The sequence below is a fragment of the Alosa sapidissima genome, chromosome 12 (genome assembly GCF_018492685.1).
Source record: "Alosa sapidissima isolate fAloSap1 chromosome 12, fAloSap1.pri, whole genome shotgun sequence".
Lineage (NCBI taxonomy): Eukaryota > Metazoa > Chordata > Actinopteri > Clupeiformes > Clupeidae > Alosa > Alosa sapidissima.
In genome coordinates, this window is record NC_055968.1 from 33,949,925 (window position 1) to 34,022,013 (window position 72,089).

The 72,089-nt window shown below is 42.3% G+C and overlaps 1 protein-coding gene and 3 long non-coding RNA genes across 4 annotated transcripts; 3 read left to right on the plus strand and 1 right to left on the minus strand.

The window, feature by feature from the left end:
- Positions 1–505: 505 nt before the first annotated feature.
- On the plus strand, positions 506–3,018 carry LOC121678349. The gene is made up of 3 exons (XR_006021217.1): positions 506–578; positions 1,347–1,442; positions 2,580–3,018. It is a non-coding gene; the product is annotated as an uncharacterized LOC121678349 (long non-coding RNA).
- A 3,075-nt stretch (positions 3,019–6,093) lies between these two features.
- On the plus strand, positions 6,094–8,630 carry LOC121678350. The gene is made up of 3 exons (XR_006021218.1): positions 6,094–6,190; positions 6,972–7,067; positions 8,205–8,630. It is a non-coding gene; the product is annotated as an uncharacterized LOC121678350 (long non-coding RNA).
- An 8,138-nt stretch (positions 8,631–16,768) lies between these two features.
- Positions 16,769–19,582, plus strand: LOC121678348. The gene is made up of 4 exons (XR_006021216.1): positions 16,769–16,783; positions 16,989–17,076; positions 17,912–18,007; positions 19,144–19,582. It is a non-coding gene; the product is annotated as an uncharacterized LOC121678348 (long non-coding RNA).
- Positions 19,583–26,357: 6,775 nt separating this feature from the next.
- On the minus strand, positions 26,358–39,798 carry LOC121678347 (gamma-interferon-inducible lysosomal thiol reductase). The gene is made up of 7 exons (XM_042057815.1): positions 38,723–39,798; positions 35,147–35,335; positions 34,844–34,906; positions 34,563–34,652; positions 34,113–34,265; positions 26,940–27,008; positions 26,358–26,786 (listed from the first exon to the last, which is right to left on the minus strand). Exons 1-7 carry the CDS (start codon positions 38,879–38,881, stop codon positions 26,727–26,729), a joined length of 783 nt encoding a protein of 260 aa, XP_041913749.1. The 5' UTR covers positions 38,882–39,798; the 3' UTR covers positions 26,358–26,726.
- Between the last annotated feature and the right edge of the window lie 32,291 nt (positions 39,799–72,089).

Consider the following 72,089-nt stretch of genomic DNA (forward strand, 5'->3'; position numbering starts at 1 on the left):
TCTGAGGATTTCATCGGATGTGACCACAGGGAACGTGATGCTGGAACAGGCTTGGAACACCTCAGCACACACACACACTGGACCTGATGTGAAACACACCAGCTCAGCTCCACTGAAACGTCATGTGTGGGACGTGCTTACAGATGGAAACTAACAACCGTGCCCACACCCCATTTCTCCAACATAAGCTTCTCTAACATTGCTCACAAGACATGCAGCTGTTTGTATCACCAGTAACCACACACACTGATAAAATCACATCATCACTCTTTAATCCATAACAGGGTAGGTGGAATTTAGTTCTTGGTTGAAACCACACACTGAATTGACTCAACATTGTAAGTTGTATCTTGGAGTCCAATTTGCTGCTATCTCGGTGTGGAGTTGTGTGAGTGGGTGAGTGAGTTGTGAGCACATCTCTCTGCATGCATCATGTTTCCTGTAGAATTCTCCTCTCTTCCACCCCTCTCTGCGTTGGTTATAAAATTAGCAGTCCTCAGTGACCCTCATCAGTCTGACAACACACACAGTCTCAGTGCATCCTACCAGTCTGACATCACCTGTCTACTCTTCAGCTTGTGAGTATTTTGTGCATCTGATGGACTCTCAGACTCTTCGTACAGCAGGTTTTCATGCTGGGAATAAACCGGTTTGAATCAGTTTATTGCCCAAATTCCGTTTATCTCAATATTCCGTTTAACCTGTTTACAAGTAGAATGTCACATTTTGAGCATATTCCTGTTTACATAGCAATCGACATTATAACAAATACGTCAGCGACGCAGCGTACAACATCATGGCATAAATCTTCGTTGGTGGAATTCCCTCTTTTGGCTGCAAAATACAACATCATCCTTGTCTTCCACCTGTATTTCACTTGTTCAGGCATACGTCGATAGCCAGCCTCAATAAGTTTTTTACAAATCTTTTTAAAAATGTCAAGACGTAAGTTTGTCTCATCTTCTTTTTAAAGGTGTGCGCATTGTTTCGCTATGATTAGGAAAGTGCGTGAGAAACAATTGGTTCATTTTATCCTAATTCTGTGCAAATTGAGCATGTGCAGGCCTATAACAATCATCCTTCAGGGAAGCATATTCAGTTTAAGGTGTTTAATGACCCAATATTCTGTTTAAAACATGGCATATACTAGGCATATGCTATACACATGGGATATGTACTGTGTAAAAAGCAATATGCCTCTGTTTAGTACTTGTGATGCCTATGTATTCGGAAAAAAAAAATTTAAAAAGTGTAAACATGCCCTTCGTGGCACAGTGTTTGTGTTTTTTCAGAATGTGTTACAATCCTTTGTAAAGAATTGTGGATCTCTGATATGTTTTCCCCAGAAGATGAGTGGGACTGACACACTCCCAGCAGGCAGCCAACTGGTACCAGGACAATATCTGATATCGGTGAACAAACTATACAAAGCAACATTTGAGGTACAGTTTGCGATGATCTATCTATTAAAGGCGAATTTTCACATAAATATCCGCTTCTCGAAGTCACCGAGTACTGTTATTCGGATATCTGTCCACCATTCGTCCGATTGATTTCAAACTTGGCAGGTGTCTTGCTAGAGGACTGTAGGCTATAAAGAGGATAGATAAGGGGCTTTGGCAGAACTGAATCAGTGTAGACTACACGGGTAAAATGTGAAGTAAGTGCAAGATGTGTGGATTATTATCATGTCTGACCTCAACAATAAAGACCCCATATGCAGTTTCTTTTAATGTATTTTTTTGGGCTTTTTATGCCTTTAATGCGGATAGGATAGTGGAGAATGACAGGAAGTGAATGGGAGAGAGAGTCGGAATGGGATCCGGAAAGGACCACGGGTCGGGAATTGAACCCGGGTCGCCAGCGTACGGTGTAGGTGCCCCAGTTTCCTTGCATAAAATGATTCCAACAAACTATGCAGTGGCTATTCAAAACAACGTAAAAAAAGATGTGGAATAAACTGACACTTTGAATAGTCCAGGCTACTTTGGACTGTATTTAGACTTTGAATAAATAGATGACAATTCCAACTGCAGTGTCCCAAACTGAAACAAGCAATAATGGTCCTGAATTGAAGGATTACCAGTTACAGGTAATGAGTGGCAGACAGGAAGGGATGTCACTTAGGCTACATGGTCTACCAGAGACTGTTTTTGAGTCAGATCGTTGCAAATTTCCAATAATGATGCATCATTCCACAGAATGGTTTGTCTTCTCTATCATGAAGTTATTCCATAGGCTAAACATATAACTTTGACTCAAAACAGCTGTTAGGATTATGCCATTTCGATCTGTAAAAAAATTCACATTTAGCCATGTTTAAATTCTGCTCACTGCACATTATATTATGTCATAATATAATATTCAGTATTCATTATTGAATGCTTAGCTGGAATGATGTTTTTCCCTATCATCCTATTTTTAAAGCAGGCTTACCTGCGGGCATGTAATTGGGCTACATGTTTTCTACAGGAATAGCATGTTTGAATGGGCACTGCACTAGTGTTTAAAATTAGCCTCGAAAGCTTCTGATGTAGCTGTGAAATAAGGCATCCCTGACCTCTGGCATTTCATTACAGACAGATGGAAACTTCACTTTATCAGGCACAGCCCCGATTTGGTCCACAAACACAACAGGACAAGGAGGTGAAAGCATCAAGATGGAGCCGGATGGGAACTTGGTCATGTACAACGCATCAAAATACCCTGTGTGGATGAGCAACAGCGGGAGCGCGGCTCAGGAAGGGATTAAGCTCGTAGTGAGCACTGATGGGCACCTACACATAATGCACTACGATCAGGAGATCTGGCGTCGCCCTGAATGATATTCTCCTGATCCTGATGTGCCACACGGATATAAAAGAATTAGGAGAGACCTGAGTCTAGCAGATTAGAACTCTCAAATAGTTACGTAGGCTAGTCATCAGTTTCAGCACTGTTAGCATGAAGCCGAATGATTTTACTGATGATTAATGATTTACTGGTGATTAAATGCATTTAATAAAGACAAAAAAAAAACTTCCAAATTGTGTGTTATTATTCCAAATGAATGAAGTGAAATCTTATTCTATCTTATCTTATTCTAATTTAGCAGTGACTACTGGAAATTAATCACAAAATAAATCTAAATTGGTCTACATCTGAATCCACCAGCAATGGATTCATTGTTATTCAGTGTTATTTCAACTCAAATAGTGTTAAATTCAAAACTACCCCAGAGTTGATATAATTATCACTGGTTCAGAATTAATGTTACACTTTGTGTTAATATTTTAACTACATAATAGTGTATCCATAGTGTTATTTTTTGACACATGTAACTGTTCATTTTCACACTGATTGCGTTAACTCTTTTCATGGGGGGATGTTATTTATAAAACAGGAAATGTATGTTGTTCTGTCAGAGCATAGTGTCGGTTTCAGTGAATATGATCAACAAAAATCTTGCCAACTGCAGCTTTAAGTGACCCCACAAACCATTATTGCACAGGCAGCGCCCACACATAGTAGACCTAGGGCTCTCACAAGTAGCAAAGAACATGACCGATGTACCGAGTAAGCTATCGCCTAAGCCTGATGTTGATGTTCATACATCTTCCAACCAACGGTGCAACAATCTAATCTTAGATAATTAAAATGATTTATGCCTGTGTGTGGTATATAGCCTTAGCCTACTTGGGATGCTTACATGCAGATGCCAAAGCATTACTGTATTTTCGTATTGATGTGAATTAATGTGTAGATCCAAAGTTTAAACGGTAGTGCATCACCATCAAATTAGAGAATATCTCAGAACTATTATCATGGACAGCTCCCCTTAGGAGTGTCTCAAGAGCGGTGCACACGCGTTCACGCTACGAGCATGTTCGGAAAACAGTCGGAAAAAACAAACAACCGATTTTAAGATGAATCGTAGAAAACCCTGTAAGTGCGTGTATCCATCGTTATCGGGAAACCGTGCCCTGGTCCCAAATGAAGTATATATCCTCAGTATAGTAGTTGTAACGCATTTAGTGTATATTTTAAGGAAGACACGGAGACCAGTTAACGTGTGTGCCACTGTATTCTCGAACCCAGGAATCTGCATACAAAGCATGTAATCACAACAAGGGCACTACGGTATCCACAGAGAGTCAAACTTAAGAAGCCAATATACCACAATTCCCTCCCCCTTTACCTTCATAGTACCGTCAGTAATAAAATAACAAATCAGTCCCTTATTATAGTATGGTCTTTTCTCTGTTGCAATTATGACATTCTATTAACCTTTGTTTAATAAACAATTTGGTGACATAAACAAACTTTCACCTAAACTAGGGAAAAAGGGGGGTAAATTGCCTCATTTCCCAGACTAAACCCTGGGGATTATTTTGCCCCAACGTAGTGGGTTAGTCTCTAGACTACAAGGAGAGTCTGTCTGGAGGGCATCTAACTCTCTCTGGATAAGTACGGTCAGTGGGTATGTCACTCATAGTGTCACCGGAGGTGGGTGGCATGAAGCACGGCTGGTGTGAGCTGAGGCAGGGGATACCTTTGTGGTAGCATGAGGAGTATTTCTGTAGGACAACAGGAAAGCACTGAGGCGCCGGTTAAGAGATTGTGTATTTGGTGACGATTTGAGAGCTTGTTTCAGGGTCTGTACGAATCTTTCAGCGAGCCCATTTGTAGCTGGGTGATATGGGGCAGTTCTAATGTGCTGAATGCCATTTTCTTCCATGAATGTCTTGAACTCTTCTGATATTAGCTGTGGGCCGTTATCACTGACAAGCTGCTGGGGTAATCCGAAACTACTGAAAATAGACCAAAGCTCTTCAATGGTTCTTTCTGCCGAGGTGTTCTTCATCACTACCACCTCAGGCCATTTGCTGTGAGCATCAACTACCACTAAAAACATGTGGTTCTCCAGAGGCCCAGCAAAGTCAATATGAACCCTGTGCCACGGGTCTTCACTTTTAATTACAGTACATTAAAAAGCAGGTACTTCTTTACTTTTACTTAAGTAGGGTTATGATTGTGGTACATTCTACTTTTACTAGAGTAAATATTTATCTGGTTATTTGTGCTTTTATTTAAGTACTGATTTTAAGTACTTATTCAACGACTACTGAGGCTATACATCAGAGAAATGTAGGTGATCATCAACTGTACCACCCCAAGTTAGGTGATGTCAGTGAAGAAGAGCCGAGCTGCATGCAGGGTATATATATGCACATCCAAAATTAGTTTACAGGCGCTCGATCAAAACTTGATCAAAACTTGATCGAGCAGATCTGTCTTGATTTGTGGAATAGCTGGATTAGTTTATCTCCAATGTCAAATATTTTTGCTATGACACTGAGTTTATATTTCCTACAAAGGGGGTCCTATAGTTTGACTTTAAGAGGAGTGGGAATGGGAGTACAGTTTGAAAAAGATCAATTGATGGTTTCTCAACATTGTTTCCAGGAAAGGCACCCTTGAGATTTTTGTGTCAGCAGCACTCCTACACACACACACACACACACTCCCACACGTCTGACAAAACGAGTCACTTCATCATCCGATGATGTGATTGAACTCATAGCCATTCTTCTGCATTCCCTTCTGATATGTGGTCTCTACACCTTCTCCCCTCTGAGGATTTCATCGGATGTGACCACAGGGAACGTGATGCTGGAACAGGCTTGGAACACCTCAGCACACACACACACTGGACCTGATGTGAAACACACCAGCTCAGCTCCACTGAAACGTCATGTGTGGGACGTGCTTACAGATGGAAACTAACAACCGTGCCCACACCCCATTTCTCCAACATAAGCTTCTATAACATTGCTCACAAGACATGCAGCTGTTTGTATCACCAGTAACCACACACACTGATAAAATCACATCATCACTCTTTAATCCATAACAGGGTAGGTGGAATTTAGTTCTTGGTTGAAACCACACACTGAATTGACTCAACATTGTAAGTTGTATCTTGGAGTCCAATTTGCTGCTATCTCGGTATGGAGTTGTGTGAGTGGGTGGGTGAGTTGTGAGCACATCTCTCTGCATGCATCATGTTTCCTGTAGAATTCTCCTCTCTTCCACCCCTCTCTGCGTTGGTTATAAAATTAGCAGTCCTCAGTGACCCTCATCAGTCTGACAACACACACAGTCTCTGTGCATCCTACCAGTCTGACATCACCTGTCTACTCTTCAGCTTGTGAGTATTTTGTGCATCTGATGGACTCTCAGACTCTTCGTACAGCAGGTTTTCATGCTGGGAATAAACCGGTTTGAATCAGTTTATTGCCCAAATTCCGTTTATCTCAATATTCCGTTTAACCTGTTTACAAGTAGAATGTCACATTTTGAGCATATTCCTGTTTACATAGCAATCGACATTATAACAAATACGTCAGCGACGCAGCGTACAACATCATGGTAAATAAAATCTTCATAAATCTTCGTTGGTGGAATTCCCTCTTTTGGCTGCAAAATACAACATCATCCTTGTCTTCCACCTGTATTTCACTTGTTCAGGCATACGTCGATAGCCAGCCTCAATAAGTTTTTTACAAATCTTTTTAAAAATGTCAAGACGTAAGTTTGTCTCATCTTCTTTTTAAAGGTGTGCGCATTGTTTCGCTATGATTAGGAAAGTGTGTGAGAAACAATTGGTTCATTTTATCCTAATTCTGTGCAAATTGAGCATGTGCAGGCCTACAACAATCATCCTTCAGGGAAGCATATTCAGTTTAAGGTGTTTAATGACCCAATATTCTGTTTAAAACATGGCATATACTAGGCATATGCTATACACATGGGATATGTACTGTGTAAAAAGCAATATGCCTCTGTTTAGTACTTGTGATGCCTATGTATTCGGAAAAAAAAAAATTAAAAAGTGTAAACATGCCCTTCGTGGCACAGTGTTTGTGTTTTTTCAGAATGTGTTACAATCCTTTGTAAAGAATTGTGGATCTCTGATATGTTTTCCCCAGAAGATGAGTGGGACTGACACACTCCCAGCAGGCAGCCAACTGGTACCAGGACAATATCTGATATCGGTGAACAAACTATACAAAGCAACATTTGAGGTACAGTTTGCGATGATCTATCTATTAAAGGCGAATTTTCACATAAATATCCGCTTCTCGAAGTCACCGAGTACTGTTATTCGGATATCTGTCCACCATTCGTCCGATTGATTTCAAACTTGGCAGGTGTCTTGCTAGAGGACTGTAGGCTATAAAGAGGATAGATAAGGGGCTTTGGCAGAACTGAATCAGTGTAGACTACACGGGTAAAATGTGAAGTAAGTGCAAGATGTGTGGATTATTATCATGTCTGACCTCAACAATAAAGACCCCATATGCAGTTTCTTTTAATGTATTTTTTTGGGCTTTTTATGCCTTTAATGCGGATAGGATAGTGGAGAATGACAGGAAGTGAATGGGAGAGAGAGTCGGAATGGGATCCGGAAAGGACCACGGGTCGGGAATTGAACCCGGGTCGCCAGCGTACGGTGTAGGTGCCCCAGTTTCCTTGCATAAAATGATTCCAACAAACTATGCAGTGGCTATTCAAAACAATGTAAAAAAAGATGTGGAATAAACTGACACTTTGAATAGTCCAGGCTACTTTGGACTGTATTTAGACTTTGAATAAATAGATGACAATTCCAACTGCAGTGTCCCAAACTGAAACAAGCAATAATGGTCCTGAATTGAAGGATTACCAGTTACAGGTAATGAGTGGCAGACAGGAAGGGATGTCACTTAGGCTACATGGTCTACCAGAGACTGTTTTTGAGTCAGATCGTTGCAAATTTCCAATAATGATGCATCATTCCACAGAATGGTTTGTCTTCTCTATCATGAAGTTATTCCATAGGCTAAACATATAACTTTGACTCAAAACAGCTGTTAGGATTATGCCATTTCGATCTGTAAAAAAATTCACATTTAGCCATGTTTAAATTCTGCTCACTGCACATTATATTATGTCATAATATAATATTCAGTATTCATTATTGAATGCTTAGCTGGAATGATGTTTTTCCCTATCATCCTATTTTTAAAGCAGGCTTACCTGCGGGCATGTAATGGGGCTACATGTTTTCTACAGGAATAGCATGTTTGAATGGGCACTGCACTAGTGTTTAAAATTAGCCTCGAAAGCTTCTGATGTAGCTGTGAAATAAGGCATCCCTGACCTCTGGCATTTCATTACAGACAGATGGGAACTTCACTTTATCAGGCACAGCCCCGATTTGGTCCACAAACACAACAGGACAAAGAGGTGAAAGCATCAAGATGGAGCCGGATGGGAACTTGGTCATGTACAACGCATCAAAATACCCTGTGTGGATGAGCAACAGCGGGAGCGCGGCTCAGGAAGGGATTAAGCTCGTAGTGACCACTGATGGCCACCTAACAATAATGCACTACGATCAGGAGCTCTGGCGTCGCCCTGAATGATATTCTCTTGATCCTGATGTGCCACACGGATATAAAAGAATTAGGAGAGACCTGAGTCTAGCAGATTAGAACTCTCAAATAGTTACGTAGGCTAGTCATCAGCTTCAGCACTGTTAGCATGAAGCCGAACGATTTTACTGATGATTAATGATTTACTGGTGATTAAATGCATTTAATAAAGACAAAAAAAACCATCCAGATTGTGTGTTATTATTCCAAATGAATTAAGTGAAATCTTATTCTATCTTATCTTATTCTAATTTAGCAGTGACTACTGCAAATGAATCACAAAATAAATCTAAATTTGTCTACATCTGAATCCACCAGCAATGGATTCATTGTTATTCAGTGTTATTTAAACTCAAATAGTGTTAAATTCAACACTACCCCAGAGTTGATATAATTATCATTGGTTCAGAATTAATGTTACACTTTGTGTTAATATTTTAACTACATAATAGGGTATCCATAGTGTTATTTTTTGACACATTTAACTGTTCATTTTCACACTGATTGCGTTAACTCTTTTCATGGGGGGATGTTACTTATAAAACAAGAAATGTATGTTGTTCTGTCAGAGCATAGTGTCGGTTTCAGTGAATATGATCAACAAAAATCTTGCCAACTGCAGCTTTAAGTGACCCCACAAACCATTATTGCACAGGCAGCGCCCACACACAGTAGACCTAGGGCTCTCACAAGTACCAAAGAACATGACCGATGTACCGAGTAAGCTATAGCCTAAGCCATAGTGTTATTTTTTGACACATTTAACTGTTCATTTTCACACTGATTGAGTTAACTCTTTTCATGGGGGGATGTTACTTATAAAACAAGAAATGTATGTTGTTCTGTCAGAGCATATAGTGTCGGTTTCAGTGAATATGATCAACAAAAATCTTGCCAACTGCAGCTTTAAGTGACCCCACAAACCATTATTGCACAGGCAGCGCCCACACACAGTAGACCTAGGGCTCTCACAAGTAGCAAAGAACATGACCGATGTACGCTATAAGCTATAGCCTAAGCCATAGTGTTATTTTTTGACACATTTAACTGTTCATTTTCACACTGATTGTGTTAACTCTTTTCATGGGGGGATGTTACTTATAAAACAAGAAATGTATGTTGTTCTGTCAGAGCATAGTGTCGGTTTCAGTGAATATGATCAACAAAAATCTTGCCAACTGCAGCTTTAAGTGACCCCACAAACCATTACTGCACAGGCAGCGCCCACACACAGTAGACCTATAGGGCTCTCACAAGTAGCAAAGAACATGACCGATGTACCGAGTAAGCTATAGCCTAAGCCATAGTGTTATTTTTTGACACATTTAACTGTTCATTTTCACACTGATTGTGTTAACTCTTTTCATGGGGGGATGTTACTTATAAAACAAGAAATGTATGTTGTTCTGTCAGAGCATAGTGTCGGTTTCAGTGAATATGATCAACAAAAATCTTGCCAACTGCAGCTTTAAGTGACCCCACAAACCATTCACTAGTTCGCCCTTCTATATGATTGCTTCAGCTAGACTAGAATGTATGGGAGAAGTGCGTGTTTGGCAAGGTAGCTGTCTGTGGTCCTGGAGTGCCTGGAGCGGATATCGCGATAGAGCGATGACCGCTTGCACCCCCTGTGTAAGGAGGATGAGTAACAGGGCAGTTGGTGAAATGGAGGAGTAGGGGGAGGAGGGGGGATGATTTCGCGAACGTCGGAGCGTGTGACGTATGGAAAAGGAGGTCGGCTTAAATAGGCCTACCCTGCGGCGGCAGTGGGTGAGTTAATTGCTGTCAATCATCCCGAAGGCTCCACCCGAACTTTGTTTATAAAACATCATTTCACTAGTTCGCCCTTCTATATGATTGCTTCAGCTAGACTAGAATGTATGAGAGAAGTGCGTGTTTGGCAAGGTAGCTGTCCGTGGTCCTGGAGTGCCTGGAGCGGATATCGCGATAGAGCGATGACCGCTTGCACCCCAAAAGATCACAGAGAAAGGCCGCTACCAACTACATAAGTGCTTGCTGAGCGAGTCGTAAATCCGCTAGATTGGAGCGGATGTAAGACTGGTAGGCATCCGAGGACCAACGGCCCAGTATTTAAATTTGTTGCTCCGATAAGCCGTTGAGCTCAGCTGTTGTGGCAGCTCCTATCCTGAAGGAGTGTGCGGAGTAGCGATCCGCGGGAAAACCAGATTTGACTAGAATGGTTTTTTAAGAGTGTTTGGAATCTGTGGCGAGTGATGGGTAGCCCTTCGTCTGACACGAAGAGCGGGCTAGTAGACGAAGCTTGAGCTGACCGATATGAGATGTAGTGAGATAGGTATTGGAAAGGCTGAAGATCTGAGGCGGAGTTAAATGGATATGGAGTGTCCTTTTCGGGACTGATCGGTTTTACTCTGTTTGATGGTAAATCGAATGGTGTCTTGGTCTAGCTGCTCTAGATCTGCGATGCACGGGTGGACATCGGGAATGAAGAGAGACGAAGGGCATGTAAACTCGCTACATCTCAGCAGCCCAAAAAGGCCAGTAGAAACATAACGGAGATGGTGGAATCGGAATGCGGTGACATGAACCCTTTGCGAAGGGTAGCGAGGCAGGTGGCGAGAATGCTTGAGGTAATGGGAAGGCGGGAGTCTTGGGGGACTGGATGTTGCCTACGGATACCTTTAATTAACAAGCCTATCCTGGTGTCGGAGAAGGGGCATTCGGAGCCGTGGGGGCGTTTGTAGAAGAAATGAATGCCAGCTAGGTAGACTAATGGAAGAGACTTTGATCCCGAGTGAAGTGTGGGCGTAGGTGATAAATGGTAGTGAGTGCTTTGCGTGGAGCTGTTTGAAGCACGACCAAGCAGTCCAGTAGGACTGCATGGTCCTGGGTGCGAGGGCTTGAAGGGCTAGGTCGGCCGTGATGGGCTGAAGATAGCTGAGGGGTGGTTTATGGGAAGATGGTCTCCGAAAAGCTGGGGAGTGGAGTAGGGTACGGGTCCGCCTCTGGAGCCGAGCTTCTGAATCTCTGGAATTTAAGACGAGAGAGAGAGAGTCAGCAATTCCATTGTGGCAACCGGGGACGTGCGCGGCTTATAATAAGCTGGTAGCTGGCTGCTATCCAGATTAGACGCCTAATAAGAGGGGAAAGCGCAGGCGATTTTGAGCTCGAGTTATTAATGACGTGCACTACGGCTTCGTTGTCGCTGTGGATTAGCACACTCTTGGAGGTCCACTCATTCCCCCAGGTAGGGCCGTGATGGCTACGGGGTAGAGTTCGAACACGGCTGACGATTCGTTTCCAGTTGTTAGCTCTCTGAACTCTAGTGGCCACGGGGATGCAAACCAGCGCCCTTTGAAAAAGCCTCCGAAGCCTGTTGAGGGGGCTGCGTCGGTGTACAACTGGAGCTCTTCTGGAGATGATTGGCAGTCGTCGTAGAACATGCACAGACCATTCCATTCGTCTAAAACATCCTCCAGAGTTTGATATCGGCCAGACACTGGGCATCTAGAGATATGACGTCTTCGAGAGATGGGGTTGCTGAGCGCAGTTTAGGAGATGCGAGATGAAAGGGCGGCCCTGGGGAATGAGTTGACTAGTGGACACTCGACCGCGCCGTGACTGGGGCTATTGCAGAGGGGACAAGATGACTTAAGTCCTAGGAAAATGCGGTTATGGAGCTCCATATCGAGCGCGCCCCAGTAGGGGTTTTGGTTCCAGAGGCCGACTCTGGCAGCGCATTTTGCTGAAAACAGCCGGTGGTAGCCTACGTATAAAATGGGCTCCCCCGTAGGATACGGCTAGGCCGGCGATGATGGCCAGGTAGTCATTTAGCTCTTTGCGTCGACTGGGGAACACGAAACAGACGACTTCTGTGTAGTTGGTAAAAGCTACGGTGAACTCGGGGAATGACAGCATTTTTGATGCTGGGCCAGAATGTTTTAAAGACAAAATCAGTTCGCCGCAAACTAGATCCCGGTTATGAGAGGGAATAGGAAGGGAGGGAAGAATGGTAGAAAGGTCTACGTCTGCACCTGACAAAATGAGGTTCCTGGTGGACGCTGTGACGGGTGGTGGTTCGAATGCTGCAGCGTGAGGAGGCGGTGGCAGGGCCTGTGCAGTGGCTAAAGAATAGTTTTGCTGCCGGAACGGGACGTCGTGGTCCGAAGCACTCGCTGAGTGCTGATGACCCGCTGCTGCGGGCTGGTCTAGCGCGGAGCCGGGGAAGAGATGGGAAGGGAGAAAAGGGGGGAGGGAGGGAGCGGTCGCTGACACGACCGGAAGGGGAGCAACCTGGGACAGGGTCGCGGGAAGTGGGACGGGGAAGGAAAGAGGGTTAGGGGGGAGTAGCGACGCTGTCGCTATCGGCGCCGGCTGAGACCAGGTGCTCGCTAACTCATAAGAGAGATGGGGAGCTAGTGAGGTGACTCTTCGAGCTGACGCTTCGTGAGTTGAGGCGTGCTGTACAGACGTGGCTCCCGGGATGGAAAGGGGAGGGGGGAGAGGGGGGAGGGAGGGAGCAGTCGTCGGAACGACTGGAGGTGGGGCAGGCCTGGACCGAGTCCTGGCTAGGGGAGGTGGATGGGGGAGGGAAAGAAGGGGTGTGGGGAGTAGCGACGCTGTCGCTACCGGGCCCGTCTGGAGAAGTGGGGTTGGACCCGGAAATACGGCGGAGATGCGGCGGGAATGGGCCTGAGCCGCTGACGTGGCAGTGGCTGTGGCTGAAGCAGCGGAATGATACGCTCTGAAGCGTGTGGTGCCGGAAAGTGCTGTCGGCATGCCCGGTTCGCGAGGTGGCTGGTGGTGTGTGCTTCGTCCGGCTGAATGGCCGGCGGAAGGAACCGCGTCGGGATGCCAGAAGGAGCAGCTTGCTTCCTGATCTGGGGAGGAAAACAAAGTGAGGGAGCGGGAGGGCGAAAAGACCGGGTTATCCGACTGCGTTAGAAGGCGGAGGAGATGGAACTTCCTATCCGACATACGGAACGCGATGCCGCGGGAATGGAGAGTGCTGCGGATGCGAGCCACTGTCCAGTGGGTAGGGTCAACGCCTTGCTGGCGCTGGGTCCTGGTGCTGCCGCGAGTTGAGGCTGCTGAGCGGGAAATGCTGCCCCACACGGGGGCAGGAGAGGAGCACCTTCTGCGACCCTGTGTCCTGGATTCCCTACGCTGGCGGCGAGGGGAACGAATAAGATTATTTTCGCCCGGCGGAGGGCCCTGGGTGTCGGGTGTTGGCGGGACGAAGTTGTCCTCCAGATCGCTGGAAGAGGCGTGGATTTCCAGTTCCATGAGAGCTGTCTTGTCAATGCAAACAATACGCAGACTGAATGATTTCGCGAACGTCGGAGCGTGTGACGTATGGAAAAGGAGGTCGGCTTAAATAGGCCTACCCTGCGGCGGCAGTGGGTGAGTTAATTGCTGTCAATCATCCCGAAGGCTCCACCCGAACTTTGTTTATAAAACATCATTTATTGCACAGGCAGCGCCCACACACAGTAGACCTAGGGCTCTCACAAGTAGCAAAGAACATGACCGATGTACCGAGTAAGCTATCGCCTAAGCCTGATGTTGATGTTCATACATCTTCCAACCAACGGTGCAACAATCTAATCTTAGATAATTAAAATGATTTATGCCTGTGTGTGGTATATAGCCTTAGCCTACTTGGGATGCTTACATGCAGATGCCAAAGCATTACTGTATTTTCGTATTGATGTGAATTAATGTGTAGATCCAAAGTTTAAACGGTAGTGCAGTCACCATCAAATTAGAGAATATCTCAGAACTATTATCATGGACAGCTCCCCTTAGGAGTGTCTCAAGAGCGGTGCACACGCGTTCACGCTACGAGCATGTTCGGAAAACAGTCAGAAAAAAACAAACAACCGATTTTAAGATGAATCGTAGAAAACCCTGTAAGTGCGTGTATCCATCGTTATCGGGAAACCGGGCCCTGGTCCCAAATGTAGTATATCCTCAGTATAGTAGTTGTAACGCATTTAGTGTATATTTTAAAGAAGACAGGGAGACCAGTTAACGTGTGTGCCACTGTATTCTCGAACCCAGGAATCTGCATACAAGGCATGTAATCACAACAAGGGCACTACGGTATCCACAGAGGGTCAAACTTAAGAAGCCAATATACCACAATTCCCTCCCCCTTTACCTTTATAGTACCATCAAAAATAAATTAACAAATCAGTCCCTTATTATAGTATGATCTTTTCTCTGTTGCAATTATGACATTCTATTAACCTTTGTTTATGTCACCAAATTGTTTATTAAACAAACTTTCACCTAAACTAGGGAAAGAGGGTGGACTGCCTCATTTCCCAGACTAAACCCTGGAGATTATTTTGCCCCAACGTAGTGGGTTAGTCTCTAGACTACAAGGAGAGTCTGTCTGGAGGGTGTCTAACTCTCTCTGGATAAGTACGGTCAGTAGGTATGTCACTCATAGTGTCACCGGAGGTGGGTGGCATGAAGCACGGCTGGTGTGACGTCACGCCTTGAGTAAACTCGGGTGTAAACTTGAGTGTCCTCGGCAATCTGAGCAGAAGGTTCATCAAATTGGGATTGATGTTCCGGGTAATCCTCCAGCTCTGGAACATGAAATGTGGGCGGAGGTTGGTCGTCACTGGAACCTGATGTGGGGAGCAGTTGATCAATGTGCCTCTTCCAGATGCCATGATCACAGGTTTCAACAGTGTATGACACTGGACCACTTTTCGTCAACACTGTTGCAGGTCTCCATTTTTCCTTGGTTGTGTAGTTCCGGGCAAGAACCTGGTCCCCAACTGTGAAACTCCGCACTCTAGCTTTAGGTCTGCTCTTTGCCTGAGCTCTTAGTTTATGGTGTACAATTTCTTTTGCCTTTTTAGGCCTTAGAAGATCAAGGCGGGTGCGAAGCTGTCTATTCAGCAGAGCTGAGGCAGGGGATACCTTTGTGGTAGCATGAGGAGTATTTCTGTAGGACAACAGGAAAGCACTGAGGCGCCGGATAAGAGATTGTGTATTTGGTGACGATTTGAGAGCTTGTTTCAGGGTCTGTACGAATCTTTCAGCGAGCCCATTTGTAGCTGGGTGATATGGGGCAGTTCTAATGTGCTGAATGCCATTTTCTTCCATGAATGTCTTGAACTCTTCTGATATTAGCTGTGGGCCGTTATCACTGACAAGCTGCTGGGGTAATCCGAAACTACTGAAAATAGACCAAAGCTCTTCAATGGTTCTTTCTGCCGAGGTGTTCTTCATCACTACCACCTCAGGCCATTTGCTGCGAGCATCAACTACCACTAAAAACATGTGGTTCTCCAGAGGCCCAGCAAAGTCGATATGAACCCTGTGCCACGGGTCTTCACTTTTAATTACAGTACATCAAAAAGCAGGTACTTCTTTACTTTTACTTAAGTAGGGTTATAATTGTGGTACATTCTACTTTTACTAGAGTAAATATTTATCTGGTTATTTGTGCTTTTATTTAAGTACTGATTTTAAGTACTTGTTCAACGACTACTGTGGCTATACATCAGAGAAATGTAGGTGATCATCAACTGTACCACCCCAAGTTATGTGATGTCAGTGAAGAAGAGCCGAGCTGCATGCAGGGTATATATATATGCACATCCAAAATTAGTTTACAGGAGCTCGATCAAAACTTGATCGAGCAGATCTGTCTTTTGATTTGTGGAATAGCTGGATTAGTTTATCTCCAATGTCAAATATTTTTGCTATGACACTGAGTTTATATTTCCTACAAAGGGGGTCCTATAATTTGACTTTAAAATGTCATCTTATAGGTATTTAAGAGGAGTGGGAATGGGAGTACAGTTTGAAAAAGATCAATTGATGGTTTCTCAACAATGTTTCCAGGAAAGGCACCCTTGAGATTTTTGTGTCAGCAGCACTCCTACACACACACACACACACTCCCACACATCTGACAAAATTAGTCACTTCATCATCCGATGATATGATTGAACTCATAGCCATTCTTCTGCATTCCCTTCTGATATGTGGTCTCTACACCTTCTCCCCTCTGAGGATTTCATCGGATGTGACCACAGGGAACGTGATGCTGGAACAGGCTGGGAACACCTCAGCACACACACACACACACACACACACACACACACACACACTGGACCTGATGTGAAACACACCAGCTCAGCTCCACTGAAACGTCATGTGTGGGACGTGCTTACAGATGGAAACTAACAACCGTGCCCACACCCCATTTCTCCAACATAAGCTTCTCTAACATTGCTCACAAGACATGCAGCTGTTTGTATCACCAGTAACCACACACGCTGATAAAATCACATCATCACTCTTTAATCCATAACAGGGTAGGTGGAATTTAGTTCTTGGTCGAAACCACACACTGAATTGACTCAACATTGTAAGTTGTATCTTGGAGTCCAATTTGCTGCTATCTCGGTGTGGAGTTGTGTGAGTGGGTGGGTGAGTTGTGAGCACATCTCTCTGCATGCATCATGATTACTGTAGAATTCTCCTCTCTTCCACCCCTCTCTGCATTGGCTATAAAATTAGCAGTCCTCAGTGACCCTCATCACTCTGACAACACACACAGTCTCTGTGCATCCTACCAGTCTGATATCACCTGTCTACTCTTCAGCTTGTGAGTATTTTGTGCACCTGATGGACTCTCAGACTCTTCGTACAGCACGTTTTCATGCTGGGAATAAACCGGTTTGAATCAGTTTATTGCCAAAATTCCGTTTATCTCAATATTCCGTTTAACCGGTTTACAAGTAGAATGTCACATTTTGAGCATATTCCTGTTTTCATAGCAATCGACATTATAACGAATACGTCAGCCACGCAGCGTACAAATTGGCTCCCAACGTCATGGCATAAATCTTCGCTGGTGGAATTCCCTCATTTGGCTGCAAAATACAACATCATCCTTGTCTTCCATCTGTATTTCACTTGTTCAGGCATACGTCGATAGCCAGCCTCAATAGGTTTTTCACAAATCTTTTTAAAAACATCACTATGATGACATTTTCTACCGTCAATGAACTCTATGACATTTGCATGATTGCAAGACGTAAGTTTGTCTCATCTTCTTTCTAAAAGTGTGCGCATTGTTTCGCCATGATTAGGAAAGTGCGTGAGAAACAATTGGTTCATTTTATCCTAATTCTGTGCAAATTGAGTATGTGCAGGCCTACAACAATCTTCCTTCTGAGAAGCATATTCAGTTTAAGTTGTTTAATGATCCAATATTCTGTTTAAAACATGGCATATGCTAGGCATATGCTATACACCTGGGATATGTACAGTGTAAAAAGCAATATGCCTCTGTTAAGTACTTGTGATGCCCATGTATTTAAAAAAAAAAGAAATGTAAAAAGTGTAAACATGCCCTTCGTGGCACAGTATTTGTGTTTTTTCAGAATGTGTTACAATCCTTTGTAAAGAATTGTGGATCTCTGATATGTTTTCCCCAGAAGATGAGTGGGACTGACACACTCCCAGCAGGCAGCCAACTGGTACCAGGACAATATCTGATATCGGTGAACAAACTATACAAAGCAACATTTGAGGTACAGTCTGCGATGATCTATCTATTAAATGCGAATTTTCACATAAATATCCGCTTCTCGAAGTCACCGAGTACTGTTATTCGGATATCTGTCGACCATTCGTCCGATTGATTTCAAACTTGGCAGGTGTCTTGCTAGAGGACTGTAGGCTATAAAGAGGATAGATAAGGGGCTTTGGCAGAACTGAATCAGTGTAGACTACACGGGTAAAATGTGAAGTAAGTGCAAGATGTGTGGATTATTATCATGTCTGACCTCAACAATAAAGACCCCATATGCAGTTTCTTTTAATGTATTTTTTTGGGCTTTTTATGCCTTTTATGCGGATAGGATAGTGGAGAATGACAGGAAGTGAATGGGAGAGAGAGTCGGAATGGGATCCGGAAAGGTCCACGGGGCGGGAATTGAACCTGGGTCGCCAGTGTACGGTGTAGGTGCCCCAGTTTCCTTGCATAAAATGATTCCAACAAACTATGCAGTGGCTATTCAAAACAACATAAAAAAGATGTGGAATAAACTGACACTTTGAATAGTCCAGGCTACTTTGGACTGTATTTAGACTTTGAATAAATAGATGACAATTCCAACTGCAGTGTCCCAAACTGAAACAAGCAATAATGGTCCTGAATTGAAGGATTACCAGTTACAGGTAATGAGTGGCAGACAGGAAGGGATGTCACTTAGGCTACATGGTCTACCAGAGACTGTTTTTGAGTCAGATCGTTGCAAATTTCCAATAATGATGCATCATTCCACAGAATGGTTTGTTTTCTCTATCATGAAGTTATTCAATAGGGTAAACATATAACTATGACTCAAAACAGCTGTTAGGATTATGCCATTTCGATCTGTAAAAAATGTCACATTTAGCCATGTTTAAATTCTGCTCACTGCACATTATATTATGTCATAATATAATATTCAGTATTCATTATTGAATGCTTAGCTGGAATGATGTTTTTCCGTATCATCCTATTTTTAAAGCAGGCTTACCTGCGGGCATGTAATTGGGCTACATGTTTTCTACAGGAATAGCATGTTTGAATGGGCACTGCACTAGTGTTTAAAATTAGCCTCGAAAGCTTCTGATGTAGCTGTGAAATAAGGCATCCCTGACCTCTGGCATTTCATTACAGACAGATGGGAACTTCATTTTATCGGACACAGCCCAGATTTGGTCCACAAAAACAACAGGAAAAGGAGGTGAAAGCATCAAGATGGAGCCGGATGGGAACTTGGTCATGTACAACGCATCAAAATACCCTGTGTGGATGAGCAACACCGGTAGCACGGCTCAGGAAGGGATTAAGCTCGTAGTGACCATTGATGGGCACCTAAAAATAAGGCTCTACGATCAGGAGATCTGGAGTCGCCCTTAATGATAATCTCCTGATCCTGATGTGCCACACGGATATAAAAGAATTAGGAGAGACCTGAGTCTAGCAGATTAGAACTCTCAAATAGTTACGTAGGCTAGTCATCAGCTTCAGCACTGTTAGCATGAAGCCGAATGATTTTACTGATGATTAATGATTTACTGGTGATTAAATGCATTTAATAAAGACAAAAAAAACCCCATCCAAATGAATGAAGTGAAATCTTATTCTATCTTATCTTATTCTAAGTTAGCAGTGACTACTGCAAATGAATCGCAAAATAAATCTAAATTTGTCTACATCTGAATTCACCAGCAATGGGAAAAAATGCCCATCCCTACTTTGCACAGCACACAGCAAAATCACCAGTGTTATTTCAACTCAAATAGTGTTAAATTCAACACTACCCCAGGGCCGATATAATTATCACTGGTTCAGAATTAATTTTACAATTTGTGTTAATATTTTAACTACATAATAGTGTACCCATAGTGTTATTGTTTGACACATTTAACTGTTCATTTTCACACTGATTGTGTTAACTCTTTTCATGGGGGGATGTTACTTATAAAACAAGAAAATCATGGTACAATGTAAAGGCCAACATCACCAACATAAGCACTTTGGAGGTCAAAGGTCTTATACTTTTCAAAACAGTCTGCTTTAATTACTTGTCAGTTTCAAACACTTTGTAGGCATGATGAAAACTGTGGCCTCAAAGCCTGATAGTGATATGCCAAGTTTGACAGAGGAAACATTGTCAATTCTCATTCAAAATTGTGGCACGTGCAGCTGTACACACAGCAGTTGATTCACACCTAAATATAACCCACATTTATCTATACAACACCAGAGCTGGCCTCTCCGAGGCCAGTTTGACTGCTTCTGTGAAGCTGTGGCCACTACTGCTGAAACAGCACAGAGGAGAGTGCTGTCCCCCATCTTGTTCACACTCCACACTTCTGATGTCAATTACAGCTCAGTTTAATGTCGATGTAAACCAAGTGAAAGTCCAAAAATTATAGGTTTTTGTAAGTTTTCTATTTGAATGTAATCACATCAATTGGGATTGGAACACTTGCTGAGGCACTTGCAATAAGTGAGACATTTCATCCCCCTGGCAGCAAAAGAACAAGAGGTGCATTTATTAGTTCTGCAGCCAGGGCTGGACTGGCCACCTGGCATACCGGGCATTTTCCCGGTGGGCCGGCGTACCTTTTGGGCCGATCAAATTAAAATATAATTTGTTATCATTATTTTAAAAGATGAGCAACAATCGGCTCAAAGCAAGGACAGTCAGCGGCCCATTGGTTCAATTACTATACTGACACTAGACAGGCCCAATAACAACTCTTATCACGCCCCACCCCTCACATTGGCTTAGAGCCAAAATTCAGTGAGCGTGTCAAAACGGATGTGTGAAGTGCATGCAGAAGTTGCGGCAGGTAAAGGCGGGATGTCAATTGTGTAGAAATGTGCTGTAGCCTGTCAGCAACAGTTTGAACTTCAATGAGGAGAGGTAAGCAAACGTAGGCTATTACACGGCAGAGGGGCAATGATCAGAAGGAGAATGCGCGCGGCAAACATAGCTTCATAATTAACGGGTTAACAGAGTCTGGTCTGGGTAACATGTAGGCCTAGGCTACACAATCTCTATATTAAAGTACAGGCCTAAATACAAGCACTTGTCAAAGAGAAGGCTCTGCTAGAAGAACCTAATAGTCTGCTACACTGTAGCACAGTAGAGCTCCATGAGCCCATTCCACATTCATGTCTTCAGTGCTTTATGTAAATCTTTCAGTTGCCTTTTGCATGAAGATGACTTGAAATATTGTATTTTTCACCCATCCCTTGAACCCTTGGTCAAATAATATTTTTTTCAATATATGATAGCCAATGATGGTGGTCCCAGCCAAAAGCTATCTATTAAAAAAAAAAAAAAAACGTCATATTAATGTGTTGAGTTCAGCTGGAAATTTGACCATGTTAAGGAGCAATGTTAGCAATAAAAACAATGCTAAAGTGACGTATGCTGTGCTATTTGACTGATTGAGTGGCCACAGCAATTGGGTCATTCCACGCCAACTCAGCCACCCATGTACATGACACCTCTCAATATCTCAAACGGTTTGCCCGTGGCGTCCATTTGAATTTCGGGTGCCACGGCTGTAATTGACACATTGAAATTTCACATTTCATCTTTTGCCATTTTTGGAAGCACATAACGTCTGTTCTAATAGTGGTAGAAGGCTGGAAACTGGTGTGGTAGTTCATTGTAGCCTGTACTACACAATTCTGAAGGCAGAATCAACATTACTTACTGTTTGGGTGAGAGGTGGGTCACCAAAGTCCTAAAAAATGTTGACGTCATGTGTGATTTTTCACTTTTTGGATGGCCTTTGCACCACAAGTAATGATCATATTTATTCTAAACAGGATTATTTGTTATATGTGGGAACCTTGCTCTTGCCAAAAGGAATTTGAAGGGTATGGTACCACTGGCGGGGGTTTTATAGGGGTCCAAAAACCCTCTCCGGCAGAGGTGACTCTTTTGGAACCCCATATTTGGACCCTCAAATGACCATGTGGGCACTTGATGATCCTAATGGGATTTATACCAGATAAAGATACATATTTGTTCTTTCTTTTAATGAAATAACATTTTTGACTATGAAGCTCCATAATATGAATTTTATTCTTCATAATGCACCATTTTGGACATTGTTTCCAGAAGTCTGGAATGTAGATCAGGGAGAATTTAGTGATGATAAAGCATGAAAATAGTGGAAATAACTTAGTATTATGCTCAGTGATGGCAAACAATTAAATACTGAGACTGTCACGGATTAACCCCTTATCCCCCATGAAAGACACCGGCCATCAAACTTTTAAAGAACTAAATAACAAGAATGTTACATGGTGTAAGAGTTTTTCCTTGCCGCTGTCACTCTCCAAATAAAATTTAATTGAAAATTGAATTGAATAGTGTCTTTAACTATTATCCAAGAAATTGTGGAAGCAGTGGCATAATTTTGTCATGGTCCTTTTGGTCAAGTTTGAATTGGCGAACACTGCGTCCATACTGTATATGTCTGGCACACTGACACAACAAATGATATGTTTGAATGGCACCCAACAGGGCATCCGCCTTTGGTCCGATGGCCATGTGAGGATGTTGTTGACACACTTCATGAATCTTCTACCACTATTAGAACAGACGTTATGGGCTTCCAAAAATGGCAAAAGATGAAATGTGAAATTCCAATGTGTCAACTACGGCCATGGCACCCGAAATTCGAATGGATGCCACGGGCAAACCGTTTGAGATATTGACCTGAAACTTCAGATTCCCTCGTTTGGTAACATAAGGCATATTTTCACCACTTTTCAGCAAAATCTGAGAGGTACCATGTACATTATACCCCGATTTTGGCTGTTTTCACTTGGAATGACCCAATTGTCATCATCATTATCAGCAGCACCAGCCACCTCGGTCTACCAATTAGAGTTAGAAAGAGCGAGTTAGTACAGTCTTATTCACTTGCAGTGCTCCACAGCACTTAGTTCAACATATTCAAGGGTACTGCCAGGATTGCATATTAGTAGTGAGTGTGATTGTAGTGGGCCGTTCGGGCCAAAAATGCCCGGGCCGATTTTTTTGTCCCAGTCCAGCCTGTCTGCAGCTGCACACCCCTGTTACTCGAGACAATGTATCTCCTATGGAAACTGTGCTCCACTTGATGAAGAGTTCCTCCCCATCGGCAGTCCATCCCCATCCAACAACCGGGGGACAAGGGAGTTGTAGAAGGCTGTTCCCCCACAGCCATCTTGCCTGGAATGCACTTCTCAGCAGATGCTGTAGAAGTGCATCCCGACTTGGGGGCAGGTCCCGCAGTTCATCTTTAACTGTGTGCTTGAACAGCTGGAATCTGAGCCCATCTGTACTCGCACAGTCGCGCAGTCCAGCCTTGTTGTACCAGCTCATTACCCCGGGCTCAATAACTTCCATGCTGTTCTGAACAGTCTTATACTAGGGTAGCAACTTAGTCCTCTCAATACAGCAGTGAGCTCTGTGAACTTGGTGTATTTCAACCAGGCTTTTATTTGAGCATTTGATTGAGTGGCCAAATAAGGCGCTTACAGAATCAGTGAGACTTATCGTGACTAAATTCAAGATGGCTGCAAACGGTAAACTTCCTTAAGGTACTGTCTGTATAAATCGTCTTGTAAATAAACTACCAGTGTTTTTTTCAAAGGCTTGTTGTAGAAGGCTTGAAATGCCACAATTGATTCAGTGAATCGGCAGCTGATGGACATGTGCCATGCTTGCCATTGTCTGCCATTTGGCTGAATGAAATGTAGCATTTCGTGGCCACGCAGAGCACCTTTACGCGCCCAGGAATGGCAACTTCCTTGGTCAGGTAGAGTTAATGGCCCAATTTGATGCTGTTATGATTGAACATGTAAGGAGGAAGCCAGGAGACCAGAGACCATCATATCAGTAAACACATGCAGAATGAGATCCTTTCAGTCATTGCTCAGAAGACATTAGATGCAATCTCTAATTAAGAGAGCAAAGTACTTTTCTGTAATTATGGATTGTACACCAGACTGTAGCCACAACAGTTATCAGTTATCAAGCGCATAGCAAACTGTGAAGAAGATGTGGGTGTGTCCATTGAGGAACATTTTGTGGGTTTCATTGATGTGCAGGACACAACGGGCAAAGGACTGTTGAACATCTCAAAAATCTTCAGCGGAACATCTCGGACTGTCGTGGGCAGTCATACGACAATGGAAGTACCGTGCAGGGGAAGCACCCAGGTGTCCAGAGGAGAGTGTTGGACACAAATAAGAAGGCCACGTATGCGCCATGTGGGACTCACAGCACCCAGGTGTACAGAGGAGAGTGTTGGACACAAATAAGAAGGCCACGTATGCGCCATGTGGGACTCACAGCACCCAGGTGTACATAGGAGAGTGTTGGACACAAATAAGAAGGCCACGTATGCGTCATGTGGGACTCACAGCTCCCAGGTGTCCAGAGGAGAGTGTTGGACACAAATAAGAAGGCCACGTATGCGCCATGTGGGACTCACAGCACCCAGGTGTACAGAGGAGAGTGTTGGACACAAATAAGAAGGCCACGTATGCGCCATGTGGGACTCACAGTTTAAATGAGTCATTTGTGATGCACAATGACAATAAAGTTGAATCTAATCTAATCTTTACCATTTATAGTCTGTTAGATGGTTAGCCTAAAAATAATAAGTACATTAACCTAAAACTAGCTTAATTAAAATGCCGCTGCCCATACTGTTTCATTATTATTAGAATATATGCATTAAAAGAATAAATCGGTATTTATTACATTTAAAAGCAGGTACTTTTAATTGCAGTACATGTAAAAGCAGGTACGTCTTTACTTTTACTTAAGTAGGGTTATGATTGTGGTACATTCTACTTTTACTAGAGTAAATATTGACTTTTTACTAAAGTACTGATTTTAAGTACTTCTTCAACCACTACTGAGGCTATACATCAGAGAAATGTGAATGAGAAAGGTGATCATCAACTGTACCATCCCAAGTTATGTGCTGTCAGTGAAGAAGAGCCAAGCTCTCATGCATGCAGGGTATGCACATCCAAAATTAGTTTACAGGTGCTCAATCAAATCTTAACTGAAGATCGAAAGAAAGATCTGTTTATACTGTCTTTTGATTTGTGGAATAGCTGGATTAGTTTATCTCCATTGTTTCTCGTTTTAAATATTTTTGCTATGACACCGAGTCAGTCATCAAGTTTATATTTCCTAACAAAGGGGGTCCTATAGTTTGACTTTAAAATGTCATCTTATAGGTATTTAAGAGGAGTGGGAATGGGAGTACTGTTTGAAAAAAGATCAATTGATGGTTTCTCAACAATGTATCCAGGAAAGGCACCCTTGAGATTTTTGTGTCAGCAGCACTCCTACACACACCTACATACACACACACACACACACACACGTCTGACATAATTAGTCACTTCATCATCCGATCATGTGATTGAACTCATAGCCATTCTTCTGCATTGCCTTCTGATATGTGGTCTCTGCACCTTCTCCAGGGACGGATTAAACAAATATGGACCCCTGTGCACAATATCAAAAAAGCCCCCCCCTCCCCCTGACCGCGACGCGCGCTGGTACACAATTTCACACAATGAAAATGTAGTACATTATGTCATATATTATAACTCAGGCCCACACAGAAATGAATTCCAGCAGCTGTTTTTAATTTAGCAGTGACTACTGCAAATGAATCACCAAATAAATTTAAATTTGTCTATTACATCTGAATCCACCAGCAAAGGGGGAAAAAATGCCCATCCCTGCTTTGCACAGCAATATCTTACATGGCAAAGACAAGTTTATGTTGTATTTAGAAGATGTATTCGTCCAAAGCAACTTCCAATGGCATCAATAAACATTCACATCAACAGTTTATAAAACTAGATGTGCCGCAGAGCGGTACAAAATATGACTGTCACCCAGTCCAGCACATTTTTTCAAATTGTGTTCATTTCCTACTTTGTTCCTTTTTTGTGTTTGTAATGGAGTGTGTAGTTGTTTTTGTGTATATGTGTGCTTCTGTGTGTGTGCCTGCATGTCAGTTAGTTTTTTTGTGTGTGTGTTTGTGTATGTAGGTGTGTTTGTATGTGTGGGTGTATGTATGTGAGGGTGTGTGTGTCCGTATGTGTGTTTAGGTGTTTGTGTGCGTGTCGTGTGTGTCCATGTATGCGTGTGCACATGTGTAGCGTGCTATTCAACCACTTTACCAATAACCTAGCCCATCTGTTACAATAATGCATACAGAACTGGTTCCTTCCTTAGGTTATAGTTCCTGAATAGTGACTTAAAAACAGCACAAATGTCTTTTTATGGCACAAGCCATAACAAACATCATAACAAACAGCCCAGCATTCAAAACAAATTTGTAAAAAATGTTGGTTATGTATTTGGGATTTATTTAACATAAAAGAGAAATAATTGTACAGCCGCTTGCCATGTGTTAAACTGTGTAAACTTTGAACAAAATCATGATTATGTAGATAAGGTCAAGGTCAAATAAAAATAAAAAAGGCTTCTCGTTTGACTTATTTCAAGTAAATGTATACATCACTCTATAAATAACTACTTCCTGCGAGTTTCTCACAGGAAGCTGAAAAGTGAACTCATCGTTTTATATACGACAGTCATCTTGAGAGGTTATAAATGCTCAACGGCCCAAAGGATGGTCCTAAGAGATGTTTATATTGTAAAAATAGTATATGAAAGGCACATCATGTCCAGAGATATTCCGTCAGCAAAAGCTTCTGTCCAGTTTCCGCAGGGCTCCCGTACAAGCAGGAGGCTTCCCTCCCTGAAACACACACACACACACACACACACACACACACACACACACACACACACACACACACACACACACACACACACACACACACACACGTTAAAAACAGGTGGCTTTTCCACTACCGTTTAGACTTTCTGTATGCAAAAACTCAAAACCTACTTTGTATAAACTGCAGACCAGATGAAAGAGAGAGGACATGGCCTGGTCTTCCCATTCATTTGTGTACACCTAAAAAGACAATCCAATGAAACAAACTTGCAAAATGGACACTAGTATAGTGTAACAATAGCATTGAGTTTCATTTTTAGGTTTTTTCTTGTTGTCCAGTATGGAATGTTTTTTGTGCCAAAATTAAATAAATAAATCAAATATGAAATCAATAAATGAAATATGAAATAATTAAAAAAGTTGAAATAAATAAATGAAATAAAGAAATTATTAAATAAATAGTTAAATAAATAAAAGATTAAATGTAAAAACCATATATACATTGACATTTACATTCCATATGCACGTCTGGGCACCCTACTATAAATAGAAGCAATAGCAAAGTCGTTTGCCTTAGATAGAAGTTCGCTTTCTGTAGATGTCGATAACTAGCTAACGCTTGTGCTAACTGTTAGCGCTAGCTCTAGATGTGCATATAGCATGTCTTATCAACCCTCAGACACAGCAAACAGACCCATCAAATGACAGAACGCTTTCACACCTGATATCTTCCCAAAAGTATGAATTTAGAATGAAATCCTTGTTGTTGTTGTTGTATGTTTCGTGAGTTATGGACTCCTTAGTCCAGTGTGGTTCACAGGTAGCAAGCCAGTACAGTCTGACTCCGAGCTGGATCACTTCACTTCAGGCAGCAATCAGTGGTTAGGTCCCGCCTTGATGGGTGACTGACGTATTTATTTATTTCGTGGCACATTGCATGACCGTGCATATGGAATGTAAATGTAAATGTCAATGTGTTTTTTACATTTTTTTCTTTTTGCCCACCACCACCCCCCCCTCTTCGGAGGACAACTTTATTTTTATTTAAGTAACATATTTTTCAAAGTGCAAATACAATTGTCCTACCTCACCATGTGAATTGAAACATAAAAACACATGAAACGCAATAAGGTAACTTAGACAAGACAGACAGACAGACAGACAGACAGACAGACAGACAGACAGACAGACAGACAGACAGACAGACAGACACGCAGACAAACATACAGACAGATAGACATGCAGAGGGACAGGACGATGACAGCTGACAGGATGGGACTCAGTTTTTTTGTAATTGAATGGAAAGGTCTGTGAGTGGTCATGGTAAAGGGCTTTGGTAACATGCTATGTTTGGGTGTTGCTAGTGTATGTCTATATGTAAAGTGGTGAATGTAGGGGGGAAAAGGAGGAAATAAGGTTAAATAAAATAAATTAAGTTTAATCAATCAATTGATTAATTAAATCAAACAAATCAATCAATCAAACAAATAGACAGATAGATAAAAGACAGAAGGGGGCAAGGAAAAGGGGGGAGAGTTTGGGGTTATGGTTTTGTTGAATTTAAAAATGATAGAAAGGGAGACCAGATGTTTTCAAAGGCTGACATTTGCTTCTCTCTATGTGCATGATGTTTTTCTATTGTAATATATTCTGTGATTAAGTTTTTCCAGTGATTGATATGGCACGATTTCTTTGATTTCCAGTTTTGGAGGACTACTTTCTTAGCGACAGTTAGAGAGATGAGCAAGGGTTTTTTGAAGTGTTGCGTAATGTGGATTTCAGAAATGTCATTAAGAAGACAGAGTGTTGGAGATGATGGGATTCTGGAGTCCAGGATTTTAGATAGTGCCTCAGTGATTGTGACCCAAAAAGAGTGGACAGGTTGACAGAGCCACATGGCGTGCAGATAGTCATCTGTGCTACCTAAAGTGCATTGTGAACAAATATCTGTGTTGGTTAAGCCCATTTTAAACATTTTACTTTGAGTGATGTGAGATCTATGAATGACTTTTATACTGTATAAGCTGTAAATTTGTGTTAGTGGTCATGGAAAATGTCTTATTGCAGATTTGTTCCCAATAATCAGGGTTGGGAGAGAACGCCAAGTCATTTTCCCACTTAGTTATTGGGAGTGTTATTGTTGTTTTTAGGTTTGTGATCAGTATATATAGCTGGGAGGTTAATTTTTTGAAGTTATTAATTTTCATAATTTTTTCTACAAGTTCAGATGGTTGTAATGTGTTGTTGGTGAGGCTTGTTTTATCTTTAATTTTAAGTTTAAGATGTTGATAATGAAGGAATTGTTCTCTCCCAACCCCATATTTCTGTGTCAGTGTATCGAATGACATGAATTGGTGGTTGTCAAACATGTGGTGAAGATGTGAGATTCCTTTTTGTGCCCATGTGGAGAAGTGAAAAGGTTTATTCTGTAATGTGAACACTGGATTGTGCCAGAGTGGGGTGTACCTGTTTAGTGCTAGTGATGATTTTGTGATTTGGTTTGTTTTCCACCAGGCTGTCAGAGTTGAATTGATGGTAATGCATTGGCAGAAGTTGGATTTTTTGATTGATTCTGAGTAGAAGTGGAGGTCTGCTATTCTGATATCTGTACATTGGTTTTGTTCTAGTTCCAGCCATGGGTAATTGTGATTTTGTATGTTGATCCATTTAACTAGGTATTGTAACGGATTTGCCAGGAAGTAGTGATGGAAGTTTGGTGCCTCAAGGCCGCCATGTGATTTTTTATTTTGCAGTGTTGAGAGTGATATTCTGTTTTTTTCCTTTCCAATAGAATTGCGTTGTTAATGAATTGAGAGTTCTAAACCAATTGTCTGTGGGAGTAGTGGGGATCATGGAGAAGAGGTAGTTAATCTGAGGGAGAATTTTCATTTTGACGGCGGCTATTCTTCCGATGAGTGTGAGTGGGTGTTTTGACCAGCGTTTGAAATCCTCTTTAATTTTCCTGAGGAGAGGAGTGTAGTTGAGGCTAAAAAGCTCTGACAGCCTGGGGGAAATATGAATCCCTAGGTATTTGATGTTGCCAGTTTGAAAGTGGGGGGAAGTATCCTGAGCTCCAGAATCCCATGCATTATCGGAAAGGGGCAGTACGATTGATTTGTTCCAGTTGATGGTGTAATGTGAAACACTAGAGAATCTATTGATGATATTGAAAGTTTCTTTAAGTGACACATGTGGGTTCTGTGTATAAAGTAAGAAGTCATCTGCATATAAACTGATTTTGTGTTGTACGTTTGCTGCCCGAATACCTTTGATTATGTGGTTTTGTCGTATTGCGGCTGCAAGGGGTTCACTGAAGATGGCAAAGAGGGAAGGCGAGAGTGGGCATCCCTGTCTGGTGCCCTGGTGCAGTGTGAAACTCTGTGAAGTGATTCCGTTAGTGGTGATTGTTGCCCTTGGTGATGTGTATAATGTTTTAATCCAGTGGATGAACGACTCTCCGAAGCCAAACCTGTGGAGAGTGTTGAATAAAATGACCAATTTACCTTATCAAAAGCTTTTTCTGCATCAAGTGAAATGATAATGGTTTTCTGTTGTGATTCTTGTGATATATTGATTAGGTTGAACAGTCTGCAGAGGTTGTCTGTGGCGTGTATTTTTAATGAAGCCTGTCTGATCTGGATGAATGAGTATGGGAGTGACTGTTTCTATTCTGGTGGCTAGTGCTTTGGTGATAATTTTCAAGTCAGTGTTCAGTAGTGACAGAGGTCGGTAGCTAGAGGGCTGAGATGGATCTTTGTTTGGTTTTAACAATAAGGTCATAGCTGCTGTATTCATGTGTGTGGGTATAGTGGAAGAGGATTTAATTTCTATAGTTACTCTGTTGAATAGTGGTGCTAATATGTCCCAAAAGTGTCTGTAGAATTCGGCTGGGAGTCCATCTGGCCCGGGTGATTTGTTGCTAGGAATTTTATTGAGTGCTTCGGTGAGTTCGTTGAGGCTAAGAGGTGCGTCTAGAGTGTTGGTTTGTTCTTTAGTTAATTTGGGTCAATTAAGTCACATTGTCTAGAAAGGTGTCTATTTCCAGTTGTGTTGGTTGGTGGGTGGGGGAAGAGAGGTTGATGTAAAAGTTCCGAAAAATTTTGTTTATATCCTGTGGGTCTCGATTAATGTTTCCTGCAGAGTCCAAAATGGATGGGATGATTGATTTCTCTTTTTTGTGTTGGAGTAGATTTGCCAAATATTTACTGTTTACTTTATTGCTGTATTGAAAACCATTATATTTCAGTTGTTGCATTTGGTATTGTGTTTTTTTCTGTATGATAGTCAAGTTGTGTTCTGAGTTTTTTTAATTCTTTTTGTTTTGGTTCACTGGGGTGGTGGGATATTTCATTTGTTAAATGTTTGATGTTTTGTTCCAATGTGTTTTCCAATTGCTGTTGCTGTTTTTTCTTATATGAGGAGTATGAAATGATTTTGCCTCTGATTACGGCTTTCCCAGTTTCCCATAGCAGTGAGGGAGAGGAGTCCGGAGAGTTGTTCATCTCCAGAAAGAATGGCCACTCTCGCCTTATAAGGGTAGTAAAGTCGGGGTCTTCTAACAGTGATGTGTTGAATCGCCATGTGGTTGAAGTTTTGGTATATGTCTGAGTATTTACAGAGAGGGAAACAGGGGCATGATCGCTAATTACTATTGAGTGGATTGTGTTATCTGATATTTTGGGTATTAGTGAGTTGCTGACTATAAATAGATCAATTCTAGAGGAGCATTGGTGATATGAATATTTCTCTTAGAGAGGGGTTGCTCAACCTCCAACTGTCGCTAAGGCCATAGTCCTCCATATATTGTTTTATTGTGTTAGTGGAATGCCAAGTTCTTGAGTTGCCAGAGGTGCTTGAGTGGTCAATTGTGGGATTACTGACAGTGTTGAAGTCTCCTGCTATGATGAGGTTGTTGGAATTGGATAGCGTGGAGAAAAGGTTGTGAAAAAAAGATGGGTCGTCATTGTTTGGGCCATAAATGTTTGCCAGTGTAAATGTTGTATGGTTGAAAACTGCGTTTATTATGATGAATCTTCCTTCTGGGTCTGTGATAGATTGGTTTAGTGAGAACTGAATGTTTTTGTTAATTAGAATTGAGACACCTCTTTGTTTGCTGTTGTATGTTGAAGAGTATATTTTATCAAATTGACCAAATTTAAGATTCTGTATTTCTGTGGCTGTTAGATGTGTTTCTTGTAGGAAGCAAATGTCAGCCCTTAAGTAATCAATCATCTGACAAAATTTAAGTCTTTTGGATTGATTACGGAAGCCACGTATATTCCATGATATCAATTTAAGTGGAAGCATGAATGCATGTCAGGTATGTCAGAATTGTGTGCTGGTGTGTGTATTTGGATTAGGGGACATTTACAATGGCACAAATAAAGGGAGAGGGAGGGAGAAGAGGAAGAGATAGAGGGGTTCAGTTGAGTGGATATGTTGTGTGTGTTTTTGGACATCAGTGTTGGATACATGTGTGTTATATCTTGCATAGCATGTTTTCCATTCTTTTCCCTTGAGGTGGAACTGAGAGGTAGGAGTGCTGAGGAGTAGAGGCCTAAACAGACACTGAACAAGGGGATTTTACATACATTGACAAAGACAGACAAAAAGAGACAATTTAAAAAAAAAAAAAAAAAGCAAGCAATCAAGAGAAAAAAAGAGAGAGAAATAAAAAATAAAAAAAAACTGAGTGAGCACGTAGGGAGAGTAACCTGTAGGGCTAGCTAGTTCTGAGAGCTAGGAGGTGTAATTATGATTGTGTGGTCAGAAAAGCCAGGGTGTGATTTCTGGGCTTCTGAATAATTGTCCGTTTATCAACTGCCAAGACTGCACGTATGTTGTTTTTCCGTTGTTCCTTTAGTATGGGGTAGAGAGCTTTCCTTCGTTCGTTTATTTCCCGTGGGTATTGGTCGTTCATTCCGAAATTGGTGTTCTTGAGTAGTTTTCCTTTGCTTTTGAGAAGTTCCTTGTGCTGCTAGTGTTCGAATTTGACGATGATGGGCCTGGTTTTGTCCTCCTGCACTTTGCCGAGACGGTGAATTCGGTGGAAAGTGATGTTACTGGCAATTTCGGCTGGTATTTTGAGTTGAGTTTGCATGAAGTTTTGAATATATAGTTCTGGATTGTCGGGTGTCGTTTCTGGAATTCCTGAGAAAATGAGATCGTCACGCATCGAGCGGGTTTGAATGTCAAGAATGGTTTCCTTCATTTGTTTGTTTTCGACGGTGACTTTTTGCATTTGCTGAGTTAGAGTTGTGACGGAAGTTTTGAGGTCCTGATTTGACTGTTCAAGTGTTGTGGGCAAATTCCAGGCTTTTGCGCATATCGTTTAGCTCCTCGTGAATAGTGACCAACATGTCCAGTTTTTTGTTAATGCTTGCAAGAACACTAACCTCAACTTCGGTGGTGTGCAGATCGTCCGTATCCGTTGCAGAGTCTCGCTTTCTCCTCTTTGTATCAGGTTGTTTGTTTGTTTCTGTGTCCATGGTTGAATGAAGTTGGTGATAGCGGTGGTCAATGAAATCTTCCAGGTCCGTTAAATTCTCCAGAATGTAGTCCAGTTGTAGTGCGTGTGGCAACTGATGTAGCGTTTATTTGTTAGGTCCGGGAAGAAGAGAAATAAGTTTTAAATCGGAAAAGTTGCTCTAGCCTACTGTTTTGGTTGTCAGCAGTGCGTCGCCATGTTTGATCTCACCTCAAATGCTCAGATCTCGCGCTACTCACAGCGTCATGCTCCCACTTGACTTCGCCAGACAAAAGGAGCTGGTAGCTAGCTCCTTACACTAGCTAGCTAGTGTTTTTTACATTTAATCTTCTATTTATTTCACATTTTATTTATTTATTTAACTGTTTATTTATTTATTTAATCTTTTATTTATTTATTTCAACGTTTAATTATTTATTTCATATATTGACGTCATATTTCATTTATTTATTTAATTTTGTCACAAAAAACATTCCATAGTCCAGTAACTTCCAACATTCCCTCTTAATTGTCATATAATGTGTTATGGTTTGCATTACAACAGTGTTGAAAGGTCACCACGTAAGCAGAAGGCATTGCGTGAAGTCAGTCATGTGTGTTTGAGCATGGGAATGTTAGGCTCTGAAGTAAAGACTCAGGGCTGTTCGTCACTGTATACAAAAGAGTGGCGATTCCTTATTCGTCAGACATAAGAAGGATGTATTATATTAATAACCAGACAGCTCCCAATACAAATCATGCTTTGACCGGTTGCAGATTTGAAGCCATCCCAGATGTAGGCCAGACTGAGCTGGCGAATGTGCAATAACAAACCAGGTGCTCCCTGGACCAGATACGGTCTTGTGTGGATCTCTTACCCCATTGAAGGTGACCCAGGGCACGTGTGTGTGTGCCGGATTCAGCACTCGGGTCTTGGCAGCGTTCTCGTGGATCAGACTGTGTCCAAGGGGACCCCTGACGCATGCAGAGATGGACTCCCACCTGACGGATGGTGCAAACAGCTGCAAGCACTGGAGGTAGAGGGAGAGAGAGAGAGATCAGTGTAGTCAGATGACTACAGGCCCTACTCCACTAGGCCCTAGTCTAGTCCAGTTAGATTGGTCCTCATAGGCCCTAGTCTAGTCCAGTTAGATCGTTCCTCATAGACCCTAGTCTAGTCCAGATGACACCTCATAGACCCTAGTCTAGTCCAGATGACACCTCATAGGACCTAGTCTGGTCCAGTTAGATCGGTCCTCATAGGCCATAGTCTAGTCCCGTGATGGCACCTCACAGACCCTAGTCCAGTCCTGTCATATAGCACTCACAGGCTGGGTAGCAGGCAGGACCGAGGAGGCGGCCTCCATGCAGTTGATGACATGGAAAGCCTCATGGCTGGCCATGTGCAGGATACACGCCTGGCAAGGACAACAAAACAAACAAACCAACCAAAGTCATTGTGACACAAACCAGAGGCAGAATTATTTGTTATAGAACTGGAGATATTGGCATTTCGCTGGAATATTTAAAACAAACACTATGGAAAGGGATTAAGAGAACAGTACACAAATTATGTTAGACTCAAACACCACCGTCAGCCAAGTCTCACCTCAATCAGGTTGGCATGACACTCCGGCTCCCCATGCTGGCAGATGACTGCATTCTGCATCTCCTGCGGAGACAACCAGGAAACATTCAGAAAGCCCAAAACGTCCACAGCGCGATTCAAAAGATTAAATAACTGTGAGTGCCATCTTTTATTCATGACATTTATATTGATCAGAAAGACCCACCCAGTTGAAACTATACTATTGCTAAAGTTTTGAGGGTGTTCGTTATAAACATTTAGGAGGGCAAACCCACTGAATGAGAGAACAATGCTGCCACGCCCACTGCCTCTGCCCCGCAGTACCTGGGCGTTGCCGTAGGGCACCAGGTTGACCCTCATGATGTCCTTGAGAAGTGTCCAGGTGGGGTAGAGCTGTTGAGTGATGAAGGCCCTGCAGCCAGGGCACAGGCTCTCGTAGTACAGGGTCACCTCCACTGGGGGCGCTGCAGAGTTGGGCTGCGTGGCATTCAGCTCCAGACACTGCTTCTGAACCTGCCGCAGACAGCGTTCATCACATGATCATCTGTGCCAACACCAGTCAATCATCAATCATAATAATCATCTACAAGACCACCCATCATGATCATCTACAACATCCACCCACTGGAAAACACACTCTTCGATGTTTTGTTTAAGAGCAATCATGTAGGCTAGCATTCCAAGTTACAGAATATAAACTAATGCGTTAGCTTATGGCTAATGTATATGAGAAATCCCATAGAGATGCTAACGGTTAGCATAATCGGTAAACGTAGATATTTAGAGTGGACTTCAGTCCATTTACAAAGGAGTTACATGAGAATAGTTCTTTGTTTACAACTGACTATTAAAATACCGGAGTGTCTATTCGTACCCCTGGTACCAATAGCCTTGGCCACACAACTGGGCTATTCACCTCCTGTTACATAACAACAAAAACATGTTGCTCGCGTGCCCAAAAAACATGGCCGACATTCGTTTTTTCGTCATTAGAAAGTGAAGAATTCTGAACGGTTTCAGCACTAATATCTGTTCAAATTAAATACGAGATGGAAAAGTTGTGTTTTATTTTCATAATCTTTGTTCAGTGAACACATACAACCGTCAGTTTGTTAGCTAACAGAAATTTCGTGAATATGACGTTCAGGCCTAAGTTTACCTGCAAACCACACCTCTGAGGAAGCAGATAGTGCAGTGGTCATAGGTAAGGGCTAGCATACGGGAGACCCAGGTTCGAATCCCATGTGATGCATTTTGGCAGAGTGAGTGTGCATGTGTACCAACGTCTCTAGAGAAAAGGCGCGCAATTTGAACAAGAAATCGGTTCTCAAACAGAAGCTTTGATTGCAACAGCTAGTTCTTGCACCAGGGTGTAAATAGCATGCAGTACTATAAACACCAGGCTACGAATAGCATCCACTTCTAACTGTACATTGATGCAAACAGCATACCTTATTCAGAGTGTCTATTACACAGCTGAGCTATTCACACTCTTATGTAACAAAAAACAAAAACATGTTACTTAAAAAAAAAAAAAAATAAATAAAGAAATTACATTGTGTGATTAAATGCACAGGGGTACGAATAGCATACACTGATATTTGTACCAGACGAGGTACTAATAGAACTCATTCCTGTGTGCACCGGGGTACGAATAGAATTCACTTCTTATTGCACCAGGGTACGAATAGCATACACTGCTAATTGTACCAGGGGTGCAAATAGCCTTACCCTTAAAATACTCAAAGGCTAATGTTTTCTCTCCATATAATACCGTGTAGGAAAAAACGTGACTGTCTCATCAATGCTACTTGAACAGAAGTAGCCGCATAAAACCCCAAGTAGGCTACTCTCGCTGCACAGACACATGAACATTAATATGGAAAACCACATGATTTATTGCAAATGACCCCATAACAGTTTTATAGGCATTAGGCAATGTATCTGTTTATAAATCATATTCTTGATAATGTAGGCCTGATATTTGTTTATTAATTGAGGCCTTATGCCTTTATGTAGGGTGGTGGGCTATCATGTGGGGTGTATACTGACATGAGTCTGACTACATGTCTCGAGCAAAGAAGAAAGTTAATTCTAACGTAACAGTGTAACAGCTTTAAGACCTGTATGAGGCTATAAGCTGACTCTGCAGTAGAGCTATCTCTCTTTTTTTTTTAAGATGACACAAAAAGATAAATCTCCTTGTGTTTGATGGGATTGTGGAAGTCATGTACATTCCATGAGCATACTTTAAGGAAGGCTAAACTTGCAACGCAGATACATTAAAATGATTAATGAATTGGCCGTATTTTTAAACCACGAAAATACAAACCTATGAAGTATTTTGATCCATTTTCCATTTTCGTCAACCCAATAAAATACACGACAAAATTATTTTGCATTTGAAAAACATGCATCATAAGTACTGTCCGATACTATCTTATCTAACTCTGGGGGAGAGAGCGAATAAGTTAATTTCCCAAAATGTTGGGTGTTCCTTGAAGTCATTCAGACAAAAAACATTATGATTTACATGATGATTATTAGCCTAGAAATCTAGACGCACCCTAGCAGCGGCAAATTAATTTGCTCAGCCTGTACGTCTAGTACCAAACCATAGGGATTTCTATTGGCTGACGCCGTAGACATCACAGCGCTCTATTTTGTTAGAGAGTCTTAAGGCGGGCTTAACAGGATAACGACAGTCCTGCGGCGGTGAACAACAAGGAAGGTGGCTATGGCGAACGAAGAGCGGTTGTTTGAATCGGCGTTGGCGTCAACTTTGGAGGAGTTGGACTTGTGCTTTTCTTTGAAAGTTGAGCAACACAATGCACTTAATTCATTCCTTTCGAAGAAGGATGTATTTGCAGTTTTGCCCACCGGATACAGATATGGTCGTAGCGCTGGCCTATTGCATGCCTAGGCAGTTTGAAAGACAATTCTCTGCCCGCCCCTTGGATTAAGCGAGGTGAATGGCTTGATTCCAGACTATACATTTCAATGATATAGGATGGCCCGCCAGGCTAACACTTTGCACGCCAAACAAATCAGGGCCCCCGTGTCTAATCTTACGGGAGCGATCAGGGTCAAAAGCAGAGACTGTTCCAATTCACATACTTCTGTACTTAGAATACCTAATATGACTGCAGGTGCACTTGTGCACTCACACTAGGTATTGTAATGGCACTAGTTGTGTATACATTGTAGGTGTTAAAAGTCTACTGATGAGTTTTAGGGCCTGAGTATCAATACACCGGTAGCCGACAGGTTGATTACTGAACCTCTAATTTGACAATTCTGCAATAAAGCCAAATATTGTGGATTACTCTGTGAATTATTTATACAATATCAGATCATTCTACAGGAAGTACAGAAGTATACTAATTGGAACACAAAACAGAGTCTCCAAGAGGCGGGCACAGAGGATACGAGTCTGCTCTCCTAACAAGTTTCCCCTGATGTTCCCCAGCTGAGGACATCACATGCCTGTTGCAAATTAGGAACCTGCAGCTCCCAATCTCAAAAGCATGACACTATGATGAAGGAGCACACAAGGGGGGGGTATTCATCCAAACAAAACACGAAAGCCAACATAGGTTAATACACACGAAATAAAAGAGGAGAGGGAAGGATCTGGCCAAAAATCATCCATTCAACCTTGCTATCTCTCCATTTGAAGGAGGGAACCATCACACTGCCATTAGGATAAGCCTGTAGTAGACCGCTATCCTATCCCACCACAAAATAAACAAACAACCCATCAAATTATATTTTAAAGGCAATCAGCTGTCTGCAGATTAGATTACCAAATTCCAAGACAAGGGTAAGGGTGGGAAATAAATTATACATTAGCGTTTTTACGTCTGAGAAACGCAGAGGGTTTCGTTAAATTCAGCTCACCCCACACTCAACAGCTATTTCCAAACTTCGGCACCACTGCGATGGAGGATATCCGCATGTTGATGGTTTGTGGTTTACTTTGCCCTCACATCTTTCTGAAGTCAAACAGAGGAACACAATCAACAGAAGGACTTGAAATTCCATGTCGCTCCAGACCATGACCCCACAGTTACTCTTTTGTCCACTGTTTTCCAACTTCTGAGCTGATTTAAGACAATCGGGAGCTCCTCCTCCAATGATGTCCTCTTCTACCGCTCTGGTTCAGGGCAATCAGCGTACAAATGCAGCTGTGCGCTCAAAGCTGCTGTTATGGTGATGAACACCACGTGCCTTCTGCTGCTGTCTGCACGCAAGAAAAGTCAAGCAGGTGGGGGCGAAGTTTTGCTGTAATTGTGGCTCGCTCGCGCCACTTGAGTCCCAGGCTACGGAGCCAGGATTGTGCAGGAACAGCGCAAGCTACAACGGACAAGAAGTTAGTTTAGCCTAATAACGTTTATATGGAAGTAGTTATCAAAAATACATAGATAGATACGCATCAATACCAACTGCATTAATAGCAAATGTCTTAATTTTCCACAACCATATTCCTTAGTAAAGGGTTATGAAGATCATAAAGCACTCATCAATGCACAATCAATGCCTTTACCACTTGTGTGAAATGTAGATGAAAAATAAAGTGAAATCCCTCAAGGATTTCCCCATATTGCCAAATCCCATTTAGACCTCACTGTAAAATAAAGGGGGTTTAGCCGAATAGTAAATAAAATTAAGTTGTAGCCCAAATAAAGTGTTATACGTTACATTAATTAATAATTTAACTGGGCCTATAGGCAGAGCCAGATAGGTACAGGGTGGCACAGGTCACCCCTAGAATCCAGTTGGCCACCACAAGTGCCACTCCACCAGAGATGTGATAGTTGGGCTTGTCAGCATGAAACGTCTTCAAGTGCAATTGTTTTCTTAGCCAAAACAAGCGTTTTCCATTGATTTGAGGCTTTTCTGGATACGTATGCTATGTCCTTTGTCACTGGGCTCAAGAATCAATTCCATTGTAATGAAGTAGTTCTATCCATGCATATCTATGACTAGCCTATTCATGGGTTTTATCAGGTCCCTTTCCACAGGTGTATTAATCAAGCACCATGCAGTCTGCATTGATAATTAAGGTGCTTGATTTTATACACCTGTGGAAAGGGACCTGATGAAACCCATGAATTCTACTTGAAAATATGTTATTTCTTACATTGCATCTACTAAGTTATGTGCTTCAGATGTTTTACAAAAACTCAAGTTATTTGCTACTTCATATGTCAATTAGTCTTTACATTAAACAGTTAGGTTCTTAATAATGCATAATTTGATATTGAATTTAAAGCTTTAATACATGTTGTTTTACTTTTCACAAACCTGGCCACCCTATAAAAATCATTTTTGAATCATCACTGAGTGGGCCTGTTGCTGTTGGGCTGCACAAAAATGAAGGATTTATATGGTTATGGTTATGGGATTTGGCAGACACCTTTGTCCAAAGCGACACACAAAAACAATATTGTACTGGCATCACAGAATGTCCTAATTCAGCTATCCAGCAAGCTAAACAACTCCACACAATAAGTCCCGGACACCGAGGGTGAAGATGACTCTTTATATGGAAAATTGTGAAACTGAAATACAGATACATACACCAGTAAATATATGGCAATATGGATAAAAGCTTTGGCTCAGGTGCAATCAATATAAAAGCTATCGGAAACTAGCAGGACAACAAACTGGTTAGCTGTAACGCTAGCTGGAAATCATAATGCTATTCTTAATTTAATTTGTCACAAATATCATAACTTAATCTCATTTACTTACAGAGAATGCCTTCAAACAGCTACACAGAAGGAGGAGCACAACAACAAACTTCCATGCTGCTTTTAACCATGCTGTCTAACTTTCTTCTTCTTCTTTCTCAGACTTCCTGCAGCTAGAGTGCAGAGTGTAAACAATAGACAAAATAAAAGTCCCTACATACTTTAACATATGAACTGCCGGCAAAAGGCCAGAACACTCCCCGTCTGGTATCTTTAGAGATACCATAACACATTAGCATTACACCTTACTCTGGGGATAGAAGGAACACTAGTTCTGAAATAGGTCTTTAATAGCTCTTTGTTGACCCTTGCTGAACAACTTTGACTTCAGCCTTTCTTATCAGTCCATCTTGGCTTGGGACTGTCTTAACAACGACCCCCATAGGCCACTCATTCCTTCTGGCCTGTTTCTCCTTGAGAAGGACTACGTCTCCTGGCTTGAGATCTGGCCTCTTGTGTTGCCACTTCTGCCTCGACTGCAAAGTGCCAAGATACTCCTTGTGCCACCTGTTCCAGAACTCGTCGGCCAGCAGCTGAACACGTTTCCACTGATTCCTTAAGATCTCCCTTGGACTGCAGCTGCCCAAAGGTGGGAGGGATGTGCACGATTTCTGGGTCAGCAAGATGGAGCATGACAGAATGTGAGGATGCTCAGGGTCAGACGAGACTTGTATCAAAGGACGAGCATTAATTATGGCTGTGACCTCAGCCAGGAAGGTAGTAAGTGTCTCATGTGTAAGATGTGTTTGTCCAGCACGCAGCATCATGCTGTCCAGTATGCGCCGTGCAACACCGATCATGCGTTCCCACACTCCACCCATGTGGGATGAATGGGGCGGGTTAAAGATCCATGAACATCTTTGTTCTTGCAGATAATTCTGGACCTTATCCTGCTCTGCCGTGCTGATGCCCATTTCTCTGCATGCACCGACGAAGTTTGTCCCACAATCTGAGCGTAACTGTTTGGCTGGTCTGCGCAGCGCGAAGAAACGCCTCAAGGCATTGATGAAGCTGGAAGAGCTCATCTCTTCGACCACTTCGATGTGGACAGCCTATGTGCATAAACAGGTGAACAGGATTGCCCATCTCTTACTATTAGCCTGACCTCCGCGTGTTCTCCTTGTGGACACTTCCCATGGCCCGAACATGTCCATGCCCACGTGTGAGAAGGGAGGGTCTGCTTGAAGACGATCTACAGGCAGGTCGCTCATTTGCTGCACTTCAATCTTGCCTCTGAGCCGTCTGCAAATCACACATTTGTTTAATATCTTTCCAATGCACCTCTTCGCTCCTATTATCCACAGGCCGCTCTCTCTGACAGCTCCCTCCGTAAAGTGCCTACCCTGGTGCAGCACTCTCTCGTGATGATGTCGTACAAGAAGAGTGGTGACATGATGACTGCCAGGTAAGATGATTGGGTTTGTTTCCTTTAATTCAAGGCCTGACTGACTGATACGCCCACCTACTCGCAGCAGGCCACTGCTGTCAATGGTGGTATTCAAAGTGGGCTTTGCTTGGAAAGGTCACATTTTGCAGTGATGCGACGGAACTCCTCTGCATAGACCTCATGCTGCACACTCCTGATGGCAAACTTCTCTGCCTCTTCAAGCTTACCACCAGAGATGGCCTTCTTACAAATGTGCCACCCAGCACAGTCTCCATCGTTGTGTGGGTTAGCAAAACAGAAGGCTACGTGTTTGAGTCTGGCCACAGCACGGATCAGTGATCTCCATGTGGAGAAGCGTTCCCAACGCTTGGAGTCAAGGAAGCCCTCAGTGATGTGCGTGGACAGGGTTTTTACTTCAGGGCGGATTTTTGCATCCTTTTCTGGTTCAAGAAGGTCAAACTCTGTGTGCTGCTCAGGTGGCGGCTTAGAGCTGAGGAGAAACGAGGGGCCTGTGAGCCATGAGGTGTTGTGGAGTCTTGAGGCTTGAACAGAGCGTGAGCCATGGTCTGCAGGATTCTGATCTGTTGGCACATAGTGCCATTGTTCAGGCGTGGTAAACTGCCTTATACGCTGGACTCGGTTATTTACGTAGAAGCGCCTTGACTGGTTGCACATGTAGCCCAGGACGACCTTGCTGTCTGTGTAAAAGATGGTGGAGTCGAGTGGGAGGTCTATTTCTTCACTTACTACCTCTGCAATCTCAACAGCCATGACCGCTGCACACAGTTCGAGCCTGGGAACTGTTAGTTCAGGCTGAGGAGATCCTGGAGGTCTTTGGCGCGATCTTCGACTGGAAATGCATCCATCACCTCGGCTTTGTTGGAGGCTACCTTGTGGAGCCGGAGGTTGGAGGCCGCCAGCATCTTCTGCGTTCTTTTGAGAAGATCGACTGCTTGCTCTACGGTGGAGATGGACTTGAGGACATCATCCACATAGAAGTCTCGATCAGTGAGGTGCCGCACATCAGTGCCATACAGTTTTTCTCCCTGGCGGGCAGCTCTTCGTAACCCATAGATGGCTACAGCAGGAGAGGGACTGTTTCCAAAAACATGTACCCTCATTCTGTAGTCCACCACCTCTTTACTCAGGTCATTATCTCTGTGCCAGACAAAGCGTAGAACATCCCTGCAGTCTTCTCGGACTTTCACTAAACTTATCTTTCCTGTTTGCTGCACTGGAGAGAGGGAGGCTAAAGCTTGGGTCGTTGCGTGCCTTTGCTTGCCTGCGCACAAACTCTAAAAAGAATTGGAATGGAGGATAGGGGACCCTGAATTCTTGTTTGTATCGTGAGCCGTCCATTACCCACTTGTCCTGGAGCCCATACGGCAGTTTCTCCACCATCGGGTTTATACCCCTTGCTGTGTCGAGATAGGATAGGCCAGGTAAGTATCCTTCATGCTTTGCAGACTCAATCTCCAACAGCAAATCAGAAAGCTCTCTAAGTTTATGATGCTCCTTGTGTGATATTTTGGGGAATTGTTCGAGTTTTGTGAAAAGAGCACCCTCTATCGCTTCAGGTGAGCCATACATCTCCTCTAACCTCTCCCATACGAGCCATAATCCTGCTGCTTGATCTCTCACGTTCACTGATCTAATGTGGCGTGCATGCTCTGCAGATTCTGGGCCTAGCCATCTAATTAATAAATCCATCTCTTCTCCTGCTCTAAGACCTAGGCTCTCAATGGTGTTCATGAATGAGCCTTTCCAGGATAAGTAGTTTTCTGGCTTGTCATCGAACCTGGTGAGTCCTGATGACACTAGCTGACTTTGTGCTAGGTACCTCGCTAAGTCAGATGTGGCTCTGTCACTGGGGCAGTGTGCAGCCCTGGTTCTGTGGTCGTTATGCCTGGATGTGTGAGCAGGTAAGCCTGACCTGAGGGGGCTGTGTTCAGCGTGCCTGGATGTGCGAGCAGGTAAGCCTGACCTGAGGGGGCTGTGGTCAGCGTGCCTGGATGTGCGAGCAGGTAAGCCTGACCTGAGGGGGCTGTGGTCAGCATGCCTGGATGTGCGAGCAGGTAAGCCTGACCTGAGGGGGCTGTGGTCAGCGTGCCTGCCTGGATGTGTGAGCAGGTAAGCCTGACCTGAGGGGGCTGTGGTCAGCGTGCCTGGAAGTGCGAGCAGGTAAGCCTGACCTGAGGGGGCTGTGGTCAGCGTGCCTGGATGTGCGAGCAGGTAAGCCTGACCTGAAGGGGCTGTGGTCAGCGTGCCTGCCTGGATGTGTGAGCAGGTAAGCCTGACCTGAGGGGGCTGTGGTCAGCGTGCCCGGATGTGTGAACAGGTAAGCCTGACCTGAAGGGGCTGTGGTCAGCGTGCCTGGATGTGTGAGCAGGTAAGCCTGACCTGAGTGGGCTGTGGTCGGCGCGCCGGGAAGCCTGAGCAGGTAAGGCTGTATGTAGCTGGCTACTCAGCGGCTCAGGGCAAATATGTGTATCCGCAAGAACATCGTCTGCACTGGGGTCACCATCTGTGAGGTGGTCACATTGCTGATGGTGATCAGGAGTTGGGGGTTGACTTTCCTTATCTCCACATACAGATACATATGTGCTGTGATTATGGGGCATTTGCGCGTCGTATAAATATTTGAGTGAACGCCAGCTGCCACTGAGATGGCTGTGTCTCTCTACATATTCCTCAGTGCGCTGTCCTGCACTTTGCCTGGGCGATAACTCTGGTCCACGACTGCGGCACTCATCTTCAAAGTCTACAGCTGCAGCCTCCATTACTGCTGCTTCAGCCATGGCGGCTTTTGCCTCTATCTCCCTCTTCTAAGGCGAAGAGTGTTGCATCAAGACGGGCTTTTTCCATCTGTTTGTGAATAGGCAGCTCTTGTGTGTGCGGCTTGGGATTTAGCACGTGCTGTGGCTGCTGCAAATGTTACTTTACATGAAGCTCTACTTGTATGGGAGTCTGCGGATTTGACTGATGCATTTGTTCTGTCCATGGTTACTATGGATGTTTTTTACCTCAATCCTTACTTGTGACGTTGCAGTTGTTGTACTGGTTCGGGCTTCCGGCACGACAATGCAGTCTGGTCATCAGTAGCTTTTCAAAAGTCTCTCTTTTCACTGTACTGGCATCACAGAATGTCCTAATTCAGCTATCCAGCAAGCTAAACAACTCCACACAATAAGTCCCGGACACCAAGGGTGAAGACATACACCAGTAAATATATGGCAATATGGATAAAAGCTTTGGCTCAGGTGAAATCAATATAAAAGCTATCGGAAACTAGCAGGACAACAAACTGGTTAGCTGTAATGCTAGCTTGAAATCATAATGCTATTCTTAATCTAATTTGTCACAAATATCATAACTTAATCTCATTTACTTACAGAGAATGCCTTCAAACAGCTACACAGAAGGAGGAGCACAACAACAAACTTCCATGCTGCTTTTAACCATGCTGTCTAACTTTCTTCTTCTTCTTTCTCAGACATCCTGCAGCTAGAGTGCAGAGTGTAAACAATAGACAAAATAAAACTCCCTACATACTTTAACATAAGAACTGCTGGCAAAAGGCCAGAACAAATATAATATTTAAAAATTAACAGATAAGAATGTTGGTCAAACTATAATAAACAACAATGTCAATTCAATCAATAGCCTAATCAAATAAGCAATGAAAAAGAGGGGGAAAAAACAATAATAAACAATAATGTCCATTCAATCAATAATATAAAAACAATAACATGGTAAGATTACATTAAGGAGAATATCAATAATAAACAATAATGGTAAATTAATCAACAGCCTAATGGAAATAAAACAATATTATACAAACCATAAGGCATAATAAGCATTTAAAGAACAAACAGCTAAAAAAGTAATAAACAGCTTAACTGAACTAGAGGTATATGCAGTGGCTGAAACAAGATGAGGCTATTTCATTCAAATTGTATAAAGGTTACAGTATTTCTCATGTATAGCAAAGTGAATGTGTTAGTGATGGTGCTGTTACACCCTCTTGTGGTACAGTCCACCTCTGCAGGTGCAAAAGGACTCCACCATAATACCCTCATAAAATGAAATGAAAATGGAAAGCAACCACAAGCCTCGTGAAATCCATCTCCATCTGGTGTTCAGCTCCAGATGCAGTCGTACTCCGTTTTACAAAGTCCTCCACCAGGCTCCCATACTCCCCTGTACTGCTGACCAATGACATCCCTAACACACCCTTGTACTGCTGACCATCCCTAACACACCCCCTGTACTGCTGACCGTCCCTAACACACCCCCTGTACTGCTGACCGTCCCTAACACACCCCTATACTGCTGACCATCCCTAACACACCCCTGTACTGCTGACCATCCCTAACACACCCCCTGTACTGCTGACCATCCCTAACACACCCCCTGTACTGCTGACCATCTCTAACACACCCCCTGTACTGCTGACTATCCCACAATTTTAGTGCTGTTTGCATGTTGCATTAAACTGAGCTGTAAACTGAGCAGAAGTGTAGAGATATCTATACATGTGGGATATATGTAGGTGTGCTGTGAATAGGCAGACCCATGGCAGAGGCAGACCCCTCAGGGGGTCATGCAGGTGATGAGTTAAAAACTCTTTTTTTCTTTGTTTATTTGCAAAACAGGCTGATTCAACTGGACTCCAGCATATGATGCCCCCCCACCCCCAAACACATGAACATTAATATGTTTATATATACCAAGTTTGGTTTTGATATATGCAAGGGTTGCTGAGATATGAGCTCACTTCCTGTTTGGCGGAATTGTGGCAAATTTTGATTGGCTTTTACGGGCAAACGGTAATACTTCCGAAGACAAAAAGTGATAACTTTTGTGAGGATTGGTCTGAAGATGATCTGTGTCAAATTTGGTGGGAATCAGAGAAAGTATGTGACCCCTGATACATTTTAAGTGTTTTTGATGAAATCCAAAAAGGCGGAAAATCCATCATGGCGGAAAATGACGTCATAGAGTGCGTTGAACTCGGCTTGGTCCAAGGATTCCAACAATACCTGACTTTTGAAAATCGGACCAACAGGTCAAAAGTTACGTGCATGAACGCACGTCCAACTTTGGCCTGTTGGTGGCGCTGGAGGGTTCGAGTTGCCGACATGAAACTTGGTGACATGAATCATGGGACCGTCCCCAATCAGTGTGCCAAATTTCCCAACTTTTTACCATACGGATCTATGGGCTGCCATAGACTCCCTTTGCATATAATAATAATAATAGGAAAACGTAGAAACACAATGAGGTCCTCGCAGCTTCACTGCTTGGCCCCCAATAATAATCCTTACAAAAACAATAGGGCCTTGCGCCCTTCGGTGCTCGGGCCCTAATAATCCTTACAAAAACAATAGGGCGTTGCGCCCTTCGGTGCTCGGGCCCTAATAATCAATGTGCAAAAAATGTAACTGTGTTTCAAAATGTCTTTCACTCACAGACATTGGGCCACCCTTTGTGAAAATATTAGTTTTCTTGGTTTCCTTAGTCCACTGTCCACCCTTTCTTTGATGGATATCAATAGTTTCCATATCGAAGCACACTTCAATCCACAGGACCAGGTTATCCCTATCTGTACCTGCTGCAATGAGAATGCTTGCCAAAACAACACAGAGACAGGATAATTTTTTACTTAGCCACTTAACACCACATTAGGCCTGAAACAGTCATATATGTAGTCAGTGGGGTATAGTCCATGTGCTAGTAGGGGGTCCACCTGTACCACCCCACTACTGAACGTTATGGTATTTCTCAAAGATTAAGAAAAATCACGTTAACAAGAAATAGCCCATGGACTCAGTTGACTACATTGACTACATGTAATACAGCCTAAACCATGTAGGCATTAAGTCAAGTATCAGTAGCTTAATCCAAGTAGTTAGTTGTTTTATTTGTCGTCTTCCAGAACTGCAAACCAACGTGGATGCGCGAGGACGCTCGTGCCCAACACTAAACTTGTGCATGAGCTGTCATCAGCATGTAAAAACTGGTGCCGGAAGTTGCAACCATGTAACGCCATGTTTTCAAAAATGTCGGCGGCCAAATGCCATGCTAAGTGGCTGAAGCTAACCCTTCAAATCCTGACCCCCTGGTTACAACTACTATACTGAGGATATACTACAAACTGGCGACGAAGTGCATCGTTCCTACGTTGTGGATAGTGCGGTGGAAGAAAGTTCGTAAGACAGTGTTTTTGTTCAGTTTTGTGCCATTTGAGGGAGAGGACGGAGGAATAGAAAAAGGGACATCCAGAGAACAACCGTATGAAAGGGAAAGTAAGAACTCCGCCACAAACCTGTACCTTTGAGGAAAAGAGAAATTGTGTTTGAAAATGGCAGCACTTTATGGACACATTGTGTGGAGTTCGTTAGCATGGCCATCTCGGGGGTCGTGCCTTCGCTGAGGCCGCGAGGGAGTGGAACAGGCCGGGAGCAGAGCAGGACGGCTCTGCGAGGAGGCAACACGAGGAGGGACGCCGAAGACGGTAGCTGCAGCGGGAGAGCTCAGCGCGGTCCAGTTGCTGCGGAGTCGGTGCCTGTCTGTCCTGGTTGGTGAAACGACGGAGCGGAGTGGCGTTGGTGCAGCTTCATCTGACCCCCCCTCGAACCCCGGTGCTTGGTACAGTGTCGACGGTTGAAAAGGCCACCTAGGGCCCTGCCAGGAGAGGAGGAGTGCCGCGGTGACATGCCGCGGAAAGTGCAGCCTGAGGGCGGCTGCTGAGAGGGAGCTGGTGACGAGCGGGTCGGCCACGTGGCTGCTCTAGCACGCCCGTACTGGATTGCTAGCAGCGTGGCGCCCCGTTGAGTGAGCTCCTGCGGCGTGCACCCCACGTGAGTTGGCGGTACTGTCGCACTGAACTGAGTGGCGGGCGACACGCGCCGACGTTAGCATGTGGCTACCTCGTGGGCATTGCCGAGGACGGCAATGGCTTGTTGGGGGAGCTATGTAACGTCGGCGCAAAAGACAGTGTTAGCGTTCTCCCGCGCAGGGCATCCTGGGATACGAGAGCGAACATTTGGGGGGTTTATGTCTTTATATCTCCTTAGTTTTGAGTGTAATGTTAGCGTCTTTATTGTAACATGTTTCCCTTTTAGTTCTCCCTCGTGTGTGATCCTTTTTGTGTGGGGGGCTGCGTCCTCCCCTGTATGTGTAGTGTGTGTGTCTGCTTGACCTGCCCCGTGTGTATTGTGTTCTGTGTCTTGGTCTGTGTGCTCTCCTTCTCAGCTAATAAACCTTTTGATTGGACAACTGTGTGTGTCGCTATCAAATCGTTACAATATGTTATTTCAGAAGTGAAAGCATGGCTTTTGTTGTGGATTTGCTTTTCACCTTGACGAGGAGTTACTCGCTCCTCTAAAGATCCACTCATGACAACGTAGCCGGCTGATTCGGCTGACTTGCACTCATAACAACGTAACCGGTCCGCCCTGCTGATTCAACTGACCCAGGTAGATACTCAAGCAGCTCCATGAGCGTGCAGTTCGGACTGTCTGCACGAACTAATTGCATTTTAATATGCTACATCTATACACCAAATCTAATTATGTCTAGGCTACATGCAGAACATTGAATGTTATTTCAGAAGTGGAAAAATGGCTTTTGTTGTGGAATTGCTTTTCACCTCGAGGAGGAGCTACTCGGTCTCGCAGATCCACTCATGACAACGTAGCCGGCTGATTCGACTGACTCGTACTCAACGTAGCCTAACCGGCCGGCTGATCCGACTAACCCGGATTGCTACTCAGCCGCTCCAATCTGAGTCCCATGGTCTGTGAGTCTGCAATGTTTCCGGCTCTGCGGGAAGTTAACCAGTTATCTCGGACTGCCTGCTCACTCAGTCGCTTGAGTTGATTTGTGGAGTTGTGGTTGCATACGAAATTGTTACATTTTTGGCAGCTACGATGGCTAGGGCTAGGAGGCTAGCTAGCTGTTGCAAGAGGTTTGTGTGTGGCGCCGTTTATCGTTTTAGATTGAATTGTAGTAGGACTCAACTGATCCGAGTTAATGATACTAGAGACTCGCGACTCATGGGTTAATTTAAAGACACGGGTGAAAGATCCGAGTGAATCACGACTTAAACACCTTTACTTTGCACTGGCAAATAAAATTGATGATGCCATAGTGCCAACATTTTTGAATGTGATGGGAGGTAAAATGTTCAACTTACTGCGTAGCTTATCTCATCCAGACAAACCGGGGACAATGTCATATGAGGACATAGTGAAAGCATTAGGTGACCACTTTTCACCTAAGCCTCTAATTATTGCTGAACGGTTCAAATTTCACAAAAGGAACCAAGAAGAGGGTGAATCTGTATCACAATTTGTAGCCGCACTGAAACAGTTATTGGAACATTGTGAATTTGCGGCACTAAATGACACTTTACGTGACCGATTGGTGTGTGGCTTGTCTAGTGAGTCCATTCAAAAATGGCTACTTTCTGAAGCTAATTTGACACTCAAAAAGGCCATAGAGGTTAGCACTTCAATGGAAATGGCTGCTCGTGAAGCACAGCAATTAAGGCGAGACACTACAGGTGAATAGGGTAAAATTTTTAACAAGCAGATATCACTATGAAACTTCCCCAGTTGATTACTTACATTAATATGAGAAAACAATGTATTACAAGTTTGCTGTAATTTAATGTTTACATATGCAAATTAGGCATTATCTAATTAAATATGCGCTAATTTGCATACATTTTAAGGCACGAAACCTGAGCATTGGATACAGCCAAGTTCAAAATTATGTTTTCATTGTGTTCAGATATTAGATGGGAAAACATTTACAGAGGGATTTATGAATATCTACTTTTGTTATCCTGTAAATCAGAAAATTATGTCACTAGCCTTAAAAAATCGCTTTTTTCCATGTTTTTAGGCATAAAATGTCATCTAAGTCAGGCTAGGAATAATATATCAACAAACCCCTCTGTAGAAATCTTCGACATATAGTTAGGCATAAATCCAGAAAGTTTGGTGTATGTACGTGCTTCTTAAGTGGAGTTTTTGAGCTCAGCGTGTGAGCGGAAACTCATTTTGAGAAAACAGCCTTGAAAGACAGCCAATGGGATTCCGTTCTCAGCCTAGACTCGCCTTTGAACTTTCGCGATTGGTTGCTGATACAAAGGAAGTGTCCATATATGGATCACATAGCGTGATACAGGAAAAACAAAGCTTTCCAACGGTAGTACACATGTTATGTTTTGGACCACGGTCGCGGGAGTGCATGCAAGGTTAGAATGCTAACTTTTGCTGAATTTAGGAGAAATATACAGGCGCGAGTAGACACAATATAATGAAATAAACACCTAAATGTGTAAATCGGACTTTTTTGTTGTAGTAGTGTGATAGAATACATGCTAAGGTAACATACTAGCTCAAAATCTCGAAATTGACCAGTGCATGAAAAAACGATGTTTTCACCTGCCGTGTCTCGCCTTAAGTACCTCAACACAAGTGCATATGGAATCTAAGATCAAGATCATCTAAGATCAAGACTAACGCGGGTAAGCCATGCTACCGCACTAAAACTGGACACCAAGCATCAGAATGCTGGTGTAAAGAATTAGATTGTAGAAACTGCGGCAAGAAAGGTCATATCGAGCGTGCCTGTAAGAGTAAGGACTCAAACAAATAGACAGGATGCAGAAATAAAGACAAACCACTTTCACAAGGATAAAAAGAAACATGTGAATCAGATGGACCATGTTCTGGATGAAGTAAATGACGGTGAGTCTGATAATGACACTGTCTGTGTTCTGTCAATCAAGGACAATGATGACGGCTACTGGGTCACACTATTACTAGGGAAACAACCTGTGTGGATGCAAATCGATACTGGTTCACGTGTCTCTATGGTATCAGAGACAATCTACAAAGAGAAGTTATAGCACCATACTCTTCGACTGACCAAATTAAGACTAAGGACCTATACTGGAGAGGCTGTGCCAGTGTTAGGGGTGGTCAATGTGACAGTGGATTATAATAGTCAACAAGTGACTCTTCCCTTGTACATCATCAAAGGAAACCATCCAGCTCTGTTGGGCTGAAGCTGGCTGGAAAAGCTCAGGCTGAACTGGCAGGAAGTGTTCCTGGTGGATGATAGTGGCACCGGTTCTCTACAGAAGATATTAGAGAAACACTCCAAAGTGTTTGAGGAAGAATTAGGTAGCATGAAAGATATAACAGTCAAACTTGCAATTAAACCAAGAAGTACTCCAAAGTGTCTGAAAGCGAGACCTGTTCTTTATGCTATCAAACCCAAAGTTGAAGCTGAATTAGATAGATTAGTTAAGTGTGGAGTGTTGGAGCCGGTGAAAACATGTGAATGGGCCACACCAATTGTACCAGTCATAAAAAAGGATGGATCCCTAAGAATCTGTGGTGATTTTAAAGTCACCGTAAACCCTGTGCTGGCTGCTGAGCAGTACCCATTGCCCCTCATTGATGACATTTTCGCTGGCCTGGCTGGGGGACAAAAATTCCGTAAGGTGGACTTATGTCAAGCTTATTTACAGATGCATGTGGACTGAGAGTCTCAAGGACTACTTACAATTGTAACACATAAAGGTCTGTACAGGTACCAGAGACTCCCTTTCGGAATCACTTCTTCCCCTGCACTGTTCCAAAGAGCTATGGACCAAATCTTGAGTGGGTTACCTGGGGTTCAGTGCTATTTAGATGATTTGTTAATCACTGGATCTGACGAGCAGTCACACTTGAGAAACCTGGATGCAACACTGCAAAGACTGGAAGACTATGGTCTCAAAGTAAAAAAAGAAAAGTGTGAATTCTTCAGACCCTCTGTTGAGTATTTAGGCCATGTTATTGACAGTAAAGGACTGCACAAGGCACCATCTAAAGTGAAGGCTATTGTAGAGGCGCCATCCTCGCAAAATGTCAGTCAGCTGAGGTCCTTTCTTGGCCTGCTGACCTACTATGCAAAATTTGTCCCCAACCTCGCAGCAAAACTGAATCCACTGCATGAGCTGTTACACAAAACAAAGACTTGGAAATGGACAGACAAATGCGAGAAGGCTTTCAAAGACGTGAAGTGGGCTCTGTCGACATCCAGCGCCCTCACTCATTTTGACCCTAAACTGCCAATTCAGTTGGCTTGTGATGCCTCACCATACGGTGTGGGCGCAGTGGTGTCGCATATTCTCCCATCTGGGGAAGAAAGACCTATAGCCTTTGCTTCGCGGACTCTAAGCCAGGCGGAAAGCAGGTATGCACAAATTGAGCGCGAAGCTCTCTAATTTTTGGGGTTGAGAAGTTCCATCAATATCTTTTCGGCAGAAAATTTACATTATTGACGGACCATCGGCCACTTACCTCTATCTTTGGCCCTCATACTGGCATTCCATACTTAGCAGCCAGCCGCATGCAGCGATGGGCTCTGTTATTATCTGCCCCCCAGTAGGACATTAAGTATAGGAAAGCGGGTCAGCATGGTAATGCGGATGGGCTCTCTAGACTTCCATTGCCTGTCGCCCACGGTGAATCAACTCCAACTGACATTTTTTACTTCAGGGAAGTGATGGCTGCCCCTGTGACTGCGGGTCATGTGAGCAAACACACCCGGACCGATCCAGTCCTTTCAGAGGTTGTGGACAGTCACTATGGGGAAGAGGGGAGTGTTGACACCAACTTTGCAACCATATCTGGCAAGAAGGAACGAGCTCTCAGTCCAATCTGGATGTCTATTGTGGGGCTATCGCGTCATTATTCCACCAACATTAAGAAAGAAAATGTTGGATGAACTCCACTCTGGATACTGTGGCGTGGTGAGAATGAAAGAAATTGCACGCAGCTATTTCTGGTGGCCAGGCCTGGATGCAGCCATAGAGGAGAAGACAAGGTCATGTACTGACTGCCAGAAGTGGAGAAACCTTCCCCAGCTAGCCCCTGTGCATCCTTAGGTCTGGTCTGAAGACCCGTGGCACAGGGTTCATATCGACTTTGCTGGGCCTCTGGAGAACCACATGTTTTTAGTGGTAGTTGATGCTTACAGCAAATGGCCTGAGGTGGTAGTGATGAAGAACACCTCGGCAGAAAGGACCATTGAAGAGCTTCGGTCTTTCGGATTACCCCAGCAGCTTGTCAGTGATAACGGCCCACAGCTAATATCAGAAGAGTTCAAGACATTCATGGAAGAAAATGGCATTCAGCACATTAGAACTGCCCCATATCACCCAGCTACAAATGGGCTCGCTGAAAGATTCGTACAGACCCTGAAACAAGCTCTCAAATCGTCACCAAATACACAATCTCTTAACCGGCGCCTCAGTGCTTTCCTGTTGTCCTACAGAAATACTCCTCATGCTACCACAAAGGTATCCCCTGCCTCAGCTCACACCAGCCGTGCTTCATGCCACCCACCTCCGGTGACACTATGAGTGACATACCCACTGACCGTACTTATCCAGAGAGAGTTAGATGCCCTCCAGACAGACTCTCCTTGTAGTCTAGAGACTAACCCACTACGTTGGGGCAAAATAATCCCCAGGGTTTAGTCTGGGAAATGAGGCAATTTACCCCCCTTTTTCCCTAGTTTAGGTGAAAGTTTGTTTATGTCACAAAATTGTTTATTAAACAAAGGTTAATAGAATGTATAATTGCAACAGAGAAAAGACCATACTATAATAAGGGACTGATTTGTTATTTTAGTTTTGACGGTACTATGAAGGTAAAGGGGGAGGGAATTGTGGTATATTGGCTTCTTAAAGGGGTGGTTCAGGATTTTGGACATAGGACCTCATTTCCAAGTAAGCAAGTGTGATATTTATCATTGGAGACCGTTTTCAACACGTTTCATCCAGTCCTTCTAATTGCAGAGTTCGCAGGTGCTAGGCTAGCGCAAGTCAACGGTATGTGCTAGCCTGCCACTAAAGACAGTCTTACCCACTCCAAAGTGTCCAAAATCCTGAACCACCCCTTTAAGACATGTAAGAAGTAAGTTTATTCGCTGGGCAACGTACAAACTGACGAGTTACATTAGCCCTAGCACTATGAGCTACGATAAACGTTAGCTAGAATAGCTAGCTTCTAAGTGTGGCAGCTAGTTATTATTTCATGTTCTGATATGACATTCTTAACGTTTTGACTATGTTACAACTGATAAAAGCAAGACAAATAAAGTAACCAAATCGCTTTGCAATATTTTAGTCCAGAAATACTTATGGGTGTTCATTTACCATAATGTTAATTACAGTAGCCTAACGTAACGTTATCTCCCCTTGCTGTTACCACCAGTTTTAATAACTTTACTACTAGTTACTACTAGTTTTAATACTAGCTTCAGAATGGCGTAAAAAGCAGCGTATTTCACGCATTTTACGGCGCATTTCACGGCGTCACCTCTAATCGCGCCGTAAAAGCTGTAAAAACGCTGTTATTAACGCCGTTTGTGTCTTAAAACGTGCAAGAACCAGACGTAATTGTGGCGCTCTTGGCTTGCCATACGGGAAGGCAGCGCTGCATTTGAAATAATGTCTCGCGTCAAAAAGCTGGCCGATGCCCAGCTTTATGCAAATGAATCCGTTAAACGCGAGGCGACTATCCAAAGAAAGGACGAGGTTGTAGGTCCTTTTTTAACGATCTCTTCCACGACCACCTAGTAGTCCATAAAACAAACGAAACTAGGATTTGGATGAATATATTGGCTGTTGGTGTTTCTGGTAAGGATTTGAGATTGCATTGAGTAGTTTAAATAAAATAAGATTTCGAAATGGCTTGCATAGTTTGTTTAGGCTATTACTGTGTTTTATACTGTTAAGTACATGCCTAAAATTGTGGTCCATTTGTGGAAAAACACAAACTGAATATGAGCTGATAACTGACATTTTAAACGAAACGCCCACACACGACTGAACGAGGGGAGGCAGCGCGACCCCATGCGTATGACGTGTCGTGCAAGTGGATCAGTACCGTGAGCCTGCATTAGCGGCCCTAGAAGTAGATTGTCGCGGTTGTCGGGTGAGACGACTCAACGTTGTCGGAAAAGGTGAGTTTGTGATGTATAACAAACGAACGATCATCATCAAGTTTTATGAAATGAATTAAAATATTCATAAATCCAGGCTGAGTTTGCTACGTTTAGTCTAAATAATCAGACAGATAGCTTGCAGACTAGCACCCCGTTATCACATAGCCTATAGCTAGCCTACTATTTTTTTGGTAGGCATTAGGCAAACATGTCTGCTGATAGTTTCTCACATTTCGTTTTAGCAAGAAGAATGAATGATGGAAGTAATCCATCACATTAATTATTTTATTCGGTGGTAAATGGTTAAATGCCTAAATCCTATCACTAGTATTTTGGGTATTGTTTGAAGCTAAGATGCCCACTGAAAAGAGTCAGATTCAGGAGAGAGAGAGACAATTCAGGGAGGCAGCAATCACTGCAGGGTTGGCTGCGAGACTTTTCACTGTGATAAAGATGACATGACACGGTGTAGACTAATTGATTAATTAATCAGACTCATATTACTATGTGGACCAGGAGGAGGCACAGAGGCCTAAGGTAGGCCTAAGTGATGATCACCAAATATGAGATGAGCGGATCATGCTAGAAAGTACAGGGTTAAAGAGTTGCATGCTAAATCATTGTAATCTAAATATTTTAGAGGTCATTTCTGTGGAGCCCCTAAGGGGACCTGGTTTTATAGCCAACACTTAGAGGGGTGGGGCATGCCCATGTAGTATGCAAGCCAAGCCATAATATCACGCAGAGATGGAAATCCACAGGAAACATTATGCTTAAAGACAGCTTTGTGATAAAAACGGATCTTGAGTAGCAACTTCCTCATTTTTTCCCTGTGGTTGCTAAATACTTTATTCCTGTTTGGTTTGAATTCTTGATAGACACTTGCCTATTACAAAGGACCTTGAATGAAAGAAAGAAAGAAAAAAAGACAGAAATTTTGAGCACAAACGCGTGAAAAGTAACCAACTCCCCTGTAGGTAGCTCAGAGCCGTAAGCAACTCCCCTGTAGGTAACTCAGAGCCGTAAGCAACTCCCCTGTAGGTAACTCAGAGCCGTAAGCAACTCCCCTGTAGGTAACTCAGAGCCGTAAGCAACTCCCCTGTAGGTAGCTCAGATAGATAGATAGATAGATAGATAGATAGATAGTTAGTTTACTCATCCCGAGGGAAATTTTACTCTTTTGTGTTCCCTTTTTTTGGTATCTTTAAATCAAGACGTTCCTCATGAACAAGCAAGTTTACCTGTGCAAGCACAGAACAAACGGCACCGACAAATGCAACCAGTCCTATTGTCTCTATGCCAATCAATTAAGGTGCAGTTAGTGATTGAAGTCACATTTGTTTATGTCTACATTTATATTTCAATTTCTTAGCAGACACCTTTGTCCAAAAGTGGGTCCCGGAACAGTTCTGGGTGGGTCGAGGAACTTGTGACCAAGCAACCCATTTGAAGTGCTACCTTATCAGATCTAATATTGCAACTTTATTTGTATGTCAGTCATTGCCATGGACATAAACAATGTTTATGTGACAGGTCATGTTAGACAGCATTGCAAGTAGGCTATGACCCTGAATGTTTGAAGTAGGATATGGATTCACTTAAATAAGGCCTAAATGGGACAGAAACCTCAGTGTGTGGTTTGCAGTGAAGAGCATTAAACCATCAAAACTAAAATGCCACATGGAAACAAAGCACCCCTGTCAAAGACAAACCTGTCGAGTAGCCTACTTTGAAAGGTGACATCAGGAGTTGAAGACTTTGTAAGGTCAGCAATTTGGATACCTAAACCAGTGGAAAGGTCTCATGTTGACAAAAGCCTTTGTAATCAACAGCACCCCCGTTTATACATACAGTGAAAGTCTATACGAGTTTCAGACAGAATTAGTTTCAGCTGCCATTTGGTCTCAGTTTTCGTCAGCCTGCTGAGGGTTTAACTCAGTCCTCTCCTGGACCACAGGAGAATACCTTAACTCTAACTATATTTGTCGAAGGAGAAATAATCTGCTCGTGTTTGATATCATGTTTACAGAAATACAGTATTGCCAGTTGTAGAATAGTAAACAGGGTTTCCAGATGAATGCCATCTATATGTTAACTAAGTTGTTTTTAGATATAAGAGAAGTTTCTTCTGAGGTCTTTTCCTTTGGCCTTGGGTCTTCTATTCTGCTCTCTAGATTCCTTCTGGTCTGCTGCTGGAGGCCTGGCTCACTCTCTCTCCTTTCTCTGACCTCTCGGCCTCCCTCTCTTTCCCTCTTCCACTCTCTCTCTCTTTCCCTCTCTTTCTCTCTCCTTACTTTTGGGTTTGGTCTTTACTTTATTTGATGAATTGTTTTATCTGGTGTATTTGACATTCTAACTTGTTAACTTGTTAAATTTAAGTTTGTTATTTGGTGAAGCTTACTTTGTTCTTTTGCTACTTTGTTACAGTATATTGACCTATCTGAGTTTTACTTTATTCAAGGTAAGTGATATTGGTCACATCTACCTTTATGGTTAACTGGTAAATAAATTGCTATTCACCCACCATTTATATATCTCTTCTCCTATGCCATGCCACTACTCTGCTGTAGTTGGTAAACTACTTGGTAATATTTGAGGTCAATTTCTTAATTGTATGGAGTCATATTAATCGGGTTTCTTGTAATATTTACCACTCCTTTCCAGTCTGTCCATGTTCAATACACGTTTAAACCTTTGATGGCCAATACAATTTTCATTGTGAGAAGACATTATGCCAACCCTTACAACTTATCAAATGTAATGACAAGCATCAGCATGTTCCACACAACAGGCCCTTCACATGTATTATAGCTCACCGTATCTGTTGGCTTGAACCCTATAAAAATATATGGGTCACGACTTAAATGAACTTAATGAACATGGGAAATTAACTTAATGGGAAAATGTGGGTTCGAAAGCCAGACCAGCTAAGAACTACTGAACTTTAGGATCTATGTTGTAGGAAATACAAACTTGATGACTGACTCATAGCAAAAAAAATATTTAAAGCAATAAGAGAAACAAACAGTGTGCCAATCATTCTTTTGATTTCTAGATTTTATCTTATTATTTTTTTTTTTTTTTTTTTTTATGAACTGTTGATTTCAATGGTAATATTTATTTAGTTGCTTTGGACAAATGCACCTGCTAAATACCATAAACATAAACATGTCTTTGCCATGTATATTGCTGTGCAAAGCATGGGACGGCATTTTCCACCTATTGCTGGAAGCTGTTTTTAGGGCATTTTCACTACCTTTATTCATAAGGATTTATTCTGTTCATTGTAAGTGCCACACACACATATTATATATTGTTTTTTTCAGCAGAGTAGTTCATTTTATGTATTAGTACTAGCATTGATTTTATTTTGATTTTTAAAGAATTAAAATATAAAAAGTGTATTATAAAAAGTCTTTTATTTTGACATGTATCTCACCACAGCAAGATCATAGCTCTACATGTTCTACCTGTGTGTGTAGGGCAGACTGTCCTGAATCGGGCAATATAATTGCCATGTTGGATTCAGTTTTATTATTCGTGGCCAGCCCCTTAATCCCTCTAGATTAAGAGAGTCTGGATTTCCAGGCTCTCTCAATGGGACTCACGTGGGGAAATAAATGACACATTTAAATAGATGAAACTATTTCCAGAGATCCAGAAAATGACTGCCTAGAGCTGCACTGTGAACAAATAAAATTAGACATATTACATGTGTTACACTTTTATTTTCACACTTGTGTTTTTACATTAGGGCTGCAGATTATAATAAAATACAGCTTAGGTTACAGTTAAGACATAGACCTATGCTTTTGGTTTGTGGTTATTTCCATGCTCGTCTATCCAAAGGTGACCCCCTTTTTGGAACCTGATGGTGTGGGTTTTTGTCACAATGAAAGACTGTGCGTCTGGGACGTAATAATTCTCAGCGATCATCTTCAGGTTTCCATCACAGCAGTTGCAGGCAACAACAAAGACGCTAGAGTAAAACTCCCCTATGTTCTTAAAACTAATGTATTCAGCGTGTGGAATGACTACCCTGGTTAAACAGTCATTGAACATCTCAGTGATCTTGCTGGAAGTGTAAAGTATCTCATTTGATTTCACAACACTATTTTTGTATGCACAGCTCGCTGTGATCCCTTTGGTGTCCATGGCCATTTCCTTAAATGGTACCTTCTGCTTTGTGCAGTACACCATGATGTTCTCATCCGCAGCATTACACACATAGGAGTCTGTATTCCCCATTATTGATTTCAATGACAAAAATCTGTGGGGAAAGTGAAAGTTATGGAGAATTATTTAATGTGGAGCAAAATCAGACATTCAAAACATTTTTAAAAAAACAATAACACCAGAGGGATATTTCACGAAGGCAGAATTAAGACATACAAGATAAGTGATAAAGCGAGGTTTGACATAGCGTTGTCTGGTCATCCTAGCTCAACTCGTTTCACTAACACCAATCCAGGATGAGTAGGAGCTTGACTATGTCAAGGCAGGTGTAAGTAATTCAGGATGTGTGCGCGTTCTTGTTTCTGCTCGAAAGAGCCCACGGTTGGAACTTAAAAAAGTGCAGAAAATAGCGTCATTCACACAAACTTTTAACAATGAAGTAAAGTTGTCCTTTGTTGAATGGGGAATCATGGCTATTTTCTAACAGCAGGAGTAGGTGTGGTACTCCTGATCCTACATGATTCATGTAGGGTGCATTTCTATTTATACTGACTAACATTTAAAAACATGTTTAATTATATATTTTTTCATATATAAGACCAGCCAAACTATGAAAAAAGTGTGATTTAATAGTCCGGAAAATACGGTAATTATTAGAATTAACCAAGCCTGTCTGTTAGCCTGGTCGGGACCAGGCTAGGTGCAGAGAATAAATCCCCATGGTAACTTATGGGCCATCTCTTTTGTGAAACCAAGTCAAGGCTAAATTCATCCAGGATAACCTAAAATCCCAGCTTAATCCCATATCTAGGTTTTGTGAAATACCCCTCAGGTGACTTAAAAGGGCTCTCAAACCTAAGGCAGCTAAATGATGGAAAATCCTAATTATTTTGGTCAATATTTAAATCACAATAAAAAATAAAATAAAACTTTTAAAAGCCAATTTTAAAACGTCCAAAATTGGCTTCTAAACAGGGGGGTTAGGCACATTGTAAGTACAATGCAATTGGAAAATAATAAAGACTGCTTGTTATAAAGGAAGATACTAATTCTACCCTAAATGTCCATAACTCATATTGTACTCAGACCTACTAATGATCTAAATAACATATTTTCACCAAGAGCATGCTGATTATTGCACAAGTATACAGATAAAGTTTTTAAAATATGTTGATTCAATTTTACACACACACACACAACAGCAAGAAGAACATACCTGTTGCTCTGTTTCTGTTTCTCTGTTCAGTTCTCTTCTCTGATCTGGGTTTTATGCACAATGGATGCAGGAAGTATATTAGTTCAGGAGGTAGGTCCATCCTTTTTTGTCATTTTGCCAAAGTTGGTAGTAGGCTCAGAGGCGCACCTTGTCAACAGGCAAACCAAGCAACTGCTTGGAGCCCCGAGCCGCTAGGGGGCCCCCGACCTGGTCTCAGCACGTTTGCCTGTGGATCAAGCGAGAATTTCGTCCATAGAGATTGAATGATGTATTTTGCGTGCTCCTGCCCTGTTGTACAAACAGTACGTGCATATATAGGCCCTATGCTATGGCCTTATGAACAGCGGATCTGTGTTCAAAAAAGTTCAAAGAATCCGCACATACTGTATTTAGGCAACTGTGGTAAACGTCAATCGAGGATGCAGTGATGACGGATCAACATCGGATTTTGGCATTTAGCCCACTCAATGAAGTTATAGTAGGCTAATTTTAATTGGCAGAAAGATTGAACATGGTTTGCTACATCTATACGACAGTAAACTTCAGCTAGCTAGCGGCAGTTACAACTAGTTAAGCAAGGAGATGGTTAAAGGAACAGTATGTAAGATTGTGGCCAAAACTGGTACTGCAATCACTTTCAAATTACTGTAGAGTGGTGTATCCCCTCCCCCTCCCCCCTGAATAGCAGAGCTGGCAACCTGGATGCCGAAACACTACTGACTTCATGATTAGTAGACAGGTGGAGGGTGGCGCATCAGGCCAAAACACATGACAACATCAACATCAGTTGAGGGCTGCAACTTCACTTTTTAAATTACAATATCCTGGCCGGACAACTGTTGTCAGTGATATAAGTATTTGAAATTAACATGATTTCTTAATGTCTAGTGACATATAAGGGCCATTTTATGATTATTTGAAATACATTTCTTACATACGGTTCCTTTAACGTTAGGGCTGTCAGCCATAACATGTTAATCGCGATGCAGTAAGGACCAAGCATACGCGTTAATTTGTTAGAACCCGATTTACGCAAAGTGCGTCAAAAATAGACCCTTTCTTCTTTGTTACATTGCTCCGGAACTCTTCATTGCAGCGAGATAAACTTTTATTGCGCGACAGAGCAGACGTGCTGCTTTCCAACGAGACTGCGCACTTGTCTGTACGATTAAGTATGAAAATAAATGAAAATCATGAAATTAAATCAAATTGCATCATATTACAGTCTATACTTCTCTGCGTTCACCTGCTCACCCATTACTCTCGTTTGAATTACTCGCAAACCCGTGATCGCATAGATATGGCAAGCATATCAGATAAAAGAGGAGACACGGGGCTATCCATTGGTACCATGAATATCCATCCTTTTGGCTTATAAAAACAGACGAAGTAACTGCAAAATAATAACGTCATGTACACAAACCAACGCTGCACACCCATTACTCTCGTTTGAATTACTCGCGAACCCGTGATCGGATAGCCACGCACGTCAGATGAAAGAGGAGACACAGAGCTATCATATCAAGTACATCCTTCTGGCTTATAAAACAGACAAAGTGACAGCAAAATAACTTCATATAGCTGGACTTACCCCACTTTTACGAATTGTTGTCTGTTTTCGTGGCAAAGCATGTTCATAATACGGTTTTGAAATCCTAGCAAATTCCTGCATGGCATCCAATTCAAGGCTCACATTGCATCCCAATTTGTTCAACAAAGAAACCCCTTTTTTGCTTCTACTTTTTTCATGGCAATGCAGTAAAAAGATTTAGAGAATCATTATAAGTGCATACACCATGCAAAATTATATTTTGTGGGATAGGGCCTACATTACAAAATATAATAGTTTTTATAATACGTTTTTTGTATTTTTATTATTTAACATAAAAACCTAATGGTGATATAACATAATGGTTATAAAACTTGGTAGGGCCCCCTTTGAATTTTTGCTTGGGGCCCCCACAGACTCTAGAATCGCCTCTGAGTAGGCTACTTTTAGGTACTTTAAACATCACATAGGCAGGACTCCCCCCTTTCACAAAAGGGTCTCTCAAGCCCCTCCCCTGAGAGAGCTGTGCATGCTAGATAGAGCGTGTACACCTGAACTCTCTGGTGCACAAGCTTTCTTTTGCTGTCTATGTGCACGAGCGTAGGCTATCCATAGCAACCGGGTATCGGGGAAATAAATCAGTAGCCTACCTGCAAAACTAGATGCTTTGAGACTATCGTTGATTTGATAGAGAGAGAATGACAGACAAGTGATTGGCCTCTCTTTGTGCTATTTTTGCAGACCTGTACTCCTTTGGGGATATTGATTTTTGTACGCCCTTTTTGAAATGTATAGGTTTGTGGAATACCTGTATGTAAATGTTCTCTTAATTGAGTGACTAGTGGGGCTCTGAGACCCAATCATACCAGTTGACACCACATGGTAGGTCAGCTTATTGTAAGGCCTACATATATCCCTTCATCAAATGTGTCCTGCCCAGCATTTGCCTGAAGAAGACCCAGCAGGGTCGAAACGTTGCCTGTTGTGCATTAAATATATGGGAGTCAAAAGCAGTGTTGCGGACATTTTTTCAATAGCCTGGGTTTTCCCCATGCTTCTAGGCAGCCTGGATTCCATGGACTTCGTTTTCACCTCAACGAAGGAACCAATCACAGAACGGAGGGGGGACAGCAAGACGATGACGACACACCAAAGCGGTTATGAGCTACGTACAGACGCATTTGATAGACATTCGTAGTCCCCAATAAACGGCTCTTGGCATTCATAAACCATGTTTCAAATACGAGAAAATCAATGTGTGGTTCCCAGACCCCATCTCAATGAGATGAGGTTTGGTGTTAGCCAGGCTTGTTTGAGGTAGTGCTCAAGAAATTTCTTCAAGGATGGCAGGTCTGAAAATATCTTCTCCATCATCATATTCAGTTAGGTTAAACATGGCCTTAACTCAACTGGAAGGCTGCTGTTAGAACTATTTTATTTTAATATGTAAAAGTGTCAAATGCAGCCATGCTTAAATTCTGCTTACTGCACATTTATTATAATATATGATAATATTCAATATTCATTATTGAATGCTTTGCAGGTCACAGGTCTACCTATGGGCATGTAACGTGTTTATAATAATATGATGATAATCAATATTCATTATTGAATGCTTCGCAAGTCGCAGGTCCCTTCATTTACGTGTTAAAATAAAAATAAAAAATTTAAAATCTACTTTTGGAAATATGTCACCTTTTTCAGCCCTTCTGAGTTTGCAGGTATGCATGTAAGAAGGATTCTAGCTAGATATAACCGGCATAGCCTACCCTAGAAGCTACTACTTTACGTGACCCTTACTTGGAAAAAGTGTGTTTAGCCACCATATTACCACATTGAAATATCCAACACCCAAAATACTCTTAACCAGCCTAGGCATATTTATTGAATTGACATTGTTGTTTATTGTTGCTATTCTCCTTATTATAGTTTGACCAACATTCTAATCTGTTCCCTGTTATATTTTAAATATTATGTTGTTTTTTGTATTTGTGTGTCGCTTTGGACAAAGGCGTCTGCAAAGTCCCCATTATGCATAACCATAACCATAATGGCTTGACTTGCATACCACGTGGGTGTGCTCTGTGTGTTAGTTCAGCAGAATTACACACCCCTCTGTGTTGGCGATAAAACCAGGAGTCCAAAGTCACCCTCATCAGTCTGACCACACACACAGTGTTTGTGCCTCCTAACGGTGACATCACCTCTCCCTCTAACATTACTTAGATTCAACTTTATTGTCATTCATTCATTTCTGTTTTCCCTGTATACCTCAGACTTCCAATACGACACAGATAGCTGCCATCTCCAGAAATTTTCTGATGACACAGCTATTGTTGGCTGTGTTAAGAAGGGGAATGATCTGGAGTATAAGGGGGTCATCACCAGTTTTGTTGAATGGTGTGGAAAGAACCATCTGCAGATAAACACCAGTAAGACAAAGGAGATGGTGATTGACTTCAGCCGTAAGGCATTATCAGTTGCACCAGTGAACATCCAGGGAATAGACATTGAGGTGGTATCAGTCTACAAATACCTGGGTGTTCACCTTAACAATAAACTAGATTGGTCCCAAAACACAGATGCCCTGTACAAGAAGGGCCAAAGTCGTCTCCACTTGCTGAGAAGACTGAGGTCTTTTGGTGTGTGCAGGTCATTATTAAGGACTTTTTATGACACAGTTGTGGCGTCAGCTATTTTTTATGCTGTAGTCTGTTGGGGTAGTGGGTTTTCTGAGAGGGACAGGAAAAGAATAAATAAACTGGTGAAAAGGGCCGGCTCTGTCCTGGGCTGCCAACTAGAGCCTGTTGAGGTGGTTGGGGAGAGGAGGATGATGGACAAATTGGTATCCATCATGGCCAATTCCTCTCATCCGCTCCATGGGACAGTGGCTGCGCAAAGCAGTTATTTTAGTAACAGACTACTTCACCCATCATGTAAGAAGGAGCGCTTTCGCAGGTCTTTTATTCCATCTGCCATCAGAATGTATAACACCACTGTTTGTACCACAAAATTTGTAATGTTAATGTAGTGTCTGAACTTCATTATTAATATGTGCATTTTCCACTGTACATGTGATGTGAAGCTTTTTTTATTCACCATATATATTGGTTCACTCTGCCTCAAAGTATTGGTGAAACCCTAAGGCGTGTTGCAATCACTGTGTGATTTTTTGTTTTTTAGGTGTGCTTGTATGCTGGGCATACTGTATACAACTTTCTTACTCTCTATTTAAATACTACTGGGCTGTTGTGACAAGTAAATTTCCCAGCTGTGGGATCAATAAAGTCTTATCTTATCTTATCTTATCTTATCTTATTGCACAAGTAAGGACAACCATTAACTGTAACATACAAAACAAAAGTAAATAATCAAATGGGATAATTAGGAGGGTTAGTCATCTTGTCTCCAGAAATGGCCTCCTCACTCTTTATTATAGTTGAATTTACCCATATCTTTCATACTGTAATTTAGTGTGGGCAAGTACTTTTCTTTCCACCATTCACAAATTACTGGGCCTTCAAAAGCGTTTTGTTAGAATTGCAACCTGTTCTGAATGGAGTGCTGCATCGACTCCTTTAAAGAACTGAAAATCCTTACTGTTAATGATATTAATGTACTTCAAACCTGTGTTTTTATTTATGAAATATATAAATCTAATGGAAAGATTCCTGAGCACTTTAAGTGCTATTTTAAAACTAATTCACAGGTTCACTCGTATGTAACGAGGCAAGCTAATGATTTTCATCCTCCTCAACTTAGAACATATCAAGCTCAATTTTCCATACGTTATAGGGGTGCTAAAATATGGGGGGAAAAAATGTCAAATCTGGCCTCCCAAGGTTATGAGTAGGAAGGAAAAGCAAGAGTGAAAAGGTGAGTTTTTAACATGGATTTAAAGGTGGACAGGGACGTGCTTTGACATAGTGCAAGTGGGAGGGAGTTCCAGAGTTTGGGGCCATGGAATGGAGATGTGCAGTGGGGGTGGATAGGAGGTGGGCCTCAGTGGAGCGTAAGGTGCGGGTTGGTTGGTAAGGGGTCAGGAGGCTTGAAAGATAAGTGGGTGCAAGATTATGTTGTGCTTTGAAGACAAGAAGGATGATTTTGAATTGAATACGGTATTGTACAGGGAGCCAGTGTAGTTGATGGAGGATGGGAGTGATATGTTGCCAGGGCCTGGTACGGGTGAGAACTCTTGCGGCGGAATTTGGAATGTATTGTAGCCTGTCTAATCTCTTTGCTGAAACACCAAAGAGCAGGGCATTATAGTAGTCAAGTCTGGAGGTTATGAAAGCATGAATGAGAGTCTCAGCAGTGGTGGGGTTAAGGGACGGGCGGAGTTTGGAAATGTTTTTAAGGTGGAAGAAGGCTGTTTTAGTGATGTATTTGATGTGAGAGTCAAAGGAAAGGGTAGAGTCAATTATGACACCAAGGTTTTTGACCTCAGCGGTAGCGGTGGTGAAGTAACCAGGGATGGATAAATGTGATTGTTCCAGCTTTTTCAGTACAGATGGTGTGGCAATGAGTATGGCTTCTGTCTTGTCATGGTTTAATTTGAGAAAGTTGTGTGTCATCCAGTTGCTTATGGCATTGAGACAGGTGACCAGATTGGAGGGAGGGAGTGTGTGGGAGGGCTTAGTGTGAATATAGATTTGTGTGTCGTCAGCATAGCAGTGGATGTTTAAACCATACTGACGTAAAATATGACCAAGGGGGAGGATGTAAATGACAAAGAGCAGGGGACTTAGGACAGAACCCTGGGGAACACCATGTGAAAGGGGTGAACTGGGGGACCTGAAATTACCTATGGAGACAAAATGTTCCCTAGCTGTGAGATATGACCTAAACCAGAAGAGTGGAGTGCCAGTGATACCCAAAAGTGTTTCCAACCTGGTGAGCAGTGTGTTGTGACAGACCAGGAGTAGGTCATTTGTGACCTTGACCAGGGCCGTCTCGATGCTGTGCTGAGCCCTAAAACCAGACTGAAACACTTCCCACAGGGCATGAGCAGTCAGGTGTTCTTGGAGTTGTGTGGCTACAGTGCGCTCAAGGAGTGCAACCTTTTCTGCTCGCTCAGACTCTCATTTACGTTCCAAGCAGTGCGTTCATCCCACTTCCGGTTTTGAAACTATACTTGGCGCGGAATTGTGGGTAATGCAGTTCGTTTTTGGTTACATTCATTGCCCAAAGTTGTCAAATGACCTCATTACCCATCTACTGCAACTTACAGTAAGCATGTGACAACTTGCACTCGGTCGGCTTTTGTTTTTCGAAATCCAGCGTGAAATTAAACACTTATAGCGTTCCTAAACAGCAACGATAGTCTGTAGAGTAGCCTTACCTTTGATGAAGGGATTTCCTTAATGTTAAATAATAATTTGGCCCTTGCTGCTAAAACGATGCACAAATTATTAGCCAATGATTTTGTTCATATTCACTCAGACTTGTGGCATTATAGGTTCCTGCATTAGGTCTACTGTTGGAACAAAATAAGCCCAGATTGATTTGTAGGCCTATTTTATTCTTTCATTGATTTGTAGGCCTATTTTATTCTTGTAGGGTAGGCTATATGAGAAAAGGCCAAGAGTGTCTTAAGCAGTGTTTTATTTTATTTCGGTATTGTCTTACCTCAACAAGGCTACAGCTCCATGAAAACAATCAGATATAACTATAAAATCTGTAAAGTCTATAAAAAATTATTTTTATGTTGTATTTGGCTGCTGTGTTTGACTGAAATGTAGACTATTCTTTTTTCATTTCAATACAGTATATGAAACAAACCTCAGTTTAGATAATCATATTCACACATTTTTTGCCTAATTGACCATGACAATGATAATTGATAATATAAAATGAATGTGCACCTTGAGCAAATGATAAAAAATATTTCAGAATGCTTTCCATTCTTGAACTGCATCGAATTGCATCGAATCGCATCGAATCGTACTGAATCGTTTTTTACATGTATCTTTTCTTGTATCGAATCGTGCCCATGTATCTAGATGCGAATCGTATCGTCTTTTACATGAGAGATTCACACTCCTATTGTGTAGGCATGTGTCCATGCATCTCTCTCTCTCTGTCTGTGTGTGTGTGTTTCTGCGTGTGTCTGTATGTTCATATTTAGGTAATGTAAATTTCACCTCAGCACGTCCTTTCATTATGGCAGGAATATATATTGAGCAGCAAGAGACATTTTTCTTTGTTCATCTCCTGGTACTGAAGGGCTTTATAATGGAATGAGCAAGGGTCCCTACTTTTCAGGTGTTTCCAGAATTTGATAGCTCTTTTCTGTATTTTTAGAATTAAAGGATATTGGCCTAATTCAGCTGTGCATGCATTGTTTGTGGCACATCTGTGCACTTTAAAGGTGATTTTGCAAAATTCTGTATGAAGGGTCTCAATAGGGTGCTTTTCACAATTCTTGAAGTTGTTGATTTGTAAGTGGGCCCCACACATCACTAAAGGGCAATTGGTTCAACCTCTGAAACCACTGAAAGATTTTCAACCAGATTGTGAGTGGGACTTCTACAGAGATCTGCTGTTTTATGGCATAGAAAACCCTGCCCTGTCAAACCTTTTCAAACCTTGATAAGTGTGCTGAAACATCAGTTCAATTAATACACAAACAGAGATACTATATATTGTTTAATTTTGATAAACCATCTAATCATTAACAGACATAATTGTCAATTGCTTTTCATGTGGACTTTGCACCAATGCTCTTCTGTGGAATTTCAGCAGAATGGGACCCCCAACCCCCCCCCACCCTCCCGTGTTAGTTCAACAGAAATTCTGCAGAATTACACACCCCTCTGTGTTGGTGATAAAACCAGGAGTCCAAAGTCACCCTCATCAGTCTGACCACACACACAGTGTTTGTGCCTCCTAACGGTCTGACATCACGTCTCTCCCTCTAACATTAATTAGATTCAACTTTATTGTCATTGCACAAGTAAGGACAACCAGTAACAGTAACATACAAAACAAAAGTAAATAATCAATTGGGATAATTAGGAGGGTTAGTCATCTTGTCTCCAGAAATGGCCTCCTCACTCTTTATTATAGTTGAATTTACCCATATCTTTCATACTGTAATTTAGTGTGGGCAAGTACTTTTCTTTCCACCATTCACAAATTACTGGGCCTTCAAAAGCGTTTTGTTAGAATTGCAACCTGTTCTGAATGGAGTGCTGCATCTACTCCTTTAAAGAACTGAAAATCCTTACTGTTAATGATATTAATGTACTTTTTATTTATGAAATATATAAATGTAATGGAAAGATTCCTGAGCACTTTAAGTGCTATTTTAAAACGAATTCACAGGTTCACTCATATCTCATATGTAACGAGGCAAGCTAATGATTTTCACCCTCATTAACTTAGAACATATCAAGCTCAATTTTCCATACGTTATAGGGGTGCAAAATGAACTTAACGATGTTGTTCATTAAGTTCATTTCTTAGGCAGTAACATAATCTGAACTCAGCAAGCGATCAGCAACGCCTTAGCTATACACCTGATACTATGTAAAAAGCAATATGCCTCTGCTTATTACTTGTGATAATCACATATTTTAAAAACAAGTGTAAACATGCACTTCATATATTTGTGTGATTTCAGTAGAATGTGTTACAGTCCTTTGTAAAGAGTTGTGATCTCTGATATGTTTTCCCCAGGAGATGAGTGGGACTAACACACTTCCAGCAGGCAGCCAACTGCAACCAGGACAATATCTACTGCAACCTTTACAGTAGAGTTTGTAATTGGCTGTAGAGCTTCTGATGTAGCTGTGAAATAAGGCATCCCTGACTTCTGCTATGTCATTACAGATAGATGGGAACTTCAGTACAGATAGATGGGTTATGTAACAACCAAACCTCAACAACCATTTGGGAAAGTGGCACAGCAGGAGACAAAGGCAAATACATCAAGATGAATTCGAATGGAAACCTGGTCATCATCAACGAATCCAATACTATGGTGTGGTCCACAAAATCTGATGATGAGTCTGCAGAAGATGCTAAGCTCATTCTGAATGATGATGGGCAACTAAATATCATGGTGAAAGGTAAAAATGGCTGGAGAAACATCTGGAGTCGAGGCTAGCCATCAGCATTAGCACTGTTAACATGAAGTGACATGATTTTATTGATGATCAAATGATTCACTGGTGACTAAATGCATTTAATAAAGACAGAAAAAATCATCCAGAGCAGCTTCTGATTCTAATTTAGCAGTGACTTCTGCATATCTAAATTTGTTTGTTATATCTGAATCCACCAGCAATAGGTGGAAAATGCCGTCCCATGCTTTACACAGCAATATACATGGCAAAGACATGTTTATGTTTATGGTATATAGCAGGTGCATTTGTCCAAAGCAACTTACAATGGCATCAATAAATATTACCATTGAAATCAACAGTTTATAGAAAAAACAAATAGTCTAAAATCTAGAAATCAAAAGAAAGATCAGCACACTTTTTTGCTATGAGTCAGTCATCAAGTTTATATTTCCTACAACATACAGTAGGACCCACATTTTCCCATGTTCATTAAGTTCATTTCCCATTTTCATTAAGTTCATTTAAGTCGTGACCCATATATTTTTATAGGGTTCAAGCCAACAGATACGGTGAGCTATAATACACGTGAAGGGTCTGTTGTGTGGAACATGCTGATGTTTGTCATTACATTTGAGAAGTTGTAAGGGATGGCACAATGTCTTCTCACGATGAAAATTGTATTGGCCATCAAAGGTTTAAACGTGTATTGAACATGGACAGACTGGAAAGGAGTGGTAAATATTACAAGAAACCATGATTAATATGACTCCATACAATTAAGAAATTGACCTCAAATATTACCAAGTAGTTTACCAACTACAGCAGAGTAGTGGCATGGCATAGGAGAAGAGATATATAAATGGTGGGTGAATAGCAATGTATTTACCAGTTAACCATAAAGGTAGATGTGACCAATGTAACTTAACATTGAATAAAGTAAAACTCAGAGAGGTCAATATACTGTAGGCACAGCGATATGCAAAGACATTTTGAAGGGCAGGGGCTCAAGTGAAACAAGCTGTAGGCCAACTTGCATTTGTCCATCATTGCATATGTTTATATTCAGACTGGTGCATATTTACAATTTTCCAA

Excerpts from the sequence above, each read along its gene's own strand:
- LOC121678347 (XM_042057815.1), bottom strand. The coding sequence starts at position 38,881 with ATGGTCTGGAGCGACATGGAATTTCAAGTCCTTCTGTTGATTGTGTTC. Across the intron at positions 34,907-35,146 it reads TGCCCTACGGCAACGCCCAG|GAGATGCAGAATGCAGTCAT; the intron begins GTACTGCGGGGC and ends TTGTCTCCGCAG. Across the intron at positions 26,787-26,939 it reads TGGTCTGCAGTTTATACAAA|GGAGGGAAGCCTCCTGCTTG; the intron begins GTAGGTTTTGAG and ends TGTGTGTTTCAG.